We start from the raw sequence: 72,089 nt of genomic DNA, 5'->3' as shown, positions 1-72,089 counted from the left end.
GAAGGAATATAGGTCTAAAGCTTTGGAAAGGGGCGTTAGGACATTAAGTCCCGGGGCTAAGGTTCCCTGACTGAGCTGCTGTGTACAGTGGGCTCCCTGAATGCTTGCCGAAAGGGGAGGTGATTATTGAACGCCCCATTCCATCCTGCCGCCCCGGTGGTGGCAAATACAGCAAGCGAGCCGCGTTGATCCAGGGATTACACGCGTGGCCTGCTTCTCCATTAACGAGGCCCGCTTTCCCAGGGAAGGCTTGCGAGCGATCCCCATTTAAAGGCTCTACAGTTACAAGGAGGATCAACTCGGGTGTCTTTCCCGCCTGACCCCAGTTAAAATGTTGGGGGGAGATTTAAGAGGGCCTCCTCTTTTTTTCTGGAGGAAAGAGTAGGGGAGCAAAGTGCAAACTTGTGCGTGTCTTCCTCAGAAGTCTCCTTTAATTCAAAGGGGTTTATTCCTGTACTGTTTTTAATATTCGCCCAGAGCTGCCCAGAGTGGTTGGGTGGGGTATAAATAATAAATTATTATTATTATTAATTCCCAAGAAAGCGGGCATGGGATTGCAGCCTTTGGAGGAAAGAAATTGGTCCCAAATGCTGTGGGAGAGTTTATGCATCTTCTGACTTGGATGAGGCAGGTCTATTTCTGCTTTGTAAATGTTATAGTAATAATTCTGAGTTTAATAATGTTTACTCGGCCCGCCCCAGCCTTAGGCATGTGGATTGCTAAACATCAAAATCAGCAAGGCTCAGTTATTCAGCCAAGGATAAACCCATTGAAATTAAAGGCCCCAAACTAGTCGTGCCTAGTAATTTCAATGGGTCTATTTGGTATTGGATGCAACTTTATATACCGTGTTCCCCCGAAAAGAAGACACTGTCTTACACTATTTTTCCTCAAGAAGACACACTATGGCTTGTTTTCAGGGGGTGTCTTATTTTTTTATTATTACGTGTCCAGCCTTGCCTCTTCCTTGGCACCCTCCAGAACTGCGCCTCTCACTATGTCTTATTTTCGGGGTATGGCTTATATGGCGCAAATGCTTAGAAATCCTGCTACAGCTTATTTTATGGGTATGTCTTATTTTCCGAGAAACAAGGTAGTTAGCCTAGGGTCCTCAGTCACCTACTGGAAAATGTGTCCTATTGAGTGAGTCCATTGGAAATCACTTCAAAAACATGGTTTTAGACCAGGGGTCAGCAAACCTTTTCACTGTCCCTCAGACCTTGTGGGGGGCCAGACTATTTTTGGGGTGTGTGTGTGAACGAATTCCTATGCACCACAAATAACCCAGAGATGCATTTTAAATAAAAGCACACATTCTACTCATGTAAAAACACCAGGCAGGCCCCACGAATAACACAGAGATGCATTTTAAATAAAAGGGCACATTCTACTCATGTAAAAACACACTGATTCCCAGACTGGCGATTGGGCCGAATCTGGCCCCCAGGCCTTAGTTTGCCTACCCATGTTTTAGACTGTTGGCTAAATACTGATGGGGGAGTGGTGTAATGTAAGTAACTAGAATAAGACTTGAAATCTTCCTTCCAAGCTTTCTCCTGCAAAATCAAAGAATAGCCGAGACACACGGGTCTTGCAAAACTTCCAAGTTAAGATTCTGGCGAATTTGCTCTATGTTGGAGTTTGATAGCTGTGTTTACTTATTATTTATAAAATACATAATGTCTACTCATTTACCTTCACCGCCAATGATATCTTTCAGACTGAACAGACTACAAATTTGAAAAGGGTTTGGGGTTTTTAAAATGCTCCAGACAGCTTCTACCATTACTATTAGTAGCAAAATGGTAGTAGCATGGGGTGGCCTTGTTAGTCTTCTGCAGCCAAGAGTCATGTGACACCTTAAAGACTAACAAAATTATAATAGGATAAGCTTTCCTGGATAATAATAATAATAATAATAATAATACAGTAAATATCGGCCCCATTTTTATACATACAAGAATTTGTTAATTCCCATTCACAAAGAGAATGTTTTAGTACTTGACGTGTTACACATAGTATTTCATGGCGGAAAGCTGCAACTCTTGCTAATATTCCACTGCAGTAGAAAAACCTACCTTAAATCAGCCACCTTTTATGGCTTGGTCTGCTATTCATATCCCACTGAAATCAATTGCAAAACTGTCTCTTTTTGTTACAGCTGTTATGTTCATTGTCAATATAGAAACACACACACACAAACAAACACATCACAAAACAAAATCTTGCATTAAAAACAACAACTGGACAGCTGTTAAAACAGCTAAGATTAAATTCTGCTCACATTTATTCTAAAAACAGTATCCTTTACTTGGAGAAGAATAAAAAGTTAGCATTGTGTCTGTGTATCAATTTTTTCTTTCTTCACCAGAGGCAATTACATTTTTATAATTATTGGTGTTGCAGCAGCTTAGCTGATTCATAGCAGATGAATCAACTAAAGAAATGTCCCCAAAATTAATTGGGATGTAATTTTTCTCCTATTATTTTTAATACACGGGTTTAATAAATTGCAGGTGGCAAGTGCATTTTAGGAGAGAGATTCTCCCTGGAGCAAGGAAGCCACTTTTAAGATGGCATGGGCTGCGACACACACACACACACACACACACACACACACACACACACACGTCTGCATCAGCTATCAACAAAAGGATTATGCTTTATGCTTTAGAACTATTGCAGTGTTTTGTTTTTCTTGTATGCAAATTTAATCGATAGAGCAGCTACTGGATGTGTTTAGCTAGGCAAAAGCCTGCTTGTTAACACCTCTCCCTCTTTGAACTTCACCAGCCTGTGTGGTGTCATCATCTAGAGCAGACATCCTCTGCCTTGTAGGCCACCTGCATGATATTGAAAGAAATTCCCACTTATAGAAGCATAGAGTATCCAGAAGAACTAGGGTGTTTTTCAAGGAGAGGAGGCAGAAGGGGCTTTCTTGTACAAGGGCAGGCTTCCTCAAACTCGACCCTCCATATGTTTTGAGACTACAATTCCCATCATCCCTGACCACTGGTCCTGCTAGCTAGGGATCACGGGAGTTGTAGGACAAGAACATCTGGAGGGCCAAGTTTGAGGAAGCCTGTACTAGGAGATGCAACCGTGTTTCTCTTATGGGCAGTATCATAGCAATTTCCTTATACTGATTCAGACCACTTGCTCATCTACCAGTACGTCAGTCTTGTTGACATTGGCTGGCAGTCACTCTCCAGGGTTTCAGGCAGGGACTGTCTCCCAGCCCAGGGGGCCATCTGCATGCAAATCACTGTTCTAGCAGAGCCACCACGGCCTTCATTGGTTTTACAAAGTCCTGTTGGTTTAACTGGAGAGTTAAGTCTAGCTTTTGGTTTTGCTTTCGATTTATGCAACGCTCAAGCAGGTCGGGGTGTCAACATTTTATATATTTTTATTGTGGTCTCTGGGGCCAATGATGGGGTCTGGGGAATTCAGACCCCTTTTCTGATGTTTTCATGGTGTGTGTGTGTGTGTGGTGGTTTTTTTTAAAAAAGTAATCCTCTAAGCATTGATACTGTCTTGATACTAAGACAGACACAAGGAAAAATTTGCAGACAGTATTGTACTCACCTGTTCCTTACCTTCCAGTGTAGTGACACTGGGGAAACCAGCAAGCCACAGACATATTATTATTATTATTATTATTATTATTATTATTATTATTATTCAAGTTAACTGAAGCAATATAGCTGTTGGCCAACATCTGGGCAATGCTTTATTAGGCCAGACAAGATGTCACAAAATAGGGTGCAGATTTTCAAGCTCTCCTGATCAACAAGGAGGGCATTGGCAAGGAAATTCTGTGTGTGTCTATTTAGAAGTAAGTCCCATTTAGTTCAATGGGTCTTCCTTCTAAGCTACACAATATGTTTAGGTTCTTGATTGTTCCGCCTAGATGTACCCCCCCCCAAACACACACACACACATCAAATCATTTGTTAGTAAAAGGTAAAGGACCCCTGAACAGTTAAGTCCAGTCAAAGGCGACTATGGGGTGTGGTGCTCATCTCGCTTTCAGGCCGAGGGAGCCATCATTTCTCCACAGACAGCTTGTAAGGACAGGCCTACTGACAAGGTTCAGTTATTATGTATCAATGTTATGATAAAAGAAGACTTCTTAAACACACAAAAACAAATTGCTTGAGTCTGGGAAATGTCTATTGGTTATGTTGCTTGAAAGATTGTTAAGCAACCATTTTTACTATTATTTATTATGAAAGTGCAATGTGAAGCTTTTTAAGGGTACTATGTATATGAGATACTTGCTAGGGCTGATGGGAGCTGTAGTTCTGCAACATCTGGAGGGCTGCAGGTTCTCCGCACCTCAACTAGACACAGGAGAGTCATCTCTCAGGGAAGCTGAAGCTGCAATGTGTATTTGTGCTGAGCAGATCCTTGGATTAGATGACTTCCAACATCCCTTCCAGGATCCTTCATAGATCTTCTCGCCTCCACCTTTGCTCCACCCTCCCTGCCGATTCAAACTCTTCCCTTTTCCAGATGAGTCAGGAACTCTGGACAGTCTTTGATGCTCGATGGTCTTCAGAGGCAATGGTGAGGTTTATTATATTATATCCTTGGTTCCTAAGAACAGCTGGAGCAGTGATGCAATCATGGGGGTGTTTTGGTTTGTGACATTTGGGGCTTGGCATGTGGGGAAAACAAGGGAGTGGTGAGAAGAGCTGGTGTCCCGCTGTTGACCTTGATAAGGAGAACAGGTTTCAACCCCCACACTCCATCCTAGCCAGGCTTTGATGAAATGTAGATTGGGCTCCCGATTTGCATGGGGCTGGCAATTTGTTTGGTTGGCTCCTCTGTAGGAATCTGTCCGGTTTTTGTCTGGCCCCTGATGTGAAGATATTTTTGCTCTCTTCCACAATGTTGAATTACTGTAGAAATTGGAGTTTTTGGTGAAGTCCAGAAATAAACAGTAAATTGCAAGAACTCGGGCCAGGAGGAAGATGAATTTCAAGTAAGTCTTCAAAAGGTTTTATTTATGTAATTTATTTAGAAGACATCTGAAGGCAGCCCTGTTTAGGGAGGCTTTTAATGTTTAAGAAATTAGTGTATTTTAATGTTTCTGTTGGAAGCCTCCCAGAGTGGCTGGGGAAACCCAGCCGGATGGGCGGGGTATAAATATTATTATTATTATTATTATTATTATTATTATTATTATTATTCTTAGATGAATTCAAAAAGGAATCAATTCCAGTATGATAATGAGGCAAATAAAAGTAAATTCCAGTGGAAAAAAATCCCAGGACAAGGCCCTGTTTCGCCAATTCTTCATCAGCAATGTTTTAATGGTCAGAGTGTACCAAGTATGTTTACTGGAATTGATTCCTATTTGAATTCATCTTATCGTTACATAAATAAAACCTTTTGAAGACTTACTTGAAATTCATCTTCCTCCTGGCCTGAGTTCTTGCAATTTACTGTTTTTTCTCTCTCTCTTCCACAATGTGACAATATGGGAGAATAGCCAATGTGGCACTCTCCCGGTGTTGCTGAACTCCAACTTCCACCAGCCCTAACCAACATAGCCAGTGCTAAGGGGTGGTAGTCCTACAGCCTCTAATGTTGACTGCTTCTGCTGTGGAGGGTGTCCATCCTATTAAAGTGTGTGGCATCTGCTCCCCTGGGAGTTGGAGCCATTTTGTTTTTTAGGTGCTCTGCAGAGATGAACTGGTGCTCTATAAACTCATCATTGCTTACGAAGCAGCCAGGTGTCTATCAAGGGGTGAGGCACAGTTTGGGATGGTGGTTGGATTTAGATGAGTAGGAGATGATATTTTATTTTGTAATTATCCCTCCTTTTTCTCACTTGCGTGAGAAAGCAAATGCCTAATTCAGCAGAGTTAAAAATCACCATCTATGTGACACTTACCGTATCTTTAGAAGTTATTAGGACAAGTTTGCATAACCTTCTAGGACAGGCACGTCCAACAGGTAGATCATGATCTACCGGTAGATCACTGGACGTCTGTGGTAGATCACTGGTAGATCACTGGCTCCCCCCAAAGAAGCTCAACAACTTTGGTTCCCCTAAAAATGCTCAACGTTTTAGCCTTCCCCCCCAAAACGGCTTTCCTCCCACCTCTGAAAAGCTCAACAACTTGACCTGAACCCCTAAAAATGGGGCTTTCCTCCTCCCTAGAAAGCTTAACAACTTTGACCTGAACCCCCCAAAAGGAGGTAGATCACTGCCAGTTTTTAACTCTGTGAGTAGATCGCAACTCTCCAGAGTTGGCCACCCCTGTTCTAGGACAATTAGAATATCCAAGGGTGCTTTAAGCAGACTTTGATTATCGCCTCCCTTTTTATGTTCCCCTCTTAACAAAGACCCAGAGACCCAGGTGGCGCTGTGGTTAAACCACTGAGCCTAGGGCTTGCTGATCAGAAGGTCGGCGGTTCGAATCCCTGTGGCGGGGTGAGCTCCCATTGCTTGGTCCCAGCTCCTGCCAACCTAGCAGTTCGAAAGCACGTCAGAATGCAAGTAGATAAATAGGAACCGCTACAGCGGGAAGGTAAACGGTGTTTCCATGTGCTGCTCTGGTTTGCCAGAAGCGGCTTTGTCATGCTGGCCACATGACCTGGAAGCTATACGCCGGCTCCCTCGACCAATAATGCGAGATGAGCGCGCAACCCCAGAGTCGGTCACGACTGGCCCTAATGGTCAGGGGTCCCCTTTACCTTAACAAAGAAATCATTCTCAGACTGTTAAGAGAACAAGAAAATACAAGGTTTGCTCACATCAAAGGTCTTGCAAGGCTTCAGCGGTTACAGTGAAGAAAATCAGACAGCCAATAATCCTTAAACATTACAAATATCCATAGTCCATAGTTCCCCCATTGCAGGTACATAAAATAATGTGTAGTGACAGAAAGAAGGAGGTTCTAGGTTTGTGGGTATGATATCAGAGTCCCCTCTACATAGGTTCTAAAACTCCAAGGTGCCATTGCCCCTCTCTGTGACATTCTAGCAATCATGCATTTGTGATTTTGGCTGCACATCCTCACACATGAGACATCATAGTCTGCATGTGAGTTATCAGGCCAGGTTCAAGCCTCTTGCGTTTATATACAAAGCCCTGAACAACTTGGGTCCAGGCTACTTTAAGGACCAACTGAGCCTGTAGATATTCTAGATCTAGCCCAATCATTGGGACCATCCAGATGAGCGCTATTAGCTGTCCCCCCCCCCCATGTTACAGAGGCCCAACCGGCCTCAACCAAAAGTCAAGCATTTGGTGCTGCAGAAACTTGATAGGCGGCCTTGCTTTTGACTGCCAGGTTTACCTTGAAAACTTATGTTGAGGTGACAAACAAGACGCAACACAAAGGTAGTAAATTCCAGGGGGAGACCCAGAACAGAAGCAGGAGCCCCCTTTTATTGAGATTTCGTTACAAAGTAAATAATTAACAAACAGTGCAGTCTTCCTCCAATGACAGCCAGGACATCCCAGAAAAGGTGGTACTTCCCTACGTGTCACATCCTGCCAACACCCAAATTTCCCTCCATAAGGGAAGTGCCTGATCCTCACGTATCCCTCAGACACCTCTTTGTCACATGTGCACTCTTTACACACACCCCTCCTCTCAATCTTGTGACTACTGCTAGCTTCCCAAAACCTCCTCCCCATTCCGTTGTTTTCCTCCCGGCCTGGGTTCAACCTTTCTGGCTTGGACCTGCTTCCCCTGTTACAACTTGCCCAAACCAGTTCCATCCTGCTCTCCCCACCTCTGTCCAGTCCTGTGGTGACCTGCTGCCCTGCTCTGTCCCAATGACCCAACCTATAGATGCGTGTGTGCTTATACCGACATACAATGTGGCTTGCCAGCATTGCACGCGATAACAACCTTTACATTTGACAGCTCTATTTGCCAGGCTTGATGCGGCTTGCCGACATCAACCCCAGGATCACTCCCACAAACTTCTTTATACCAACAGGCTTATGCAATTGTTTAAAAGCTTTCCTGAGCAGCCAGTTACAGTGGTACCAGGGGCGTAGGAAGAGGGGGGCAATGGGGGCGCGCCACCCCCAGCAGCACGATCCCGGTAGGGTGCCATTGCGACTGTCCCCGCTCCCAGAAAGCATGCCACGCCCCTGCAGGCGGAGCGTCACACCCCCAGAACATGCACCACGCCCATACGGGCGGCGCGCTCCGCCCCCAGGACGCACACCAGCCCCGCCTGCTCTTCGCCCCCCCCCCCCCGCTGCGGGAGCATGAAGCTCCGCCACTGAGTGGTACCTCAGGTTACAGGTGCTTCAGGTTACAGACTCCACTAACCCAGAAATAGTACCCTGGGTTAAGAACTTTGCTTCAGGATGAGAACAGAAATCGTGTGGTGACGGTGCAGTGGCAGCTGGAGGCTCTGTTAGCTAAAGTGGGACCTCAGGTTAAGAACAGTTTCAGGTTAAGAACAGAACTCCAGAACGAATTAAGTTCTTAACCCGAGGTGCCACTGTATTTGAATGATTGTTCTGTGTTGCCTTATAAAGGTTTGTTACCACCCTGATATTTTGTGAGAGCAGGGCGGGCTCTAGGGGTAGTCTTGGTGGCGCGGGGCGCCAGGGCACCTGGCCAGCAGGAGGGCGCTGCGCCCGCCCACCAGGGCGGGGGCGCTGGAGCGATCTCCGTGCCACGGTGCCCGACCGGCATGAGACGGCCCTGTGTGAGAGGGTGGGATACAAATGCTTTAATAAATAAACACAAGTTGGAGGATATTTTATCAGCTGCATTGAGCCTCTAGGCTTTATGACAGATGCTCAGGCACAGACCATACTACATTCAACAGGAGCTTTGCATTTTCAAAAGTGCTTGGTTTTGGAGGGTAGGATATGTATGGAGGTGTTTGTGGCTATGTGTTCTAACGCAGTTCTCCTTTCCCGAAGTTGGTGAAGCAGAGAGGGTAATGTTAGGCCGGTTGGTGACGTTGGTCTAGTGCAGGAATAAGGAGCCTGTGGCCTCTAGATGCCATTGGACTCCAACTCCCATCAACCCCCGCCATTGACTGTGCTAGTTGCAGCTGATAAGTACTGGAGACTGACAACAAGTCAATGAGGACAGTTCTGAGCTAGGGGAAAGGCTGTAGTTCAGTGGCAGAACATCTGCTTTGTGTGCAGAAGGTCCCAAGTTCAATCCCCAGCCTCTCCAAATAGGTCTGGGAGAGAAAACCTTGCCTGGAATCCTGGAGAGCTGCTGCTAGTCAGAGTAGACAGTACTGAGCTTGGTGAACCAATAATCGGGGGGGGGATTCTAGATGAACCAGACGACTAATTCCATATAACGCAGCTTCCTGTGTTTCTAAAATGCACATTACATTAATTTCAGGGTTGGACTAGATGACCCTTATGGTCCCTTCCAACTCTATGATTCTATGGTTCTATGATTCTGACGACTGAGCACCAACACCAAAAACAGTTCAGGAGGTTAAGTCCTGGTTTAAAGGATGCCCAGATTTTCTAAAAAGTATGCTTGTTGATCTTCCCTGATAAAACTGTTTTTTAAGTGTCAGTCTCTATTGTGAATCCCCTCCCTGGCTATGCGGTTTATAATTTAAAACTGATTTAGGATGTTGGCTGGATTGGTCAATTCAAGGTTACCATTGTGGTGAGAAATGTAATTGTAAATGACCTCAAAGGTAACCAAAGGTAACAAAAATCAGTGTCCCTCAAATGTGGGTTCTCAGATGTTGTTGGACAACAATTTCCAAAATCCATGACCATTGCCTATGCTGGCTGTGGATGATGAGAGTTGTAGTCCAACAATTCTTGGAGCCCCAAGACTGAAGCATACTGTTTAAGAACACTGCTGTTAACTTGCTAGAAACCCTAGCATAAGAGTGAACCTCCTATCGTGAAGGCGCAAATACTTTGATTTTATTCCCTAGGAAATCAAATCTCCTCCAGGGTCGGGGGTGTCTCGTTTTGGCAATGGTTTTGAAGCCCAAAGCAGATTTTTCATTGGTACATTGCAAAATGTGCCAAATAATAAAAAAGAATGTTGCTTTATAAAAAGCAAAGAGGGGGGGTGAAGAAACAGTCCTTATTTTTATAGAACTTCTCAACGACTTGACTAATACAATAATGGCTGGACTGAGATCACACTGCCAGGTGCAAATCACACCATCTTTCATTAAGAGCATTTGTTCTTTCTGCAAGATTTAAGACTGAAAATCCACAGTGCGTTGTAGTCTAACAACATCTGGAGACCCTAGTTTGAATGATACTGTTTTAGTCCAAATCCCTGCCAATTCAGCCACTCCTGAATTGCTTGAATCCAGGAAATCAGTCTACAGCAAGTGGGGTAGTGGGCTATGCTCTGGCTCAAGGGCCAATCTTGGCCCACAATGGTGTGCAGTTTGGCCCATGGGACAATTTCCCTCAAAACATGCACAGCTGACCATCAGCTGACAGCACTGGTAATGTCAGCTGCTGATGGATGGGACTTTCTCTTCTCCCATGGACGCCCAGTGAAAGGGAGAAGCGAGGAGCTGCTTCAAACAGCACTTTTGCCAAGTGCACTCCTACTTTCCTGTTTGAGCCCCCCTCCAGAGTGGGAGTGCAAGCCCTGGACTGCGGTAAAAAGCCCTTTTGCAAACCACCAACTGACTGTGCAAAGGATTTTGAGAGGTGGGCAGGGCTGATGTGACGTGACTGACAGGTGATTTGATTGACAGGTGGGTGACCCCACCTACCTGTCAAATTTAGCTTGGGAAGCCAATCCTGAGAAGAGGATCTGGTCTGTGTAGCCAAAAAGGTTCCCCACCCCTAGTCTAAAGTGTTCTACAGGATGTGGTGATGTTCCACCACAACTTGCATGGCTTGGGTTACACAAATCAATGCAGGATGAGGCGACCAGTGGCTACAAACCATAATGGTTATGTTCTGCCTCCAGTATGCCTCTGACTACCAGTTGGTCATACTCACCAGGAAGCAAGGATGGTGCTCAGGTTCTGTTTAGAGCCAGTGTGGTATAGTGGTTAAGAGTGGTGGACTCGTAATCTGGTGAACTGGGTTCGCTTCCCCACTCCTCCACATGCAGCTGCTGGGTGACCTTGGGCTAGTCACACTTCTCTGAAGTCTCTCAGCCTCACTCACCTCACAGAGTGTTTGTTTGGGGGGGGGGAGGGAAAGGAGATTATTAGCTGCTTTGAGACTCCTTAGGGTAGTGATAAAGTGGGATATCAAATCCAAACTCCCCTTCTTCTTCTTCTTCTTCTTCTTCTTCTTCTTCTGCTTCTTCTTCTTCTTCTTCTTCTTCTTCTTCTTCTTCTTCTTCTTCTTCTTCTTCTTCTTCTTCTTCTTCTTCTTCTTCTTCTTCTTCTTCTTCTTCTTCTTCTTCTTCTGGAGTATCTTCTCATAGGCCTCTCATTGGCCACTGTAAGAACAGGACCCTGGATAAGCTGGGCTTTTCTTCCTGATCTTATGTTCTTAGCATCTAGGATAATGTTCGATTTATCAGTAGAGGCCTTTTACTTGATATATTTTGAACCAGCTGGGTTATAACTACAAAAATCCACAAACTGCTTTATCCGAAGTGTTGCCCATAAACCAGCAGCTTTTAGAGAAAGGGTTCGACTTCCAGATATTTGAGAAGTGCAATCAGACCATGTTTTACATACTCACCTATTAGTTAAACACATTCATCTGGGACTAATCAAGTGGTATACATGCGCCACTAGACATGGGAATGGGGTGGAATCTGGTGGCAACGTTGTTGTTGTTTTGCTTTGTTTTATATTAGCACACTTAATATCTCACCTTTCAACACAAGGAAGCCTAGTACAGTAAGTATGTTGATGGCAGGAGGTTGTAAATCTGAGAGATACCTGATTGTGAGAACCAACCATCTCTTGTGATGTAAGTCCCATTGAGTTCAATGGATGTATAGGATTGCAGCCCGAGAGTCCCCTGGAATCTGGCTGTTTTGAGATTTCCAAGAACACACAAGATAGATACCGGTACACATATGCCACACTTATCAGTCAATCACCCATTCCCACCACCCTTCTGAGTAATACCCCTCCCCACCCTCTGACTATACATAAGGGTCTGGTGACTTCTGTTTCAGTGTATCTGAAGAAGTGTGCATGCACATGAAAGCTTATACCAATGACAAACTTAGTTGGTCTCTAAGGTGCTATTGGAAGGATTTTTTAAAATTTTGTTTCGACTACGCCAGACCAACACGGCTACCTACCTGTAACTACACATATGCCAGTTAGGTTCTGGATTTCTACATAACTGTTCACTTACCTTCTAGGACAGGCATCCCCAAACTTCAGCCTTCCAGATGTTTTGGACTACAATTCCCATCTTCCCCGCCCACTGGTCCTGCTAGCTAGGGATCATGGGAGTTGTAGGACAAAACATCTGGAGGGCTGCAGTTTGGGGATGCCTGTTCTAGGACTTATCTGGCCTTACACACAGAGAGAGATGTGTTCTTGATATTTCAAGAGGTTTTCTTGGGGAAGGAACCATAGCTCAGTGATAGAGCATCTGCCTTGCTTGCAGGAAGGGGGGGGTCAGTAGTGCCAACTTGGGCTCCACACTGTGGGTGCCCAGAGGACATGTGCCATGCCGCAATGTCATGATGGAACAGCTGATGTCCTTGCCTCTCATCCTACCAGGGTACCAGTCACAACTGCCCTCCAGCTATCCATGCCTGATGGAGCCGGGTGGCATTCAGTGTTCCTCATAAGCAGACCTCTCTCACATGATTGCTACCTGTCACTCTAGCTCCTCCCTCTGAGCTCTTTCACTAGTGCACACCACTCATTTAATGGTTTCAACAAGAAGGAATTTTTTGCATGTATTGTGAGGCCAGGCATACAGCACAGTTAGGTCACAGCTTCAGGCAGCGCAGCAGTCCTAAGGCACATTCAAGTGGAACGCCCTCCCATCAGATGTCGAAGAGAAAAACAGCTACCAGATTTTTAGAAGACATCTGAAGGCAGCCCTGTTTAGGGATGCTTTTAATGTTTAATCGATCATTTTATTTTATTTTTCTGTTGGAAGCTGCCCAGAGTGGCTGGGGAAACCCAGCCAGGTGGGCGGGGTAAAGGTAAAGGGACCCCTGACCATTAGGTCCAGTCGTGACCGACTCTGGGGTTGCGCGCTCATCTCGCATTATTGGCCGAGGGAGCCGGCGTATAGCTTCCAGGTCATGTGGCCAGCATGACAAAGCCGCTTCTGGCAAACCAGAGCAGCACATGGAAACGCCGTTTACCTTCCCGGTGTAGCGGTTCCTATTTATCTACTTGCATTTTGACGTGCTTTCGAACTGCTAGGTTGGCAGGAGCTGGGACCAAGCAACGGGAGCTCACCCCTGAACCTCCGACCTTCTGATCAGCAAGCCTAGGCTCAGTGGTTTAACCCACAGCTGCCCAGAGTGGCTGGAGAAACCCAGCCAGATGGGCGGGGTATAAATAATAAATTATTATTATTATTACTGTATTATTATTATTATTTGAATTAGGCTCTATTGAATGCATTGGGGTGTCCTTCTGATACATAAGGTTGAATGGTAGTGAATTGACAGACATCGAGTGCAGGAGAGATAAATAGTAGTGGACTGTGGGATGGGGCTCAGCAGGGAAGAATCGGGCTTTCTCATCTGTAAAATGGGAATAAAAGTATAGTGACCTATTTCCTCTAGGTCTTCTGCAGGCAGAGAGGCAGACATTGGCTGGTTGGGAGACACACATTTGCACAATACAAATCACCATTGAGGAGAAGAAACAGAGAACAGACTCAGCAACCTTTCAGAGTCTGATTGTCCACCCTCTCAAAATGCAGCTTTTTCTGGATTCAATTTCAAAACCCAACTTCCAGGGGTCCCTTTAAAAATTAACACCCCCAGCCCCAGTGCCTATAGAATTGCTGTAAGTGCCACTGAACTCTTCTAAGAAGACATGTATGTAAGATTGTAAGTCTTGTCTTGTGGACAAACTCTAAGGGGTTATTGCTAAGGATCAATTTGTCAGGTTCATTGGGTGGTATTTCATGCTAGTCCTACTCAGAGTAGACCTGTTGAAGTTAATAGACAGGACTTAGGTCTATTAATCCCAGTAGGTCTTTTCTAAGTAGGGCATAGCTGAATGCCAGGTTTTACACCTCTGCTTCACCAGTCCTGTTCATTATTAAATTATTATCACTGCAATATTATTATTTTTGTTTATATCAAATGATGTAAGCATTAACACGATTTATATGTTGCACTGCTATTATTATGAATAATAAAAATCAGCCATAACAACAGAATGATACTGGTGGTTTGAAATTGATTATAGGAAGATCAAATAGTGAGTTTTGGTGGTTTTTGTTTCTTCAAATGGTGGATTAATCAGAGTTGTGAGTTTTGTCATTCATGGTAGACATACCTAAGATAGGGATTTCAAACTTTTTTAAAAAAGAATCTGGGCAAAGTGCTGCAAAAAGTGCTGTTTATTCATTGGAAGGGGGGGGGGAATCCTTGTAAAATTATAGACTGACCCAGGCACGATTTGTATTTTTTGAAAGAAAGAAAGAGAGAGAGAGAGAGAGAGAGAGAGACAGACAGACAGACAGACAGACAGACAGACAGACAGATAAATCCGTTTTATTTAGAGCTCTTCTTTTCTTAAGGCATTATCCGATCATCACCTGTTCTGAAGCTATCTTGTAAACGCACTTTCCTGCCAAAAGGCCAAGGATTATTATTTTTTAAAATTCCCATCCAATGGGACAGTTACGCTTAAATATGTCCCACTGATATAAAAGGTGTTTTATAAAGTACGGAATCGGGGTTGAAGTTGCCCCCCCCCCCAAAAAACAACCAATTTCATTCGTTTGTTCTATTTATAACAAACGGCCTTTTCCCCCCCATCCGGGAGCTCAAGGCGGCTTACACACGTCGGCTTCCAATCCTGCGGGTCCTTCCTCACAATTCACACCCAGGTCCACCAAAGAAATCAACCGGACCGGTTGAAAGTACAGCAGCTAGCCTCTCTTCCTACCCCCACTGACAGGGAACAATGTTCTCCGGCTTACTCAAAAGCGGGACTTGCTCTGTTAGTTGGAAGACACGGAGGAATATCCGTGCGATCGTGGTCATTGAGGGATCCAATCCGTGCTAACATCCCGCCCACCTCTTACGGACTCCATGGGATCCCATTGACTTGGCTAGGACTGCTTATGTCAAGTAAGCCCTCCCGCAACATCTTAAGCGTATTAAAAAAAAGTGCTACATAAAAAAAAATTGCTCCTTATTACGGAACAGCCTTGCGGCACTTCGAAAACTTCGTCGATTTATGATGGCATAAGCTTCCGTAGGTTGCAGTCCACTTCATCAGATGGATGGAGTTTTATTCTGTTTTACAAGTATATGTACATATGAGAGTGGAGCTTTTTTTTTTCCCGGGGGGCGGCGGAGAGTTGTAAACATTGATGTCAGAAGCAAACGAAAAGCAGGAAACACAGATCCCGTGTGATTCACGGTGGCGGTTCACAGACAGTTGTTCCTGATAACACAGGCGTCTCTCGGAACACGGAGAAGCCGGTTCCCACATGTAACGTAACATCAAGCCCTTGTCGCGATTCAATCCAGGAGTGATGCGGTCGAACTTCCTCATTAATGCCAATTCAGAGCTTTCACTTGGCGGTTCTCCCTTTAATGATGGTGGTGGTGGTGGTTAATTGCAGACAGTCTCTATGCAAAACACGCAACGGCCCCCAATACGCACCCTGACCCTGCAGCGATGGGTATAGCAAAAGCTTCATTGCAGCGTCTGCCTTACCTATCGAGGTACCAGTAGCCCTAGCCTGGGTTTATTTTGTTTTGTTTTTCTGTGGGTTCTCATGTGGAAGGGTCCTGGGTATAATGCAGAGGGGGGAGCAAAGCCCGCTTATCCAGCCCCCCCCCCACCGCCCCACCACACTTCGGACTGAAGGGCTCGTCTGTAGCCGGGGGAGATCGGGTTGCAGGAGTGCTGCGCCTGGAAGCAGCCGCGAAAAGCGATCCTGTTCTCCCCGTCTGGCCTTCTAACGTTGCAGCAGAGAAAAAGGGGACGGCGCTTCAAGGCAGGCTTTGCAGGTGACCTGGCCAGTTAAGCAGATGTATTTGTGTGTGTTTCTGTGTCTAACTCGCTCGGGAGTCCTATTGAACTCAATGGGGCTTACTCCCAAGGATGTGCGGTTAGGATCGCAGCCCCCTGGAAGGGATCCGAGACGTGCGCAGCCGAGCGAAGGTTCCCGCGGCACGAAGACTTAAGTGGGTGGGGGTCTTTTCGGCGGCGGGGTATCCTCGGAACCAGTGCTGATTGCTCAACTTGTGTGAACCGGGACAAAATCCTCTTTATACCTCGGTTGCGAGTCCAGAAATTATGTATGTCTTTATGCCGCTCAGGCTTTTGGACTCCCGAGAGATATAGCACCTGGGAACTTTTTTGCAATTTCACAAAACAATCATGACTTTTATACTGTTTGGAACCCAGAAAGTGTTTTATTTATTTCTCCGAATTCAGCGTCAGGCATTGCACAAAAGATCCATAATTCTCTTTACTGCAGCTTTGGTCCCAAAGGGATATTTCATGTAAAATTCCTTCCTTCTTCCGTATCCATTCTGGTTTATCACCGTTTTGCATCAAGAGAGCGTTCTCGATCCAGATGGAAATATTGTTTAAGAACTGCTAATTCTTTTTATTATGGTTTCTCACTTAAAGCATTCTCCAGCCGCAAGTAAACGTTCTTAATAGAATGTATTGTACTTCCCTACTTACTGTAAGATGACTACTCTCAATACTACGCAACGGTAGTAATAAATACTCCGCAGTTACTTTTGGTATAAAATCATACTAACGCAGAAGAGTTTGGGACTATTATGGGATTGAGAGCCCGATTCATACTCGGTTCATATTTCATTCCTAGAGTAATTTTGCTTTAGGAAGGGGGATCCATTTGCTCTCAACCTTAATCTCAAATTTAGACACTTTTTTAAATTTTGGGAGCATTTGATAACTTTTTGCAATTTATTTTTTTGCTTAAGAGACCACCAAAAAATGACACATTGAATATATCTGAAGCTCTGAGCCGAAACAAATAAGAGATGGGATTTGATCAAAGACTTTGTTGTTGACCGATATAGAACTTTGTCATATTAGATAGTTTAAAGTGTTCCTAGATATTAATACAATAAAACGGTTGGAATGGCTGAAGATTAGACCGCGGTGAATGTGTCCTCTCAGATCAGCTGAGTATACAAACAATCCATTCGCTTTTTGGATATGTTTTCTCCCACCCACCACCCACCCCGTCGTCATTTTTTTAAAAAAAAGATTATTATGGCTAGAGGCCTCAAACCGAAAGCGGCCCGTGTCTCTCTGGGCTTCTGAGCCTGGATCATAGCTGCCAAGTTTTCCCTTTTCTCGCGAGGAAGCCTATTCAGCATAAGGGAAAATCCCTTAAAATAAGGGATAACTTGGCAGCTATGGCCTGGATCGGAAAGAGATGTCTCTGCCTAGGTCTCTACGAAGCTGATTCCCACCCCGAGAAAGGGTTTAAGTTTTTAAACAGGTGGTGTTTGGATCTGGGGTGGCACCCCCCCCCCCAATAAAACCCACCCCTGGCAATCCTTCGCAAACAAGCTGGTACGTGTCTCGTCCCCAAGTCTCCAGCCAGATATTAGGGGTCGGTGATGACATCTCCGGCGCGAGGGGAGGAGAGGTTTGGGGTGCGAATCAAGGCTCCTCGCCATAATTGCCATAGAGCTGTAATTGCTGTCTTACGCAACGTTCAGTTTTGCAGCCGTTAGTGGGAGTGAAAGGCGGCTCCGCACAACCCGCTGCGCGCTTTGTTTGGGAGGGAGGGAGATCTAAGTGCACGCACTTCTGAGGATATAGCAGCCCATGGGATTGGTATATTGGGGGGGGGTGTTGGGGTCACCGCTAATAGTGCGGCCTCTTTATAGGTCGAAACATTAAAACGCGGTAGAACTAATCTGTCCACACGCACCTCTGGAGAAACCGTTTTCAGTGCCCGCCCATAGACCGGGCAGAAGAAGGGATTGTTCATTCTCAAGGTCTTGCGGAGTGAGATGACCCCTTCTTTTCTTCGGGCAACTTCCCCCCCCCCTTTTTCCCCCAGAGCGGACAGACTGTTTCGCTTCTAGGCTGGACTCGCTCTGGGAGGGAGTTGCGCTGCTTCCTCCTATATACGTAATTGGTTCTGGGGTGTCCTTCCACACCTGGGCAGACACTCCCCACAAAGTTTCTTCTGTCCATGTTTTATTTTGGTGACCACGGCAAGAGAACTGGAAAAATGAAGGAGGAGGCGCATTCTACCCCATCTACTGCTCCCCACCCCAAATCCTCTCCAATTTATAGCTCTCTTCTTTGCTAGTAGTGTTTCCGGAGAGGTAAAGGAATCGGAGAGTGGAGGATGCGAAATTAGTGGCGGGGCAGAAGGCCATCCTTACAGGCGCGCCAGCCCGTGTGGCATCACCACCCACGGAAAGGTGCGCAGAGCGAGCGAGAGGAATCCTCTGCGACAGGGAAAGGAGTTGCGCCATCAGCCTTGCAAGGAATGCGCGCTCCAAGGAGGGAGGAGAGAGTTGTAAATAATCACAATGAATCCAGGGGGAAACCGAAAAAGGGAAAACAAGGAGCATTTACCTGAACTATTCCTTGCTGGGGAAAAGAGAAGGAATGCGAGGGAAATGTGTGGAGAAAGCAAGAACATAAAATCCCACTCGATCCTAAGCGTTTTACCTGGAGGTAAACCTCCCTGAGCAGGCGCGGCGCTTACTTCCGAGTAAATGTGGCTAGGCCGGCTGCCGATCCGAGGTGCGGGGGGCGGGGGGCAAGCGGGAGTTGGAACGAGGTGGCAGAGGAGTAGGAGGAGGGAGATTTCGGGTTGGGCCAAGGCGCGCGGAGCCACTTTCCGCCAGCTGGGAGGAGGGAACGGCGATGGGTTGCTGGAGGGGGGGAGGGAGGGAAGGGCCAGGGCAGAGGAGAGGAGAGAGGGGTGGGGGAGTCGCTTCGGAAACTTCCTTCGCCTGCTTCTCTTCCCGCAGCAGTTTCTGCCGCCGGGCCGCGGGGTCCCTGCCATGCGAGCCGCGCGCCTCCCAGTGCTGCTGGCCCTGGCGCGCTGATCTCCCCGGCGGGCGGGCCGTTTCCAGCCGGGCTCGGCGGTTCTCTGCCCTCCTATGGACGACGCGAGCCCCCTGTCCCCCAAGGCCAATGCATTCAGTATCGCCTCTCTGATTTCAGCCGCTGAGCGCGAGGGAAAAGGAAGCGGCGACGAAGAAGACGACAGCGACGAGGAGGAGGTTGTAGTCGCTGCGCTGGACGCCGAGCCCAGCGCCGCCGCCGCCGTCGGTGGGGGCCTCCGCAGACCCTACAGCCCCTCCGCTGCCGCTGCCGCCGCCCGGAGGAGGATGCATTTCAGCGCCGTTACCCGGGACATGGAAGGTAAGCGGCGAAGAGACTCGAGAAACTTGCTTTAAAAAAATAAAAATCAGTTGGTGGGGAGGGGAGAATGGATGTCTGCAAAAATATGTGGCGGCCCCATAGCCGCTGCTTAGCGCAGCACCCAGAGGTCAAGGGCGAAGGGAGTTCCGCGGATCTCGCCCACAGACACTCGCACAATTGCAGAGTTTGTTAGGATACTCTTCTCCCGGTTAGAGTAAGTCAGCTCTGCCGCGCTCGGAGACCCGGAGACGGCCCAGTGGCTGCGTTGCAGCAAGGAAACCTTTTGACAACAGCCTCAAACAAAACAAAACCCAGCAAGCCAATCCCTCTGCGGCACGCACGCCGACACCTGGGAATTCAAGGTGCCTGGGCTTACATCCGAGTAGACACGCCTCAGCAGCTTGCCCTGCGCCGGCTCCCTTGCTCCAAGGAACTTCCGTCTTGTTTCACGTATATTATTTTCCGTGGCGCTTTGTCGCCGGAGAATAACGCGGTTTTGGGCTTCTGGACGTAGGGAGCTGGCTGCTGCCGAGTTAGACCAGCGGCCCCTCTAAACTCTTCTTACTGGCACTGGGGTCTCCGGGGATCTGCGGCACAGATCTCTCCGGATCCTAAGGGGACTGAACTGGGGAGCCATCTGCCTACAGAGCATGCCGCTAAGCCACGGACGACCCTTCCCCATATATAACCTCCCCAGTGGAGATCCGCAGCAAAAAGCGCACCCGGATCCTCCAGCTTCGGGCTGTAGCCAGCGAAAATAGAGTAGACCCATAGGAGCTAATGGACCTAAATTAGTCATGTCCATTAGTTTCAATGGGTTCTGCTTGGAGTACCCATTAAAATTCATAATAATTAACGACAACAACAATAATAATAATTACTATTATGATGAATGTTGTGCAGCCTAACCAAGTCGCTTAGCATTAAACTCACCCTGTGAGCGGATGGGGCTGTGAGCAGCAAACATTGCAGTTCTGATTGGGGTTCTTAAAAAAACCAAAACCTTTTGTTTAAGTTAACCGATCTACTTGGAACTAAACCCTAGCCTCTTCTGGTTTGCTCGCACGTCTGCCGGCGTCTTTTCTCCTCTAAAAGTAACCGAGGCTGGAGTCCCGAAACAGAAGCCTACCTGGGCGTCAGCCCCACTGCACCCAGTGGGGTTGACTTCCGCGTAAAAGCATCTGTGGCATTTGGGTGGCATATATAACGTTAGCAACTGGAGCCACCGCCCACGGGAAAAAAACAAACAAACCACAGGCTCTCTCAAATCGATAGTAAATCTAGGTTAGGCACATGCTTGTAATGTGCTGCTTCGCTGTCAATTAGCAAAGTAGCCCTGAGCTATGGAGTTATTAGCTGCGATTGCAGCGCAGTCAGGAAGGGACCACGTGTGTGTTTGGGGGGAGGGGGGGAGAAGCTCTCTCTAATTTGCCTGTAAGAACAGGAGAAAGTTGAGTATTTGGGACATATAGGTCTATTCTATTATATTCTTATTAAAGTATTATTCAATTCTATTCTTATTAAATTTACAAGGAACTATAATAGTTCCCTTCTACATAAGGAAAGTCAAGGGAACGCAAATCTAACCACATGACTTTTTAAAGCCCTGTTCCTTTGAGTGAGAAGGAACCCCTACTGAAAAATAAATGGCTGAAACTTCGGAATAAATGAATAGAACTTCAGGTTTTCACCAGATGGTTCCCATGTACCGTGCAGATTATACACACAGGATCACACTAACGTTCTGTGGAGCTGACATAAAACACGTTTGAGTCTTGCTTCCCGGTAAATATGGTAAGCGCTGGGTTATATTTTATATACAGAGATCTTAATCACTTAACTTGGAAGCCAGGTCCATTTAAATTAAAAAAAGTTTACTATAAATAAATACACAGAAATGAACTTGTGCTAGATTGCACTGCGATAGCCCGGTTCATTTCAACGCGCAAAGGGGCATTAGCCTTGGCGATGAGGAATTCACGAGATTACAGAGCTTGGAAGAAATACAAATAATTAGAAATAAAATAAATTAGCAGTGTTGTGGTATAGGAAGTCATATGGCGCTTATAGAAAGTATAAAACAATGGTTTTAGAACTTTAAAACCCCTGGCTGGTTCAAAGTCAGGAGGCGATTTTCTACAAGGCCACAAAGTAGTTGAAATCAATAAAGTCGTTTAATTGGAGAGTGGCGGAGAGAGTTCTCTGTTTCAAATACTCCATTTGTGTGGGGGTGGGGTGGGGTGGGGAGAGACTGGGGGCTCATCCAGACGACCAGATCAATAAAGGCTATATGCTGTATTACAGCGCAGCAAGCACACCGTGCTAAATAGCAAGCGAATAACACAGTGACAGGACGCAATACTATGCATTTAGCACGTGTTTGTAAACCTCCTGGAAGAACTAGCTGGTGGAAATGCAGGATACAAATGACCTTTAATTAATTAAACTTCGCGGAAAGGTCACGTATGGGAACCCCACGGAAGTGAATGGGAGAGATGTGGTATTGCGCGGTTCCCGTTCACTTCCATGGCTCGCTCTCTCCAGTATGAGACCTTCCGGCTTGAGGAGGTGTCCAAGAGTAGCTCAGAATAATACGACAGGCTTCCAAACTACATCATAAAATAAGCCATATCAGCTTGTTTTTAAAATAGACTATACTTACTTGAATTGAATATTAAACAATAAAACTTATATTGTATATTCGCTATTTCATTATATAGCGGGATTTAACCTCGGCAGAAGAGTCCTGCTAACTTCCCTCAAATTTCCAAGTAACTAAATTCTCTTACAGGAACAATTTTTTTTTTGAGAGGAAGTAAACTCCATTGAATACGATATCTAAAGAGTCGTGTAAGAAAAGATGCCCACTCAGTCTGATTTCAGTGGGTATTCTCCGCAGGAATAATTTTAATCTTAATTTTATTTTTAAATCCGAACAGAGGAATCAGAATAATTCTGTGGTTTCCTTGTAACTTGACTTCCAATAAAATGCGCTTCCCACTGTAATCTCGCAAACTAATCTAATAATAATAATAATACCTCTTCTTGAAATCAATATCATTTCATTCCTTACAGCATGCTGAGCATTGGGGGGAAAGTCATAGCTCAGTGGTAGGTCATCTGCCTTGCATGCAGAAGGTCCCGGGCATCTCAGGTAGAGCTGGGAATGTTCTTTTTCTAAAACCCTGGAGAATCGCTGCCTGTCATTGGGAACAATATTGAATTAGATAGACCAGTGATCTGACTCGGTATAAAGCAGTTTCCTACCTTCCTGTTCTTTCACTCCGGGTTAGCAACAGCGAATTTATCCCCCTACCCCCTCCACTATTGTGTTCACGTGCTAGCGAGCCCGCAATCCGGATTAGTACTGCAATCTCATATAGTACAGTAAACCTCACTCAACACTGTATAGACCGGGGGCCTAATTCGGACAATTTCGTCCTGGAGAGGCGATTCCTGCCCAAATCCTCCTGGCCATTTAATAGGGTTAAGAGCTCAAATAACGCCCCTCGCTTTTGCTTACAGTATACGGCATAAGAGATTTGTGGACCGGCGCTTGCTGAAGTTTCAGAGGTCCTGGGTAAAAACAAGCCTGTGTGAATGGGTAGGAAAGCTGCAGTGGTGCTGGATGAGTTTGCGTGTCTATAATACGCAGATAATTAATTTGCAGTATAATAGGAAATGGGGGTGGGGGTGGATGAGAGGCGATGCAAGTGGTTGGTTTTTTTAAAAAAGAGGTTGCATGTAAATTTTTGCTTGCATCAAAGCTGGGAGAGCGAGCCAAGGGAGAGCTCCAGGAAAAGCCCACCCCCTCCAAGCGCGCGCGCGCGCTCTCCCCGCTTGTCAATCACTCCGCGGCTCCCGAGGCAAGGAAAAGCGCGCGCGCGCGCATTACCTGCAGGGGCTCCCCTTTATCGCTATTGAAGAAGAAGGTGATGTGGGGGGGGGGGGGAGAGTAAGAACCGGTTTGGTGGCAGCGAAAAGAGGGAGGCCCTCTGCTGAGAGAGAAAGAGAGAGAGAAGAGCCCGCCTCACAGCCAAGCCAGGAGAAAATGGAAGCAAGCTGAGCGTTTAAAAGATGAGGGGAAAGAAGAGGGTGGAGGGGGGCGGAGGTGCCGAGCCCTGCCCGGGCAGCCAGCAGCGAGCGGTCGCTGGCTGACTGACGGCCGGGCTGGCTGGCTCGCCCTCTCCCTTTCGGGGGCGAGGCCAAAAGCCAAAGCGAGAAGGGGGGGAGGAGAAAGAGAGTGGCGGTGGGAGGAGGGACGTCCCCTGCTGGGCTGGGCGCGAGGAGGAGATAGGAGAGCGTGGCGCGCGCCCAGGCCTCTCCACCGTCGCCCCCCCCCCCCAGTCCTCAGGGGAATGACTCAGTCCGTCTGTCAGTCAGTCAGTCAGGAGCGCCACAGCACGAGAAAAAAAGAGAGAGGCAGTCTGAGGGAGTTCTTGTCAGTAGCGCTCGCTCGCTTCCTCGCGCCGCCGGGGAATCGAGAAAACGCCAGAGAAAAAGAGGCAGGACTCTGCCTCGTTCCTTCAGAGCGCGAGCGAGGGGCTTTTCTGGGCCTCTCTCTCTAGGCGTTCAGTTCTCTCTAGGCGTCTCTCCGGCGCAGAAGCCCAAGCCGAGACGGTGGCCGCCTCGCGCGCCTTTCTCGGCGCGTTTATGAGGAGAAGCAGCCGCGGGGATAAGCTATAAAGTTTTTGGTGCGCGCGCAGGCGCGCCACCGAGAGCGAAGGAGTGAGCCAGCCGGCGCTGAGGCGAACTTGGCCGAGCGCTTTTTTAAAAGGGGGGGAGTGTGTGTGTGTGAGAGAGAAGAGGCCAAGTCAACCGACAGAGAGAGGGGAGCCTCCATTCTCTTTCTCCCTCAGCGGCGGGGCGCTATAAATTGAGGCGGCGGTGGCGAGGCCCAGTTCAGGGCAGCTTTTACCTCAGGAGGGCGAGCAGCTCCGGGAAGCGAGCGAGCGAGCGAGCAACCGACCTGACCGCCCGCTGTTCTCTCTCTCTCTCTTTCTCTTTTCTTCTTCTTCTCCTCCTCCCCCCTTCTCCTTCCTCCGGCATGATATCAGCCATCTCCAGCCCTTGGCTCACGCAGCTGTCCCATTTTTGCGACGTCGCCGCTTTCACGGCCAACAGCCTGAGCAGCCTCAACGCGTCGGCGGCGGCGGCGGCCGGCTACCACCACCTCTCGCCGTCGCCGGGGGACCCGTACGGACAGCATGAGGCGCCGCACTACGAGCCGTGCTCGGCGCAGCAGCAGCAGCAGCAACACCCGCCGCCGCAGCCGCCACCGGCGCCACAGCACCACCACGCCAGCCAGCAGCAGCAGCAACAGCAGCCGCAGCAGCTCGGCTACGCTTTCGCAGGCGGCTCCGGGGCCAACCCTCCGCCGCCGCAGCCGCCGGGCTCCGACACCCCCGAGAGCGGCGGAGGGGGAGGCGGCGGAGGGGGATCGGCGCCGGCCTCGGCCAAGGCTCCCGTCAAAAAGAACCCCAAAGTGGCCAACGTCAACGTGCAGCTGGAGATGAAGGCGCTCTGGGACGAGTTCAATCAGCTGGGTACCGAGATGATCGTCACCAAGGCCGGCAGGTCAGAGCCCTTTGCGCCTTCCTCCCCTTTCCTATTTTGCGCGCAGGGGGTTGGACTGGATGACCCTGGAGGTTCCCTTCCAATTCGGCGATTCCCGGCCTCTCTAAAGCAAGCGGCAGGTTTCCTCTGGAGTAAAGGGGGAGGGGGTCTTGCTCAGAGGAGATCGGGCGAGGCTTCTGTTAGTGGTGCCTTTTGAAATGGACAGGCCTAAGTGAGTCAGGTCCATTGACTTCCATGGGGCTACTCTGAGCAGGGCTAGGATGGGACTCCGTGGGTCGCTAGGGGCTTCTTTCCGAGGAAGCGGGGTCCGCCGTTTCTCCTCACCCCCAAACCCCTTCCCCGAAAGACCCCTTCTCAGGTGCTTTCTGCCCCGGTGGGGACGCAATGCAGAGGAATGGGGAATATACCAGGCGTTCTTTTATCTATTTACAGTATTTTAAGGCGATTATTATTATTATTTATTTATGCACGATCCTGTCACAGTTGGGCGCTTTGGGGATGTCCCGTTGAATACATAAATATAATCTGGGGGGGACTGGGAAGGAGGGAAGGCTGCGATTCCTATGCCTACTGAAACTTGGAAGTGCTGTTGGGCTTTCTTCTGAGCAGAAGACACGCTGAGGTTGCGGCGTTAAGGTTGCGCTTTGGATAGTAAAAAAACACAACAACAACCTTTGAGCACGTTGGGACTTTTAATCGACTTCCTGGAGTTTAGTCTTCATTCCTGCCATGAATACCATCAGGCACCCTTCCCCCCCCTTGCTTGTGGCATTTTTTTCACCCTCCCCTTCATTGTTTTCCTTACGTTCTTCCTGCTCTGGCTTTGCTTAAGTGCAGGAGTTACTAAGTAACGAATTCGTCCTTAAACGCCCCGATCCCAACCACTTTCACTCGTGCCCGCCTCTCTCCTTCAGCGGTGCTTACTTCCAAGGATCCAGGATCCTTCCGTTTATTGACTCCGAATTTCATGTAGCGATACCTCGGCTTATCTGACCCAAAAATGTTGCTGATTTGTTTGCCTTTTTAAAACTCCCCTTTACAGTTCACAGTAGTACAGGATAACGCTGGTGGAAACCTTTTTGATTAGAAAAATAGGTGTGGAGGATCATCATCATGCGATAATTAAATGATTAGTTCATTACCAGGCTTAATCAACACTCGTCCTTCCAAAACTCTTTTTTGAGCCCCAACCTTTACATATAGGCACAATGTGTATTTTTAAACAGCAGCGCTGTAGTGGTTTAATAGATCCTGTACACGTTTACTCAGAAAGAAGTCCTACTGAGTTGAATAAGTGTGTGCGCGCGCCTAGGATCGCAGCCTGCGCTCCCTCTACCGCCCCGCCCTACCCTCCTCGTCATTTCCTTCCGATAATTTGCTGCCCATTATAACTTTAAAATAGCTTCCCGCAAGGTGGTAGCCCACAAATTAACTAAATTTAATTGTACTCAAAACTGGCTGATCCACTTTCATCCTGAACGCAACGACGTGTACTTGTCATTCCGGCTGAGTTTTTAACGAGGACTCATTTTCACCTAAATAAATTGTTTCGGGTGGGGGCGTCAGCGGTCTCCCTTTGATTCGGCGGAAGAGGCAGGCTCGATCCCTAAAACCCTTCGCTCAGGTAGAAGTAGTCCGCCTGGCCTGACTTGGTTTGTGGGTTGCATCGTGTAAAGGGGTCAACGAGTGACCACAAGGGTTCAATCCCTGTTTTTTTTTTAAGTACAAAAATAAGAATTAAACGTTGAGATCCAAGCAGTCGAGCGGAGGTTTTAACTTCCACAGGGATACGCTGCCCGCTTTAAAACTAAATATGTTAATATTTTAGCTGGCGCAAAATCTGCTTAAAATCTTAAGCGTCGTTTCTTTTCAATGTCCGGAGTTTGGGTTCTAGTCTCTGTTGAGTCGCGGTAAAATGTGGGTTTCGCAACATACGGTTCTCTTTCTTTCTTTCTTTCTTTCTTTCTTTCTTTCTTTCTTTCTTTCTTTCTTTCTTTCTTTCTTTCTTTCTTTCTTTCTTTCTTTCTTTCTTTCTTTCTTAAAAAAACCGTCCCACCACGGTGCAGAAAATTAAAGTTCAGAATTTCAATGCCGTTTTAATGCTTTTATTTATTTTTAAAAAAGTTCCTAAGGAATGAATTCAAATTCCCTTCGGGGGATAGATAGGTTGGAAACATTTTATAGGCCTGTTCTGGAAGAAAATATATATTTAAAAACCTCACTCTTTCAGGGTAATCTGCTTTCAGTCACTTGTGTTTCTTTAAGGGGAAGCTCTGCGTTTTGTCTCAATATGGAAAAGAAAAGAGTTGGGAGCGCAGAACAGAGAAAACCTCTTATAAATGTGTGGGGAAGCGCGGGGAGGCAAACGTGTGTTTACATTGCTTAAAATATATATGAAAAAAATACAGGGAGGGGGTTATATCAATACAGAGCTTTGTTAGTACTTTATTTTGAGCGGGGGAAATGATGGGATTTCGCCTGTTTAGTCATCTTTCTATTCATGTCTTCGGAAGGGAAGTAAAATAAATTTAGGATTCGCCTTAGCAGGCCTTTCAAACTCTCTCTCTCTCTCTCTCTCTCTATAGTACACACATATATAGTATATATATATACACAATAACAAAAATAGGTTGGGTTTTTTTTTAAGTATTATGTCTCGTTAAAGCCTTAGTTCAGCATAATTTAAACATTCATTTATAAAATGCTGGGTCTTTGTTTTTGCATTTTAAATTTTCCCCGGGTGTATACTAAATGAAACACCTATTTCAGAGGGCCGCATAAATTAACTTGCACACGGCCACCCCCACCCCCCAACTTTCCTGTTCCAGCAGTTGTTGTCATATATTATGCTCCCGTTTTTTAACAGCAACAACCTACAATTCAGTTAAGCTGAAATTATTGGGAGTTGTTGGGGCCCTGACTATGAAGCGGTTTCTGCCGAGGCAATGAACGCCGCCCAAGGCGCTATAACAGGACCTCGACTTCAGCGTCAAGAGAAAGTTCAAGCCTGCGCTTACGGTAGTTCCTCGGAAGTAAGACCCAGCAAGGTTCAGTTCCTCACTAGCTAAGAGTCTTTAGGGTGACATCCTCTGTGGGTATAGGACCAGCAGTTGGTAGATCAGCCCCGCTGGTTTCAAAGGGGAATTGATCGAAGAATCACAGTCCCTAACTTCTTTTTATGGCAAGAATGCGGAGAGAGGGGGAGGGCTAGCTGGGGCCTTGAATCTGATCCCAACCAGCGTTGCAAATATCGTTGATCTTCCAATCGCGGCACACGGGCTCATTGTGTGTGTGTGTGTGTGTGTGTGTGTGTGTGTGTGTGTGTGTGTGTGTGTTAGAGCAAGGAGCTCCGGATCTGGTTTATCAGCCCCATGACCTTTTTGGAGAGGAGCCGCTTTGGTTCTGGAAAGGAAAGATTTCATTGCAGAGAAGAGGCCCGGTGTGTGCTGTAGTCCCATTTGGGTCTGACGCTTTTGGGAGATTTCTTTCTTTCTTTTTCTTTCTTTCTTTCTCTCTCTCTCTCTCCCTCTCCCTCTCTCCCTCCCTCTCGCTGTTCCTCGGGAAGCAGAAACGCCTGCACATGTTTGCTGGTAGCAAACCGTGAGCAGAAAGGAACAAAAACTGCCAAGTCTACCACCGTCTCCTGCCGAGAATGCTCTGTTAGCCAACCCGGACATAATTTTCTGTGTCCAGTCGCCCCCGCTCTCTTTCCCTTTCTGTTTACACCTCTGCAGCAAGGAGTGATGCAGAACACCTGCTGGTAGGCAATGGGCACGATCCATGCTCTTTTAAATCGCATGGATCTCCCGCTCTCTTCTTATCAGAATGTCATACATTTAAAGTACGTTAAAAACACCCTCCCAATACTGGGAACCGTAGTTTACGCCTTAAAAGCCCCTTAACAAACTACAGTTCACGTGATTATTTTTTGGGGTGTGTGTGTGCTTTAAATGTATGGTGTGTACGCAACTTGATCTCTCCCAGGGGAATCTTGGCGATTTCCAACGAACTTGGCTTTGTCTGGATCTTGCCCAGCCTTTTCAAGGATTTTTCCTTTCCTGGGAGGCGATTTTTTAGTAACTAGTCTAGTAACTAGCTGTGTTTGTCTTGTATCTGAAGAAGTGTGCATGCACCTGAAAGCTCATACCAATGACAAACTTAGTTGGTCTCTAAGAGGTGCTACTGGAAGGATTTTTATTTTATTTTTTGTTTCGACTACGTCAGACCAACACGGCTACCCTCCTGCTCATTCTTCAGAGTGGCTCCCTGGACTTCTGCCCCCAAAGTTCTACCTGGATGGCACAGTTTATAATTGTTAGAAGAACCCTTTTAACTAATAGGCTACATAAAAATGAATTTCCTCCCCCAGGCACAACAGAAGCTGCTTAGCGTTGTTCCTGTCGCTTTGAGTGTTTGCTCAGAAGTAAACCTAGCTGTACGAAAACGTAAACAGTCGTTGTTGCGTTTAAACAACACACACACACACACACACACACACACACACACACACACACACACACACACTTTCCTTTCCAGCCCCTAAATTGGGGGGGGGGGAATACAGACTGGCTATGAGATAATCACTACCTCATGCGGACGCCCCGCATAAAAGTGAGCGAGCAAAGCGTCACATTGCCACCCCTAAATCGGTGTAGGCAGTCCCTTGGGATTGAGTTCCATTGGACTCGATGCGATTTGCCTCTGAATAAACATGTATGCGAGAATTACAGTAACAAGTACAATGTGGAAAACGTTCATTTAGGAAAGCAGAGATTCTGGATTTGAAAGGAATCTCTCCATGGCATGGGCGAGCTCTTTGTTTTTATTTTTTAAAAAACAACAACAAAGACAGTTGCGGGAAAAGGAAACTGATGCCCCAGTTTCTCTCTCAGATTCGCGAGAATTAGGGTTCATACCATCCGGCAGCTTCTAAGTCAATGACTGCTTTTGTTCTGAATTGGTAGGGCTAAAATAATGGAGGGGGGAAATGGGTGACTTCCTAAAACCTCGGCGATTGCTTCAATAGGGGGGAAATGCTCCTCGCATTGATTTCGGTTTAGTTTCAGAGTTCTTTGCCCACATTCCTTGACCCTGCTGTGTACGCGGGCCTCCATAAGTGAGTTGGGGGTTTTGTGGGGCGTGGTTTTTGGATTTGAAAGCCACGACCGTGGTTTCCCCAAGAAGCCCTCTATCTGAAACGGATTTCCTTTTTTAAGCAAAGGTCAGCGCCGTTTATTTCAACGGGGCTCACGTCCCTGTGAACGTGTTTATTTATTAGCAACACTGATACACAGCTTAACTTTTTAAATAAAAAAACCCCTGGCTATAAGCGGTTTTAGGGTCTGTGTTCAGGGTCTGCTGATCTGAAATCCACGCATTTCGTATGTTAACGAGGCCCTGAGCTTGTGAATCGAACCGTTAACCCCCTCCGGACTCCTATTTTTGGGCGTGTGTGTGTGTGTGTGTAATAGCGGGTTGTAAAAATTTTAAACGTCTGTTTAAATAGAATTACAATTGCAAATCCCCGAAACGCTTAGGTCCGGCCAGGGAGAGTTTGCTTGACGTTGTTCTGCGCTGATCCGGGTTGCTCTAGAACTTGATTTCGCCCATCTACATTGCAGAAAAATAAGCGACGATTCTATTATCCGCAAACCCCTTGACTTCCCTAGTTCCTTTGAAGGTGGGTCACTCCAAAGCAGTTTTCTTTGCTTATTCGTTTTGACTGATTTTAGTAGAGTTGATTACGAAGCAAGATTCTCTAGGGAGGTCTCTTTGAGAATCTGCTGGATTATTTTTAAGTGGAATAACGACGGAAGAATTAAGGCTTGATTCCTAAACATTTACTGCGGAGTAAGTCCCGTTTAACATACTTGGACTCAGTTTCGAGTAAAGGCAAAAATGCTCGGAGAAAGTGGTGGGAAAAGTTACTGGATATCGTTCCTGTCTGTATTTTAAACTCTCACATATATACAGTCCTTACATTTTAGCCCAAACCGTTTTAAAATTCTGAACGCCTCTACCAGAGGTGGGGAAAGGGAAAGGTTAAAACGGGCAAAACAAACCGATCTAATTTTTTTTAGACAGGCTTCTAGTCCCTGGTAAGGGCGAGTGGTTGGGTGCACACGCACTTTGCGCTCTCTCGTCGGAAGGCCTCCGGTTTATTTTAACGACTCCTTAAAACCGGTGGTGTTTCAAGCTGGAGTTTCTCAAGTTAATGTGTTTGTTTTTCAAGCTTCATTTAAGGCCAAACGCGAAAAAACACCGGCGCGGGAGGTTAATAGGGTTCACCTCCTGTTAAACGATCAGCTCAGGGCCTGACACAATATTGCGCTCCGGGTCTGGGGGGGTGTGATTTGGTTTTTTGCCGAACGACTCCGAAGGCCCCCCCCCACGGGACAAGCAGGCACCGTTAAGCAGAGATGCCCGCACGTTTGGTTTGGAGCCGGCCAGAGAATTTCTCTCTCCCAAGCGCAGACCGGGGGGGGGGGGGTGAGTAGAGAAATGTTAGGGGGGAGGCTCGTGAAACGTCGGGAACAGAAAGGACAGCTGTCCCAATCCGCAAAGGAGACTTCTCCCTCCCTCCCCTCTCCTTCTCTGCCTCTCTTTTTCCAACGGAGCCTGTGCTTCTTCCCCCTGGAAAGCGAAGCAGCTTCCAGACGGGGTGGTCAGTCTTCTGTTGCAGCGAGCAAGCGAGCCTGCACCCCTGCGCCTTTTTTGCCTGGGAGTAAACGCCCGTTGAACTCCCCTTGCCTGGGGAGCTGCTGAAGATCTGCGTGCCCCGAGGGAGCCTACGCACCAGAGAGCCCACAGACCAGCAGTACGCAGCTGGCAGGAGAGGACTCTTGTCCGTCTTCGTTTAAGATAATCCTATTTGTTTTAGTATTTAAATTGTAAACCGCCTTGGGTGCCTTGGTAGGAAGGCGGTATACAAATCCAATAAGTAATTTAAATATATAACCCAACTCCATGCGTCTTGCGGACTAGGTTCTTGCAGAAGTTAATGCCGCAGTAAACAAATCCATTCTTTTAAAGTCGCTTCCAGACGGATTGTTTCGTGAGCTTCCAGCCCGATTTATTTTGGGGAGGGGGAGGTTAGACGAGTAGCAGGCCTGTTTCACGAGCACGTCGTTCTGCTCTGTGGAAGGGAGGAGGAGAGATTAGACGACGTTGTGCCCAAGCAAGTGCTATTCTGCACTTTCCGCGCGCCGTCCTTATTTTTCAGAACATACCAGTGTTTCCTGAAAGGGACCCAGTTTAACAAACCTGCTCAGATATCTTCTTCCTAGGATGGTACAACTTTTTTTGGTGTATGTGTGTCGGGGAATTGCCCCTGACACCTCTGATTAAAAGCAAGAGAAACGGACAGCTAAGCGGGCCAGCGTGGTGTAGTGGTTAAGAGCAGTGGATTTGTAATATGGTGAACCGGGTTCCGTCCCTGCTCCTCCACATGCAGCTGCTGGGTGACCTTGGGCTAGTCACACTTTGAAGTCTCTCAGCCTCACTCACCTCACAGAGTGCTTGTTGTGGGGGAGGAAGGGAAAGCAGACTGTTAGCCGCTTTGAGACTCCTTAGAGTACTGTAGTGATAAAGCGGGATATCAAATCCGAACTCCTCCTCCTCCTCCTCCTCCTCCTCCTCCTCCTCCTCCTCCTCCTCCTCCTCCTCCTCCTCCTCCTCCTCTTCTTCGCTGCCCCTATAGATAGTCATCCTCCATGCTTAGGGGTGTGTGACAAGAACACCACAAGCTGCTAAATTTACTGGTGCCGCATAATCCCGCACTGTGACATATTCTCAAAGAGGAGTTGCTACTGAGGCTACAGTTCTATACAACGGGGAGTAAGACCCAACGAACTCAACAGGGCTGAGTAGATATATATTCGACTGAACTGTTGATGGGACAGATTGCAGCCATCCTTACCCAACTTTTATCTTTCCAGCCCCTTGCAGATGGAGCCTCTACTTGGGAGTAAATACCATTCTCTATTGCAATAGGTGTTGGTCTTAGAGACAAAGCCTTAGAGTTTCGGGATTGTTTAAGTATAGAATGCTGACTTCCGAGTCCTGCGTCTTGCTCGGCATGGAGTACCGTAAAACCTCGAAGACGATATGCCCCAACAACTGAGGGAGGAAAGAAGCAGCGTCTTACAGAGCGATTTTCGGCAAAGTTAGCACCGTTCATATAAAGGGGCTTCGTGGGAAAGGCTGTAGCTGAGTGTTAGAGCGTGTGCTTGGCAGACAGAAGGTCTTGCATCTCCAACCCTGGAGAACGGCTGCCAGTCAGTGTAGACAGTACTGAAGCAGATGGACCAATGAGTGTGAGTCCGTGGGAGGCAGCTTCCTGTTCGCGTATGTCATACCCAGGCAAACTGGAACAGGATCGCTTTCTTATGGAGCGCAAATGCTTTTCCTGCCCCGGGAATGTGCCAGTCTACCGGAACTTCTTCCACAGTAAATCTGTTCGCCTTTAACCTCCCACTAGACGACTCTTCGCTTGCTTTTGGTGCGACAGAATCACGCTGACACCCTTCTGGAAGCTGGGGCGCTCATCCTGGAGATGGGAGGGGGAATCCTTCCCAAGTCAGGATGCCGCGCATATTTGTGCAGGCTCCAGACAGGCCGGGGGGACGGGACGTGGGCGGAGAAACAATCGCTTTGCAGCAGGCTCCAGCGGCACTGTTTCACCTGGCCGGTCCACATCCGTTCCCAGTGTTCAAGGGTCTTATCCGACGTTCGCCTTATGCAGAGTAGACCCATTAAAACTGACGGACTCGACTAGCTTGGGTGTATTCATTTTAATGGGTCTACCCTGAGTGCAACTTGGGCGGCGAAGAAGCTCCCTGCACTTAGAAGAGAAGCATGCTGGATGAAAGGCGAGGCAGAATCCTTCACCTTGCTCTGCTGGATTTCTGCCTGCGAGGGTTTTGAATTCATTGCACGGCGGAGAAGCCGCCACCAGCAGCTGAGGCGGGCGGGCGGGGCAGCCTGGGCCCTGGGAGCGGGAAATATTGTACTTGAGACTTGTGCATGTGGGACCTGATCCGAAGCTGCTGAATCTCGGAAGCAGGCGTGCGCCCTCGGAAGAAGTAGAGGAGGAGGGGGTACCCACGTGGGGGGAAGGTCGGCCTATTAAGAGTTCCTCAGGCTGCTTTCACTTTCCTCTTTTGGCCCCTAGAATTGTATTTTTTTTTGGGGGGGGGGAGACACCCAAAGCTCAAAGAGAGAGAGAGAGAAATATCCAGCCCTGCTAGAAGCGAAAATATTTGGATTTATAAGTTTAAGCAGATGTATGCCAGTCCCTCTTCCGAAGAAAGCCACACTGAAGTCAAACGGATTTTCTTCTCTGTGACCTGCATCTACATTTCCGGTGTCCCTAAAATACCACGAAGCTGTAACAAGGGAATGGGAATGAGAAGAAGCAATGAAACACACAATTAGGGGTGGGGTGGGGGCAGGCGGGCGGATGGTTTCAGATTGGATGTGTGGAGTTGGGAGTTGGACTAGATGACCCGTAGGGTACCAACTCTGAAATGAGACGAGAGCGAGCGTGAGAGCAGTGTACTGGTCTGTGGGGTGGGGAATACCTTTCTGCAGGGCCAACCAAAACATAGTTGTGTGAACATGCTTCCAGATCTCCCAGAGCTCTTCTGTGAAGAAGTGAAGTGGGGGACTCGGAACTTTGCTCTCCATCATCTGTGGATGTAATAGTTGGTCCTGCAGCAACCTTACTCGCCCCCCTCAAAAAAAAAATGATCCAATGCAGCTTCCTTTCATTTCCAGTTTATCCACTTCTAACAAGTGGAGGAGCTGCTTCTCTCTATGTTGTGCATTAAGGAAAAACATAGGAAGGACCTTGGTCCATCTTGCCCTCAGTCTATTGTCTACACCAGGCTTCCTCAACCTTGGCCCTCCAGATGTTTTTAGACTACAATTCCCATCATCCCTGACCACTGGTCCAGCTAGCTAGGGATGATGGAAGTTGTAGGCCAAAAACATCTGGAGGGCCGAGGTTGAGGAAGCCTGGTATATACGCCCTGCTGGGGCTCTCCAAGGCCCCCCATGGGTGTTCCTTCCTATCATCCCTTTTCCTGCAGGGGTAGCTCTGTTGGTAGAGCATAAGACTCTTAATCTCGGGGCAATCATGGGTCTGAGGACCACGTTGGTCGAAACATTCCTGCATTGCAGGGGGAGAGACTAGATGACCCACGCGGTCCCTTCCAACTCTGCAATTCTATGAAATCTAACTCTGCCCCCTTCAACCGGAGATTGAACTAGAGCAGTCGTTAGCCCACTGAACTCTGTGCACTCTCCATTCGCTTCCAGCAGCATGTTTATGACAGCCAGACAATGCGCGCACACACACCACACATTTAAAGCACACAGCTTCCCCCCTCCCCAAAGGACCATGGGAACTGTAGTTTGTTAAGGGTGCTGTGACTCGTCGCTCTCTGGCGGGTGAGCTATAGTTCCCAAGATTTCTTGTGTGTGTGTGTGTGTGAAGTAATCTGCTTCAGATGTATGGTGTGTAACCAGCCGAGGAGAGCATTTTATGACGCTACCCAAAGCCCTACTGGTTTTAAGCACTCGGGATTGCCCCTTCTGACAAATCTTTCCTCTGTTTCCTCCTAGCCTGTTATTAGGGCATTGCCAGCCTAACCAACCAACCTTACCCTGACAGGCGCTTGGATTTAAACTCATCTCTAGGCCCGCCACTAACACCACATCCTTTCCGAGAGAATGGACGGGCTTCAAAGACTGCAGGCGCAATTAGTTTTGTCTTACACGGCCTGAAATGTTTTCTCCCCGGTTCCACTGACACTTGCATTTGTTGCCTGGGTTGTGCGTAACCACCTTCCAAACACCAGGGTTAGGAGCGCAGTCCATTTATTCCAGAACTGCTTAGTATGTCTGGCAGGCAGCGGCTCTCCAGCTAGCTGGGCCTTCAAGGGGTCCAACAACCGCTCGCACAGCATGTGCGGCTCCTTGGTAGACCATCCACTTTGCAGGCCTCTCCAGGTGGAAGAGAGACCCCGCCGCAGGTCTAAAATCCCGGAGAACAGCTGTCATTCGGTGTAGGGATGATGCTGGAGCTGGGTGGCCCATTGATCTGACTCGCTATGAGGCAGCTGGAGCGCAGCCCCTTCAGCACTTCTAATCCGTGGATCGTTAGTGCAGCGCCCAGTCGGGTCAGGTGCGCTGGTTTGTTTTCCCTGCTGGTTTGTTTTCCCACCTACCTTGCCGTCCACCGGGTGCAGGATCAGAAAAAAACGTTTTTCTGTAACTCGCTCATCACCTGCGCTGTCCTTTCCTTCCCTAATCCAGGAGGATGTTCCCCACCTTCCAGGTGAAGATTTTTGGGATGGACCCTATGGCAGACTACATGCTCTTGATGGACTTCGTACCGGTGGATGACAAGCGATACCGGCAAGTACAAGGGCACCTCTTCTTTCCTCCCATCTTCCCGGGTTGGAAGCAAAGATTCTCATTAAGGAAGCCCAAATCGGCGCCCAGCAAACTCTGGAGTCCCTCGCAGCTCTGGGAGACTAGGGAGCACTTGTTCAGCGCTTTGCACTAAGCGGTTTACAAGTATAAAAAAAACGCGAAACTCCTAAACTCCGCTGACTTTGGAGTGAGCCCTGCTGAATTCAGTTAGGACTCGCTTCTAAATGGATATAGTGGTGAGGATGGTGCTGCAAAGTCATTTGCAATGGTTATGGGGGCAGAGTTGGGGGGCTGGAGTCGCCAGTGGTTCTTTTGGGGTTTGCTAGTGTTCAAGTTGTATGATGTCGTGTTTTCACATTCTTTTAAAACCAAAGTCTAAGGGGAAATTGCAAATATTAGGAACCAATGCAGAAAAAAACAACAACCAAAAAACCCCCCAAACAGAAACCTTTTAAAAAATCCCCAAACCAAGTTCGATATAAGCACTCGTAAATCCCAGATCAGGACAGTTTGTTTCTTTATCTAATGGATTCTCATTTGTATTGCTTTATTCTCTTATATAAACTACCCCACGAGGGAGCTCAAAAGTTGTAAATTCACAATCTCTCCATGCATCATGTTCTTGAATTCTTTCCCTTCCCTGGAGACGGGAAAGTAACTTTTCAGTCATGCAGCCCGATGCTATTATGCAGGCTTACGCTTCCCAGCTAAAGTGTCCCAAAGCCTATCACAGCCCGGCTCTACCCATCTTTACTCACGAGCAAGTCCCATTTATATCACTTGGGCTTTACTTCCAAGATAATTCACGCTTATAATTGCAACATTGAAAGCAGAAGTTGAAATACACACACACGCACACACCCAAACACACACCTTTTGGAATGCCGCTCCACTCGAGCATATCGTTTCAGCGACACTGACACGCCTGGGCGCATTCTGACGTGCAAACACTTTCTTGCGTGCCAATGCCGTGAGAATGTGGGGAGCGGTGGCTCAAATGAGGGATAAGTCTTGCCGGAGGGGAGAGAGGGGGAAACACTCCCCACAGGATTCCTTGGCTTGGCAGAACCAGCAGCTTTGAGCCCTGCCATTCCAACGCACAGGAATGCCAAGCCCGGATGGCGATTACACCCCAATTTTACTGCCTCTTTTATCGTGTTTTTTGCTCCGAGGCCTCGGCAATTTGTCAGCGATTTGCTCCAATTTTGTACTCGGTAAAAGAATCCGCCTCACGGCCATCCCTCCGAACAGGTTCAGTCGGTGGAAGTCGATTTCTGGCTTGCAGGCCCTTAGGAATCGTGGGTGGGATCATCGGGTTGACTGAGAACCAACCCGTCCCCCCGCCCGATCCACCCCCCCACCCGCGGGAATTTAATTGGCCACAATCTGTTGTCTGCTACAACACTCCTACGCGTGTTTATTCGGTAGGTTCTGCTGCGTTTAGGATGCTGCAGTCGTCCATTGCAACTGCTGCATAAATCAGTCAGGAAGCAACAGCCAGCTGAAAGGGAACTGGGCACAGCATTGCAGCCTGAGTCTGCGATTCTGTATGCAGCTACTGAGGAGCAAGCCCCATAGAACGCAGGACTTTGGAGCAGGGCTCCATCTATCAGAATCTGGTGTCCCATATTTCAAAGGAAGAAAACCATCTTCATTATCATTTTATTATTTATTAATAGTTTGTACACACACACACACACACACACACACACACACACACTGGGCACTACAGTTCAAGAAGGATACTGAAAAGCTGGAACGTGTCCAGAGGAGGGCAACCAAAATGGTCAAAGGCCTGGAAACGATGCCTTATGAGGAACGGTTTAGGGAGCTGGGTATGTTTAGCCTGGAGAAGAGAAGGTTAAGGGGTGATATGATAGCCATGTTCAAATATATAAAAGGATGTCATATAGAGGAGGGAGAAAGGTTGTTTTCTGCTGCTCCAGAGAAGCGGACACGGAGCAATGGATTCAAACTACAAGAAAGAAGATTCCACCTAAACATTAGGAAGAACTTCCTGAGAGTAAGAGCTGTTCGGCAGTGGAATTTGCTGCCAAGGAGTGTGGTGGAGTCTCCTTCTTTGGAGGTCTTTAAGTGGAGGCTTGACGGCCATATGCCAGGAATGCTTTGATTGTGTTTCCTGCTTGGCAGGGGGTTGGACTGGATAGCCCTTGTGGTCTCTTCCAACTCTATGATTCTATATATATATGTACCATATATACGGTATATGGTATATTTCTAGTCGCTCTCCATCTTCCAGCTCTGCACAGTTTAATCCTGGTGTCCAAACACTAGCAGCCTTGTAAGCACCTAGTCTTCTGAGTCAGATAATACCGGTAATAATAATAATAATACACTTAAAGTCAAGCTAGGCTTCTCAGCAGTTCATAAGAACCAATTACATAAGCAACGAAAAAACAAACACCCATAATTAAAACACACAAAATAACAATCCCATTAAAACACACACCTTACCATCGCCAACATGGTGTCCTGCATATTTTTTGGACTACATTTCCCATCATCTCTGACAACTGGCCATACTGCCTTGGACTACTGGGAGCTGGAGTCCAACAACATCTGCAGGGCACCCACGCTGACTACTTGCCATCTAAAGAGTTGTGTCCTCATAAGACAATGTCTAAAGTGATCTAAGTGCGATGCTGCTGACATTGACATGTTGGCGAGAGCAGTAGATGGGACATATAAGAATGTGATGCGGGGGAAACGGGAGACTCATTTTAGGCAACAAGAGCCTCTATCTGGCCCCCAGTGCAAGGCTGCATCCTGGATCTCTGCCCCCCACTTCCTCTTCCTCTCGGGAGCTGCTTGGGGAACAGCTCAGTGCTTTGCAGCCGGGAGGTCCCCAGTTCAATCCCTGTTATCTCTAGATAGGGCTGGGAGAGACTCCCTGTCCATGCCAGTGTGGCATAGTGGTTAGAGTGTTAGACTAGGACCGGGAGACCAGGGTTCAAATCCCCACTTGGTTATGAAGCTGCCTTTCAGCTTCACAGGGCTGTTGTGAAGATTAAGGAAGGAGGGAGATAAATACATGTGCCAACTCCTTGGCACAGGAAAATAAGAAGACAAATAAATAATAACCCCGGAGGACCACTGCCAAGACTGATGTTCTGACTCAACATAAGCCAGCTTCCTATATTCCCCACCTTCACACCCATCCTCCCCCTGTTATAGGCTTTGACTCCCCCCCCCCATAGCTAGGGTTTTCAAAGACCCAGTGAAAGGAGCATTTATGCGTTTTGCTCCAGGTCCGAGGCGCCTGGCAGAAAAACAAAAAAAACCCTGCTCCTATGAAATCCCGATGCCAAAGATGTAAATATTTAGACAGATCTCCAGCTTCCCAGGGCATTTCAGAAATGTTTGCTTGTCAAAGGCAACGGGATATAGAACATCTAATTGAGGATATCTCTCTTTTTCCCCCTTCCCTCCCCCCCACCTTCTCCTTCCCCCCCATTTTTTTGGCAAGTGATGGTTCTGCTCAACTCCGAGGCGAGAGGATTCTCCCTCTGAGCCAAAGCAGACTTTTCAATAAACAATCACAAAAGGAGAATGGCACTCTCTAGAATCAATGTGGACTTTGGGGGAGAAAAAACACACACACCGAAAGAACAAATCGGTGGCAGGTTTTGCTGGAAACCTGCTTTGAGGCTGCAGTCCTATTTGCACTGATTTGAGAGAAGTTTCCACTGAACTCAGTGGGTCTTACTTCTGAGTAGACATGCATAGGTGTCGACATATTTAGCTGTCCCGATGACATTTAAACCAATTACTGTTTTAGCATGCTTCTCTCTTGATTCGGGCGAGGCATGCCAAATGATTCTCTCTTTTTAATAGAAAGATCACCTTTGCTAAGATGGGTCGGTGCTGATTTCAGCGTTAGACAGACGTTTTCAAGGCGGAATGCCTGTAAATATCAGCTGCAGGGAATCATAAGTAGAAAGAGTTCCTGGGACATTCGGTTCCTCTTTGCATTTGGTTCTCCAGTGCAAGGACAGGATGCTGGACAACATGGGCCTAGCAGGGCTGTTGTTATGTTCCTACCATACATATCTCCATTGGGCCCTTCTGACTCAGTGGGCTAGGTGTCTGGAGATCCCTTGAGCTTGAACCAGCAAGACTCTTCTAATGTTCTTAACTTCCTAAGCATCTGATCAGCTGTTCCCACCAACCTATAGACCGCATACTAAAATATTACAGCTTCTTTGCAAGCTAGCGGCTGAGAAGCTATAAGAGCAGAAAGTGAAGTAACCGTATTCCCATCACACAGAAGGGAAAGCAAAGCCTGACACTTCGCATGGGTCCACACATTAAAGTTCAGAAATGAAAGGCCCTTTCTGGAAGACATCCACTCTGACTCTGTAGCTCTCTTTTCTCTCACCCCAGATATCCATGCACTGCTTTTGGTTACTCTGTGGTGAAAGGAACTCTCTGCCCATGGTCAGCAGCACCCTCTAGTTACTGTCATTTTGCATCTTTCAAGGTGACGTGCTGGCAATGAGAAGAACAAATTATTTGGCTAAGCCGTGGCTCAGACACTGCCCGGCCTCTGGCTGCTGTGGTAGGTCTCTCTGTCTCATTTCCAAGTTCCTTTGCCAAGGGCTCCCTAGATTAAAGCTACAGCCCTATACAGATGCAATACTTGACTGTCCCATAATGACCACATAATTTGCTTAGTTTCCTTGTGGGCTAGGCAAAGCAGTCCCAAGTTACCCACTGCTGCTGCCAGAGCTCTGAAACATGGGAGAGGGATCTCCATGTCTACTGACCAGCCACAGATTGGGCCTGATCTGTGTGCTAGTTCCGGGATGGGGCAGCGATTGCTCTTGCATTGAGCCCAGTACTGGCTGGCACTGGCTGTGACACAGCTTGGGAATTGGTGGATCTTGGGCCATCTCAGTCCTGCCCCTGCCCCGCCAACAGAGCGCCCCATTTGGGGGCTTTAAGCTAGGCTCCTCTGGTTGGGATGGTGTTTCTTCTGCCTATTACTGTTGAAATCAAATACACCTGCAAAGCTGATATTTTGTCAGTGCTGACTGTTTGTTTTGGATTTTACGACTTTATAATTTCTTGTACTGGGACCCAGGTGGCGCTGTGGTTAAACCACTGAGCCTAGGGCTTGCTGATCAGAAGGTCGGCGGTTCGAATCCCTGTGACGGGGTGAGCTCCCGTTGCTCGGTCCCTGCTCCTGCCAACCTAGCAGTTCGAAAGCATATCAAAGTGCAAGTAGATAAATAGGGACCGCTCCGGCGGGAAGGTAAACAGCGTTTCCGTGCGCTGCTCTGGTTTGCCAGAAGCGGCTTTGTCATGCTGGCCACATGACCTGGAAGCTATACGCCGGCTCCCTCGGCCAATAATGCGAGATGAGCACGCAACCCCAGAGCCGGTCACGACTGGACCTAATGGTCAGGGGTCCCTTTACCTTTAATTTCTTGTACACCACCACCATTATACACAACACACACACACACACACACACACACACACACAGAGAGTTTATAAACGTTATCATAAATTAAAGCTCACTGGAGTGGATGTGACCTGTGCCCAAATGCAATGCTTACCTATTACCTTGAAGTCCTGTTTGTCCCCCACAAGGCTCAAGGAAGGGAGTATGTTTGGTTTTCCTCCCGGCTCTTCATCTTATCCTCACAGCAGCCCTTTGAGGTAGGTTACATGGAGAGAGAAAGAGCCTCCCGGCTCTTCATCTTATCCTCACAGCAGCCCTTTGAGGTAGGTTACATGGAGAGAGAAAGAGAGAAAAAGGCTCGAGGTCATAGAATCATAGTGTTGGAAGAGACCACAAGGGCCATCCAGTCCAACCCCCTGCCAAGCAGGAAACACCATCAAAGCATTCTTGACATATGGCTGTTAAAGACCTCCAAAGAAGGAGACTCCACTACACTTCTTGGCAGCAAATTCCACTGTCGAACAGCTCTTACTGTCAGGAAGGTCACCCAGGGAGCATCATGGCAGGGTCGGGGCTTGAACCAGGGTCCATAGCTGCCAAGTTTTCCCTTTTCTCGTGAGGAAGCCTATTCAGCATAAGGGAAAATCCCTTAAAAAAAGGGATAACTTGGCAGCTATGCCAGGGTCTTGCCTAGTAGGGTCTAACCATTACTCCACACTGCCTCACTTTATAATCATACTGTTGAAAATGGCACACTATTGTTGTGCTAATTAAAACACCTAATATATACAGTGGTGCCTTGCTAGACGAATTTAATTCGCTCCACGGGTCTTTTCTTATAATGAAAAAATTCGTCTAGCGAATCCCATAGGAATGCATTGAATTTTTCTTGAATTTTTTTTTGCCCATAGGAACGCATTAATTGAATTTCAATGCATTCCTATGGGAAACCGCGATTCGCTAGACGAAAACAAATTCATCTAGCGAGGCAACCTCCGCTAGAAAAAACCTTTCGCTAAGCGAAAATTTTGTTAAGCAGAGCATTTGTTAAGCGAGGCACCACTGTATATATATATATATATTCAAGTCCATTGAGACAGGGTGATGCTGATTTCGACAGAGTAAATAAACAACCCGTTCCTTAAATTGGTTGTTTATTTAACCTATCTTAAGAACAGGATGCTTATTTAATGTATCGAAATCGATGTTTTTGCAAGTGTAGAATTAGCTCTTGGCAACGTAGATTCACAAATGTAAAACTTAGCATGGTGGCTAACCCACTGCTGGCTTTTCTCCCCATACAGATATGCATTTCACAGTTCCTCCTGGCTGGTGGCTGGCAAGGCAGACCCTGCAACTCCAGGGAGAGTCCATTATCACCCAGATTCCCCGGCTAGGGGAGCCCAGTGGATGAAACAGATTGTCTCCTTTGATAAACTCAAGCTCACTAACAATTTATTGGATGACAATGGACATGTAAGTGTTGTCTTGGGGAGGGTGGAAGCTAACTGGGGAACATTGAACAATATAATAATGGAATGAGTCTTGGGTTTTGGGATGGTTCCTGCAGTTGGGTCCTGAGTGGTGCTCTGTATCGAGCACATATCCCATCAGTACAGGGGGAATCTACAGCAGCTGCCTATAAGCCAGGTACCCCCCAAACTCGGCCCTCCAGCTGTTTTGGGACTACAACTCCCATCATCCCTCGCTAACAGGCCCAGTGGTCAGGGATGATGGGAATTGTAGTTCCAAGTTCAGGGATGCCTGCTATAAGCCACTGAGCCAATTTTAAGGTTCTGCTCCTTGCATACAAAGCCCTAAATGACTCTGGACCAGAAACCGCCCCCCAACACATTTTACCTTCTGCTCCCCAGCAAGGGCACTACAATCAGCTAATAGAACCCAGTTGGTTATCAGCTGGTGGTAACACAGAGGTGGGCTTTTCTACTGCTGACACCAGTGTTGTAGAACGCCCTCTCTGATGAAATATGAGAAGCCCCATCTGCATTGGTATTCTGCTGGCCCCTAGAGACATGGCAGTTTCACAAGTCTCTCGCTGAACTGAACTTCTGATTTTATTGTTTACACTGTTTGCTTTTTGAAACAAACAAAACACACCATTGTCATGCTTTTTAAACTGCTTGTTTTGTTGCATATTTTACTTGAAGGCATTTTGGTGCCCAAGCAGGTTGCCTTATTTAATTTTCACGAGAACAACTTGCAACCCTGAATGTATTTATTTGAAAGCCCAGGCCCTCCAAAAGTACGGCAGGCAGAAGCATGGTTCACCATGTCCTGGACTTCAGAGTGCGTAACTTATTGATGGGGTGGCTTCCTTCTTTAGTGGCACCCATCAAAAAATTAAAAGAGATTGCACACCCTCCAAGCCAGATTAATAAAACGTTTCAATCAAAATCATTGGGATTTACTGACTCAAATAAAGAGGCTGTGTGGTCAAAAGGTCTGGTGAGAGAGAGAGAGTAGCTAGTACAGGTGTGTAGTACCTATTGTCCAATCACTGCTTCTCAGCCTAGCCTACCTCACAGGGTTGTTGTGAGGCTTAAATGAGGAGATGGAGAATCATGGATGCCACCTGGAGCTCCCTGGAAAAAATGTGGAATATTGGCCTGGCATCTGTTGACACAATGAATAAATAACTTTTAGGTATCCTGGTTCCCAATTGTATAGTATTTCGTACACCAGCATCATCCCCTTGAACTTAACCCAGTAGCTAATGGCAGCCAGTGCAGTTTTTTCAGCAGTGGCACTGATATTCTGCTCCAGATTTCTTTTTTCCCTTTTTTTGGGGGGGGGGGAACAGTGATTGCATTAATAAATCCACCCAAATGATTCACATTGCACACCAGTAGGCCTTGTTGAGTCCTTCTGCAGTCCAGATGTCTCCTCAAAGTTAGAGGTGCACAGATTGATCCCCCTCACCCCCAGTCTGCCCCCTCTGTGACATGGTATATTTCAGCTAGGTAATCTGAAACTCTGTATTTAATGGTCTTATTTGGGGGGGGTAGGGACATGGGAGGCGCTGTGGTCTAAACCACAGAGCCTAGGGCTTGCCGATAGGAAGGTCGGCGGTTTGAATCCCCGCGATGGGGTGAGCTCCCGTTGCTCGGTCCCAGCTCCTGCCAACCTAGCAGTTCGAAAGCATGTCAAAGTGCAAGTAGATAAACAGGGACCGCTCCGGCGGGAAGGTAAACAGTGTTTCCATGCGCTGCTCTGGTTCGCCAGAAGCGGCTTAGTCATACTGGCCACATGAACCGGAAGCTGTCTATGGGCAAACGCCAGCTCCCTTGGCCTATAGAGCAAGATGAGCGTGCAACCCCAGGGGTCCCTTTAATTTTACCTTTACCTTTATTGGGGGGGGGGGTTATGGCCTTTTCAGATGGGAATGTTAATTGCTTCACATACTTCAAAATATGGTAAGACACCAACTCTGCTGTGCTGGGGGGACGGGACGGGATTTCCTATCAAGCAGGGGCCCAGACGTCTTCCCCAAAACCTTTCACTGATTGGCACCACTGTCAGTTTCCTGCGTGGGACCCTCCTTTGCCTCTCTGCATTCCGTCTTGGTGTCATAGAATGACTCAGTTATGATCTCCCTTGCTCATTTTATCATCCAGATCATTTTGAACTCCATGCACAGATACCAGCCCCGCTTCCACGTGGTCTACGTGGATCCTAGGAAAGACAGCGAGAAATACGCGGAAGAGAACTATAAGACCTTTGTCTTCGAGGAGACCCGCTTCACTGCAGTGACCGCCTACCAGAACCATCGGGTGAGTATCTGGAGTTCATTATTGAGACACAAACCTTCCGTCCAGTACTTCATTTATCAGCAAAAGAAAGGAAGAAAGAAAGAAAATAAAAAGCACCCTTCCCAACCTTCTCTTCGAGCCACATGATGGATGGAGAGCCGGAAAGGAGAAGGCAGGAGAGAGAGAGAGAGACATTGTTAAGAGCGGTCAATCAACTGATAGTTTTTTTTTTAAAAAAAACCCACCAGCCACAAAACAACTATCCATAAAGTGCTTTAAGGTGACGTGTCCCCAGTTAAATCAGCTCAGATGTGATGAGACTACGCAGATGGGATCAAACTGGTTGAGATGCAAAAATTGCTTGCAGACTCCTTAGGAAGAAATCTATGAAATGCATTGCATAAGTTGGGCTCTAGAACTAATCTCCCCCCTCCCCCCCCAAAAAAACCCCAAGGAGGCAAGCCTAAAAAGGCACTAAAGGAAATTACCTTTGCAAGTGCTCTCCAATTTCTCCTCCTACTATTACTACTATAATTACTTTAATGTATATATAAAACAGACCTCTAAGCAGGTATTATGCCCAGCACATTTTGAGTATAACAAGCTCGTCATCCAAGGCAGTTAAAATAATTCAGAAATTATTATTCAATCAGTTTCGTAAAATGCAGAGATGTTAACAGTGCCATGCTATATACACACACCGTACATTCCGGCGTATAAGATGATTGGGCGTATAAGACAACTCCCAACTTTTCCAGTTAAAATATAGAGTTTGGGATATACTCGCTGTATAAGAAATACAACCCGGCATATAAGACGACCCCTGACTTTTGAGAAGATTTTCCTGGTTTAAAAAGTAGTCTTATACGCAGGAATATACAGTACATGCATACTCAGAAGTAAGTCTACTTGAGTTCAGTGGGGCTTATTCCCAGGTAAAGTGGGTAAAGGGGTGCAGCCTGAGATTATATAACTCAGGCATCCCCAAACTGCGGCCCTCCAGATGTTTTGGCCTACAACTCCCATGATCCCTAGCTAACAGGACCAGTGGTCGGGGAAGATGGGAATTGTAGTCCAAAACATCTGGAGGGCCGAAGTTTGGGGGTGCCTGATATAACTTGTCACTGCCATTTAAAAACATTTCTGTGCCTCTGGGCCCTCCACACTCATAACTGCCAAACTTCAAGGGAGCTTTGTGGTTCCTGTCGAGTGTGAATTGCCTCTGGAGAAAGGAAAATGCAAGAGAGAAGGGGAAAATGTGTCTACACAACAAATTTTTACCTGCTTCCTATTAATATTTACTGGGCTTCCTATTAATATTGGGTTGTATCCTACTCAAATTGGATGCATTGAAATTAATGGACATGACTAACTCAAGTTTACCCATTTCAGTGGGTCTGCTCTGAGTTATAACTCAGTTGGATTGCAGTTTCTTATTGATTTGTTTGGACGGGTTTGATATTGCTTAGCTACAGTAATCTCTAAGCGGCATGCAAGGGATGCAATACAATGAAAATGGACAGCGGTTAAAATCATACGATCACAAATGAGTGCTAGAATGGAAAAAATAAAATCTTCAGGAGGCGCTGGAAACTCAACACAGAAGGGGTCTGTCTGACCTCATCGAGAAGGGAGTTGCATAAAATTGGCCGCTCGGTACTGAATGCACGGCTCCTCGTAGATCCAAGTCCTGCATCTGAGCCATGGGGGAGCACTAACAGGGACTCCCCTAAATACCTCAGCAATTGGTTTAGTGGAAGGGCTATGTATTTTGTAAGAAATCTGTGCCCCCCCCAAAAAAATTTCCCTAGAGAGAGGAAATGATTATCAAAGCACAGCATAAGTATTCCTTGAGAAAGACATATTCAGAAGGAGGAAGAGGGACAGATATGCTACAAATAAGCCCTATGATACTAGTTAAAAGGGGTTGGTTTCCCCCTCTCCCCCCTTTTTGGTAGAACCAGGGGGTTGCAGGAGGAAGATTTGGGATGAATCAGCAAAAGAGCCCCCACCCTTCTACCCACCAGCAGGGTCCTGTGAATGCAATTTCCTCCTGCGTTGTTGTTGTTTAGTCGTTTAGTCGTGTCCGACTCTTCGGGACCCCATGGACCAGAGCACACCAGGCACTCCTGTCTTCCACTGCCTCCTGCAGTTTGGTCAAACTCATGTTGGTAGCTTCGAGAACATTGTCCAACCATCTCGTCCTCTGTCGTCCCCTTCTCCTTGTGCCCTCAATCTTTCCCAACATCAGGGTCTTTTCCAAGGATTCTTCTCTTCTCATGAGGTGGCCAAAGTATTGGAGCCTCAGCTTCACGATCTGTCCTTCCAGTGAGCACTCAGGGCTGATTAACTTCAGAATGGATAGGTTTGATCTTCTTGCAGTCCATGGGACTCCTCCTGCATAGTTTGGCCAATTGGCCACATTTGCTTTGCTTTTGAACACCACAGGAAATTGTTGTTGTTGTTGTTGTTGTTGTTGTTGTTATATTTTATTTTGTCATCTGCCCTTCACTCAGGTCCCAGGGCTGGTTACAACAATTTAAAATGCAACATTTTTTTGAAAAAAAAAATCAATTCAACACAATCACAAAAATTAGGGTGGATCCTTACAAAAAAAATAGGCATCTCAGGTGTCAAAGGCCAAGGAAAAGAGGTGATTTGCAGATTAGCAATGTGGATTAAAAGCAAAAGGTATATTCCTACCCACTTCAAAGGCAATAGTGGTTTTGACATAGATCCTGTTGAAGTGACTCAGTAAGCAGTAGCTATAAAAATATGGCCCTAAATAGAGTTGTGAAGCAAAAGTGGCTAGTCTAGCACACCTGGAGCATTTCCTCCCTTGGCTTGATCCTAAAGCAAATTAAGATGAGAAAGTCCAACTCTAAAATATTGCAGTGGTATAACTACAATTCGTAAAGCATAAAACAGCACTTGTTTGCTCTGGATCATGGAAAGATGCAGCTAAATCCCTAAAACCATACATTTGTTAACAAAACAGATTAAAGTCCTAAACCAAAACGTTCCAGCTTCCAGCTTCTTCAGCTGCTCTGATGGCTTTTAGACTTTCATATCTCTGTTTTTTTTAGTCACCGCAAGGGACGCGGGTGGCACTGTGGGTTAAACCACAGAGCCTAGGGCTTGCCGATCAGAAGGTCGGCAGTTCGAATCCCCGCAACGGGGTGAGCTCCCGTTGCTCAGTCCCAGCTCCTGCCAACCTAGCAGTTTGAAAGCACGTCAAAGTGCAAGTAGTTAGGTACTGCTATAGCGGGAAGGTAAACGGTGTTTCTGTGTGCTGCTCTGGTTTGCCAGAAGCGGCTTAGTCATGCTGGCCACATGACCTGGAAGCTGTACGCTGGCTCCCTTGGCCAATAACACGAGATGAGCACCACAACCCCAGAGTCGGTCATGACTGGACCTAATGGTCAGGGGTCCCTTTACCTTTAATATAGCAATGGATGCATATTTGTACTACATGTTTCACATATGTGTCATGCTCCCTAGATAATCCCATGGCTCTGAATGGAGGTCTTTGGGAAATATAGCAACTGTGAATTGCTGGATTTCAGCTTAGAACACCGGTCCAATTTAGCAGTGATTTAGTAAGAACAGCCGTTAATAACTTCCATTCACAAACCACAAACAGCGCTTCGACCCATCCAGTTCAGACATCTCCCCAGCATGCTCACTTAGATGTTGTTTCTGTTGCACACACTGTAAATATTGTTAGGATCAGTGATAACATCTCTTAAACACAAATAGAGCAAGCTTGCTTTCTGCTGTTACGGAGGGTAGCACCTGAACCAATGTATTCAAACGGCAAGAATGGAGACTGTGACAAAACATTAGGAAGAACTTTCTGACGATAAGAGCTGTTTGGCAGTGGAACTGATGGCCTCGAAAAGTTGTGGACTCCCCTTCACTATAGGTTTTTAAACAGAAGTTGGATGGCCATCTGCCAGAGCTTCTTTAGTTGTGGTTCCTGCGTTGCAGGGGGGTGGACTAGATGCGCCTTGGGGTGCCTTCCAAAATGGCAATACTTTATAGCCCCACCACCAACTCCAAGCTAATTGCACAGACTGTGAGTTGTAAGAAACTGTTCTCAGATTAGACTCATGAAAATCAATGGATATCAGTTGGCCATAGCCATGCCTATTACTGTATTTGCAATGGGTCAGCTCTGAGTAGGATTAGCACTAGATAAGACCCCAGGTCTCCTTCTTGACATTACAGCTCCTGAGTTCATAATCTTAAAATCACAACAACAGGAAACAGCTTACACCACTGAGTTTAATAAAACTAGACTGGAAAGAAACTTGAATTTGGGTTTATCAAAGTACTACTACCGAGTCTTTCTACCTATGAGTACAGAACGATGTACAAAAAGATGAGGGGCACTTGTAGAGAATTTGCAGCAACTTCATAATGCCCTAATTCACAGTGTCCCCTTGCAGCAAGGGGAAACCATGATAGATGAGAACAGGTTTGAAACTGGATTGTGTTTGTAGTGCAGACAAGCCCATCACCAGAGCTACTGAGAGAAGGATCAGTAATGACTGTGAGAGTCAGCCCATTGCTTTTTGTTTAACTCAACTCTTTCTACAGGGTTGACAAAGTTCTCTGGCTGAATAATCTGCACTCAGCTTTTTGAGTCTCAAAGCAAGTTGCATAGACTGCCTAGGGAGCTGCCCTCCTCCTCTTTCTGCTTGCAGCAGTTCATCTGCTAAGCCGGTCCCTTGGTTTCTGAAGGAATTTGATCACCCTGGGAGGCCTTGAAGTATTATCTCCCCCCCCCCCCCAAGCTGGCAAGGGTTCCAGGTTTTGCCTTAAAGAAAACCTCCTCCCACAAAAATCTCCTGAACGTCAGTGAGACATCACAGCTTGTATAAACCTAAGCCTCAAGCAGTGTCTGAGGTACTACAGGAAACACACCACCAAGGTGGTACAAATACAGTACATAAGAATTGGTGAGCCAAAAAAACTCCTCTTAGGGGAGGTCTCTGTTTTATCTGGACTTGCTCTGCTGAGCCATAGAACTCAATATGGCATAAAACATTGAGTTGCATATCTGAAGTACAGACTAGAATATCGATTCTGGGGTTCCTTCAAGGGGGGGTATCTATGTGTGAGATTCACTTTTTTATATAAATACCCACTTCCTTGCCAAAATAAATATTGATGTGGTCCATAAGCCGTTGGTTTAACTGATAACCAGCCAATGAACACATTAACTACCTCAAAGGCACCTTGAATCTGAGAATCCATTTTAAATGGTCTTCCCATCCCAACCATTAATGGATTAGCGGCCCGTATTGCTTAGTTTGGAAGAGAAACGCAGGCTTCACCCCTTTTCCTATACGGAAGTGTTTTCTCTGTAGAGAAATTAGGATGTGTAAAACAGTATCGAGACAGTTGGGCTGAATATCTACCTTTTGCCACTGCAGCATCACATGAGGTTGCAACTGATGACCATGAATCCTGTGCATCAATACTTTGCAGACAGTCCTGAAGCATGCTTGCCTGGGAGCAAGCCCCATTGAACACAGTGGGACTTATTTCTGAGCAAGCATGCACAGGATTGATCTGTTGTGCTGCAACCCCGTACGTACGAACCTGTGGGCAAGCCCCACAGAACTCAGTGGGACTTACTTCTGAACAGGCGTTTGTAGGACCACACAGCTGGAAGTCCCTCTGCACCCATGGATCCAATTTGATCTGCAAATGCAACAATTTGCCTGTGTGTGTGTGTGTGTGTAAACCTGTATTGCTGCTGGTAGACTTTTTGTTTATTGCTCGATTCTAAGAAACAAGAGTAGTATTACTCATACTGTTAAAGAATATGGAACTTTGGGCCTGTGATTTTTCATTTCCCCCCTAAAAATAATAAGATCAGAAGTGAAGCAGGCACGGGGGGGTGGGTGGGCAGAGGGGGAGAGGTTCCGCAATTGCTGTTCTGACAACATCTGAAAATAACCTTCATGGGAGCCAAGTGCGGTGCCTTTAAGAGACTTCTCAGCCCCCCACCTCCCGACTGGCATTTATCTGATGGCTTCGGACAGCTGCTCCTTCTCTTCTGCTTTCTATCAGTTTGACCTCTAAGGCTGGAACTGTCACTGAGGGGCTTAAAGTTTGTTTTTCAACCCATTCCGGAAACTCACAATCACATACTTTATCCTTGGATTCGCTTAAATATGGGGGTGGGTGGAGGGGGGTGTAGAGAATGCCCTGTCTTTCTCCCTGGTGAATGAAACAAATACAGGATTGCTCTTGTGGTGATGTGATGGGGGAAGCTGCTTGGCAGAGTAGGGTGGGGGGTGGGGGGAGGCGTATGAAGTGACGTCTTCTTTCAAGTTTATTTGCATTTCAGACAGATCAATGTATGTTGGGGGGGGGGCTGCCTTTCCCTGGTGCCCCAAATTGGTGTTAGCACACAATACAATTTTGCATTTGGGAGCAGCTGTATGGTTGAACTTCCAAGGCATAGAGGGAGAATTTGCCTGTAACAATTTTCAAAACATCCCTGGTGCCAGGACCAAAAAGGGGACCCAGTATTAGGGGTTGGGGGGGAGGGGAGAAATGTGATTCGGTTCACATACAAAAGCGAACTTAATTATTACATACACATGAAAGAAAAACGAATCATGTACGTATAGCTCACAAGAATACATTACAATAAGAAAACAAGGATTTATTGCAACACAAGACAGAATCTGATTCCCTTGCATTATTTTGATCTGTGTTTGTATGATACTCCATACTTCTGCTGCTGTTTTCCTTCCTTCCTTCCTTCCTTCCTTCCTTCCTTCCTTCCTTCCTTCCTTCCTTCCTTCCTTCTCCTCCTCCTCCATGTCAAATTCTTTTTTAAAACACACACACACCCAACTCGTTTTTTTCCTGTGTCCCTGCTTTGCTGGTGCCCATATCACATGCTTAGACTGCTTATTGGGTAACCCAGTACTGTACATTCCCCTCCCAATCCTGGACACACACACACACACACACACACACACACCACAGGCATACTGTACTTGGTGTGCTGTACATCTTCAGGCTGCAACAATACAGCCATAACTAAAAGTGCTTAAATCCCATTAGTTGGAGCAAGATGCATAAGTGCCCAACTCTCTGGCATGAAAACCAATGTGGATTTCAAGTGCCCTATGCATACCAGACTGGGGTGGATCCTATTCAGCGTTCTCTCTTAAAAGGTACAAAAAAATCTTTTATTTAGGAGTGGAGAAGGAAAACCATGCCATGATCAAAATGTGCTCAGAATAAAGGGAACCGCAAATAAACAAACCCTATGTGCTTTCTGAGTGTTAGTTCTTTGAGCGGGTTTTGTGCCCAACATTCAGCCAGTTTCACTGAGGGAACTGACAGTGGCTCATAAATAGCTTTGCATACAGAAGGCCCCAGGGTCAATTCCTTGCATATTCAGTGTAAAACAGAAGTGGGGAACCTATGGTCCTATTGAGGATGCTGGTACGGACTACAACTCGCACCAACCCTGATCATTGACCATGCTAGATTGGGCTGATGGAAACCGGAGTCCAACATGTTCCTCATCCCTGACTTTATGGTGTGGCATGCTTTGGAACAATTGATATAGGATAAAACAGAGCAACTTGCCCTCTTGAGGGCCTGGGGATTCCACCCTCTTGGTTAGTGTGACATTGTTGTTCCTTAATGGCTCTTGATGTCTTTGCTTTCCTTGCACCTCTCTCTTCAGATAACCCAGCTAAAGATTGCCAGCAACCCTTTTGCAAAAGGATTCCGGGACTGTGATCCAGAAGACTGGTAAGGATGTTTTTCTTCCCTTCCTCTGCCAAGATCCAGGTTCATCCTTGGTTTGGATTCAAGCATGTCCCTGGTGTAGAGAGCAAGGGTAGATGCACCTCAGCAATGGGGAACCTCCAGATGTCCTTAGATGACAGCTCCCACCACATTTGGTTATGCTACCTTGGACTCGGACTGATGGGAGCTGGAGACCAACAACATCTGGAGCGCTACCTCAACTTCAAGGAAAATCCGGGGTGCTGAGATTTGGGAAGCCTTATTTAGATTGTGTCTTGGAGAGTTGGGTTGGTTGCTTGGCTGGCTGGATTATTCACATAACATCTTGCTGTGTGTATTCATTATTCAGATAGGGTTGCCAGACTCAGTAGAGGACAGGACTTCTGTGCCTTTAATTGCCCTGCTGTCTTTTGAGTCGGGGAAACCTTAAAGAGAAACCAGCAGACCCTTTGCTTGGAAATTAAACAAAGGGTCTGCTGGTTTCTCTTTAAGGTTTCCAGACTCAAAAGAGAGCAGGGCAATTAAAGGCACAGAAGTCCTGTCCTCTATTGAGTCTGGCAGCCCTATATTCAGAGCCCATTATTCCTTTGAAAAGTCTAAACTCTGTTCACTCTTTTCTCCCATATTAGGCCCAGGAATCACCGGCCTGGAGCCCTTCCTCTCATGAGTGCTTTTGCCAGGTCTAGAAATCCAGTATCTTCCCCTGTGCATCAGAATGGGACCGAGAAAGGTGAGTCTTTATCACAATGGTTGGAAACCTCCTGAATTCAGTGCAGCTGTGGCTTGTTATGGTAGATTTAAAAATTCAACCTAAGGACAGAGAAGGTCCCTAGCTCAGTAGTAAGCTGACAACATTGTATACAGAAGGTCCCAGGTCCAACCAGGTAGATCTGGGAATGTCCCTGGCCTGAAATCCCAATGGCCTACTGCAGATTCATCTAGATGCAGTGGCTAAACAGATGCACAATGGGAAGCCAGCAAGCAGGAAATGAGTGCAGTAGCCTTCTCCCTACTTTTGAATGATTCCCAGCAACCGGTATTCATAGCAGAGGACAAGACTATCAGTTGCTACTAGCCATGGCATATATACACATTGCTACCTCCAAGCATAAGGGACCCAGGTGGCGCTGTGGTTAAACCTCTGAGCCTAGGGCTTGCTGATCAGAAGGTCGGAGGTTCGAATCCCTGTGACGGGGTGAGCTCCCGTTGCTTGGTCCCAGCTCCTGCCAACCTAGCAGTTCGAAAGCACCTCAAAATGCAAGTAGATAAATAGGAACCACTACAGTGGGAAGGTAAACGGCGTTTCCATGTGCTGCTCTGGTTTGCCAGAAGCGGCTTTGTCATGCTGGCCACATGACCTGGAAGCTATACGCCGGCTCCCTTGGCCAATAATGCGAGATGAGTGCGCAACCCCAGAGTCGGTCATGACTGGACCTTATGGTCAGGGGTCCCCTTTACCTTTACCTCCAAGTATACTAGTCACTGGGGAGCAACTTCAGGAGAGGGCAAATGCCCTCATGTTCTGCTTGTGGGGTTCTTGGGTGAATCTGGCTGGCTCTCTGAGAAAGAAAGAAAAAGACTGGATTACACAGACCTTCAGTCTAAATGCAGCAAGGCTTTGGACAAATTCCAGAGGAGCGGTCATGATAGGATGCAATCCCAGGGCATCTGGGGGAACATCCCAGGAGCCATAGACGTTGGGTGGGCATCTGTCATGGATGCTTTAGCTGAGATTCCTGCATTGCAGAAGGTTGGATGAGATGAACCTCAGGGTCCCAGCCAACTCTACAATTCTGTGATTCTATATCAGGTTATCTCTCCAGCACCATGCAGGGCTAGCCCAAGGAAATTTGTCACCTGACATGAAGGACAATATCACCTACCCACCCCCAATTCCACTTTATAGACTGAAAGCTGAATCTTCAATGCAGGAAACAGGACAATGTCTACTGCATCACAGGGTGGCTTAACTTAGCAGGTGCAGGACTTGCCATGCTTGGCACACACACAACAGTGTCCCCCAACACCTCCTCACTGACCCCTGGCATTGCTCCCTGAAGCATCCACCACACAGTAGCACAGGAAGCTGCCTTATAATGAGCCAAACCATCGGTCCATCAAGCTCAGAATTACTACACTGCCTGGCAGTGGGTCTCTCCCAGCCCTACCTGGAGATGCCATGGATTGAATCTAGGACAAGTCAGACTCTTTGTTCATGTAGCCCTAGACTGTCTGTCCTTACTGGTAGTGGCTCTCTGGGGTTTCAGGCAGAGAGGGAGAGATCTTTCCCATCATTTGCTACCTGAGATCCTTTTTTTAACTGGGACCTTCTGCAAGCAAAGCGCCTGCTCCATCCAGGGGTGAATGAAGGCATCGTGACACCTGGGGCGGGGCGTTACTACATAGGGCGCATGTGCGGCATCACTACGTATGACGCGTGCACCGTACATAGCGACACCGCGCATGTGCTGTACTTAGCAGTTTGCCGGCGGCACTGCTCCAGCGCTGTACAGACGGTGCCGGGATCCTCTGCTTGCGGCTGCAGCTGCGAACAGAGGATCCTCCACATGCGGCTGCAGCGACGCAATGGCTGCTCTTGCTCCCCTGCCCCCCCATTGCGACGCCACTGACTCCATCATTGAGCTTTGGCCCTTCCCCAGATTCCCAACTGCCCACAGCAGAGGCAAATGTGCGCCCCTACCTGGAGAGGCTGGGGATTAAACCTGGGACCTTCTGCTGGCAAAGCAGATGCTCTGCCACTGAGCTGTGGCCCTTCTCCACGTGGAAAAAGAGGATCTCTCACTCTTCCTAATGGTAGGGCCAATAATGCTTTGTTCAAGCGCCACAAGTCACTTTGTTGGAACAAGGGACAGCCGTAGTAAGAGTTAGGGATTCCGCCCTCCCACACGAAGCTCTAAGTGTGCACTTGGCTTTAAGTGGTGTGATGCAAAGGAGCCTTAAATTAGATGTGATTAACAGCCAGATCCACTGACTAGTCGAGACACAGTGCCTGGAGATTTGCCAGTCTGGTTTATAGTCTTACAAGAAAAACATCTTGCTCACAAAAGAGAAAGCGTCTGAGTTACTAGCAGAGCTTCAGAGGGAGGAAGCTTCTTCTTCTTTATTTCCCTTCTGCAGGGCTGATCAGGTTATTCTTCTGGGGTTTTGCTGCTAATGCCCACGGTTGCAGAAACCACCCCAAGCACTTACTTGCTCAGGTGGCAAACTTCACAATAGGCTGTTTATCCCATTTAAGCAAGTGGGGCTCACTGCCTCTTCCTCAATCCAGTAGTTTCTATCCAGTGGCCTCAATGCGCCTGAGATTCAAAACAGGTTTCCACAAGCAAAGCTTTCTGTATTAGGCACACAGAATTCTTCTGCTCTGCAGGGATGAGAGACCACTATCAAAAAATGCTGGAAAGGGGAACCAGGCTCCCGAGCAGGAGGTGAATGAATCTGGATCACACCCTCCCTCCACCTGCCTTCTGGAGTCCCATTCCAAATCGCCCTCCCTCACTCCAGCCTCTGCGATTTACGCTTTAAAAGCCAGCCACAGGGTTGCCAATTGCATGGAGGGCCTCGTGCATTTAGTTCAAGCCTTTGGGGAGAATGACTCAAAGACCTGTTGAATTGCAATTTAAAGAGAGGGCACCCGAACACATAACCCATACTGCCCTGGGATTCTAGTGGTTGATATATTGTCCCTGTGTGCCTGAGCAAAACATTTCAGAGTTCCTTTTAAGTACAGAACGATGGAATTCCCTGCAAGCAGAGACTCTGCAGGCACCTCCAACTTTCAAATGCCTGCAAAGTACTTTTTTTTTTTTTTGCTATTCCACCGGGCAATTAAGAGCAATTAAGCAATTAAGATCTTAATTCCATGATAGTCAGCTGAATGATAGTTGGTCTCTAATTTTAAATTTGTTGTGTGTTTTCATTATACATAGATATTATCGTAAACCGCTTTGATGCTTTCTTATGATATTACAAATAAATAAATAAATAAATATTCCCTGGGTGTCAATGATCCTATCAATTTCAGACAGAGCCCAGAGGGTGGGGAATTGTGGTTTTTTAAAATATTTATATCAGGTATGATGAATACTTTAATCTGGAGCCAATCGTGACTGTGTTATTTGCACCGTGTAAGGCCTTAAAAGGGCAATCCAACGAACGGCAGTTCAGAAGTCTGGGATTTTCATTTACCTGGGGGCAAGTCCCATTGAACCCGATAAAGCTTACTTCTGAGCAGGCATGTACAAGATACTGTGCAACTATCTGAATTTGGGTGGATTTGATTTTGGCTATTAATTAGTTTAAAAAAAAAAGTGCATAGAACAAATTTGTTGGTTTGATATTATTATTTATTAGATGCATGTAACCACCCATTGATAAATGTTCCCTGCATAGTTGGCAAACAAAATGCAATGCCATCATTATTTTCATAAACCTACAATGATACCCGAAGAAACAATTGTTAATTAAAAAATGAGAATATGAAGTTTGATTGAACCAAACCACATATTTTAACGTGCCATATATATTCTCGAATACAAAGCAAAAAAGTTAATATTATGTCATCAAATGACAAACACAGTGAAACCAAACCTAATCAAAACTTAACATCTAACAATATAAATATTTAACGGTAAAGTATAAACAGATATTTCATTGTGAAATCGAATGGTGTTGCTCAAAGACCGACTCTGTTCCAGTGCAATCTATACATGTACACGCCAAGTAAAGCCCATTGAATTCAGTGGAATATTGTCAGATAGGTATGCATAGAAGTACATAAGCTATTCAGAGTAATGGCAAGGAGACTCATGGAATGTTAAAGATGAACAGAAGTCATTATGGCATTCACTTACAGGGGCTAGAGTCCACTTCATTGGATGCAGGTGAAAATATATGTCTGTCTGTCTGTATACATAAACACATACTGTCCTGCATCCGATATATAAAGATAAGAACATTTATTGGCATCTATTGAATTTTGGCCCCTCCAATTTTATTTTTTAAATTTGCAGACCAATCCTATGTGTGTGTGCCCACAAGTAAGTCCTTCTGTGTTCAATGGGACCTACTCCCAAGTAAGTATTTACAGCTTGCAGCTGTGCGACCTGACTCTATGCATATTTTACTCAGAATTAAGTCCCATTATACTTAGACCCAGGTGGCGCTGTGGGCTAAACCACTGAGCCTAGGGCTTGCTGATCAGAAGGTCAGCGGTTCGAATCCCTGTGACGGGGTGAGCTCCCGTTGCTTGGTCCCAGCTCCTGCCAACCTAGCAGTTCGAAAGCACATCAAAATGCCAGTAGATAAATAGGAACCGCTACAGCGGGAAGGTAAACGGCGTTTCCATGTGCTGCTCTGGTTTGCCAGAAGCGGCTTTGTCATGCTGGCCACATGACCTGGAAGCTATACGCCGGCTCCATCGGCCAATAATGCGAGATGAGCGCGCAACCCCAGAGTCGGTCACGACTGGACCTAATGGTCAGGGGTCCCTTTACCTTTACCTTTTATACTTAGTGGGGCTTACTCCCCGGTAAGAGTGCATAGGGTTGCAGCCTTAAGGGTTTTTTTCTTTTCTGATTTGTCTTGACTTTTCAAAAGCTGCACCAGATTTTCCATTTACCGCTGCACCCCAGACTCTTTTGCCCCGTTTCTTTCATTATGGCAAAGGCTTCTCCGCAGCCGCCTCTGTCCTTAGATGCATTATATAAAATTGTATACTGCATGCGCACACACACTTGAGTTTTGAAATGTTCAAAAATAGTTATAATGATAAACATAAATCCAAGGGAAACAACATAAAGCAGAGGATAGAATATTTGTTTTACTTCCAGATTGCCTGCCTATGATGCTGAACTTAAAATTAGTTACGGATTTGTTTTGTTTGGCTTCTCTTTAACCACTGAGGCTTTCACTCTCCCCAACAGTCACCTGAGCAGAGCATATTCCATGCTCCTCTTCTTGTTCTTTAAACCAAAAGAGAAGGAGCACGAAAACACAACAGTCAGTAGTTGTATTTAGCCTCTTGCAGGACCCCCCTAGCAAACCCATTAGGCACCTCCATTTGATTCCTTTTCCATTACCCAGAGTAAACAGTTGCACAGAGAATCTTGGGGTGGGGGCCTTTCCTCCCTCCCTCCCAGCACACTCCAGGCCTATTAAAATAAAGAGAAGTCTCTATTTGTTTAGTGTTATACAATTGCAAAAATTTCAAGCGTGTGCAAACTTGTCACTCAACTCCGCTCTATTTATCACAGTCAGAATGCCTTGTCCCAGGAGCACAGATTTCTGCTGAACACAATGTTAAACACTTCATTTGAGCGGGGTGGGGGGTGGGAGCTGCTATTCCCTGGCATTCCTCCTCTCCTTTCTGTTAACTTAAGATCGTCGAGCTAAGGAAAAAACAACAACACGCACACACTCAAAAAAAGTCCTTTTGTTTAAGAAACGTGGTCGCATGGAACAGAACAGCGTCTCAGTAGGTGTAGGTGTGCAGAAGCTATTTCTAAACCTTCACGGAGAGCTTAGTAGAACATGCAAAGCAATCAGTGAACACCTCAATCTCCTCCTTTAACCACCCAGCAATAATAACTGCACTCCTTGGTTCTGAACCCTCCTCTCCCCCAAGCCTCTACAAAACAGGTGGTCACAATCTCTGGTTTAGCACTGTGTCCGATCCAGGAAGGTCCCATGGTTCCCAGTGGGAGACCACCTGCATTACAGGCAGAAGGCTCCAGGTAGGATTGGGAATTCCCCTGCCTGAAACCCTGGAAAGCTGCTGCCAGTCTGTTTAGACCAGGCATAGGCAACGTTGGCTCTCCAGATGTTTTGGAACTACAACTCTCATGATCCCTAGCTAACAGGGCCAGTGGTCAAAACATCTGGAGAGCCAAGGTTGCCTATGCCTGGTATAGACAGTACTGAGCGAGATGGACCAATTGGTGCTGCTCAGTGTGAGGTAGCTTCCCACTTTCCTTTGGTTGTGATTTGCTTTCCTCCAGCGAACCAAGACCAGTAGCAAACTGCTTCTGTTTGTAAAAGCGCATCTTATTCTCAATTTCTCCACCGCACCCCATTTAGCGCTGGGGGCAGGGCATGTCTCTGGGGGGACCTGGAGTGCTTTGAGTGTCTGGGCCCACAGCTCCAAAAAAAAAGGAGTGGGACCATAGGTTGGCATTGTTAGGTGCTTGCTGAGGTTCCACTGCCCAGTGAGAGGGCTGCTGCCATTCGATGTCGTCTCTTCCCTGCTGATGTGGCCTGTTTATGTGTCCCCTCTGAGCAAGCGAGGAGCGATCAAAGTGGGAATATGTAGGAGGCTCCTTCACATGTATTGTCTCTTCCTTCCAGGTCAGAGGTGATGGAGGTTATGCTCCACCTTCACAGCTGGAGGCAATATACTTCCAAATACCAGTTGCTAGAAACCACAGGAGGCTGGGGAAAGCCCCGCTTTGGGTTTCCGGGTGAGCATCTGGTTGGCCACTGCGAGAACAGGATGCTGGACTAGATGGGGCACACTGGCCTGATCCACCAGAACTGCTCTTACATTCTTAAGGATATTAGACAAATCACAGAGGAGAGGAGGGCTATCAATGGCTGCTCACCATGGTGGCTATGATCTACCTCCACTGTTGGAGGCAGCATTCCTCTGAAAACCAGTTGCCAGGAATCACAGGGAGGACTCTTCTTCTGGTGTCAAAATGGCCTAGAAGCCAAAGCACCTGGGGCAACCATACACCTTATTTTCCAATGACGTTGCTTGACAAAAGGTCAGAATTGGGTGCCTCCACCATATTGCCCAGCCTTTCTCTACCACTTGCTGGTATCCACAAGCGTCTTGTGCTTGAATCCTGCTTGCTGGATTCCCATCGGCATCTGGTTGGCCACTGTGAGAACAGGATGCCAGATTGAATGGGCTGCTGGCCTGATCCAGTAGGTTATGTTCTTATCTGCAGTGGTGCATATTTGCGCTACAAAGGCTAAAACTAATCTATATTGGTTTGAGTTACCTGGCTTCACTCTGGAGTGATGGGTCCCCTCTCTAGAGGCTAGATTGGCACCTGGAGGTGACCTGGAGTTTCCAAGCTTCCTGCCAGCCAACTGACTCTTGTGCTTTTCTCCCCCCTTCCTCTTTGGCACCTCCTGCAGACGTGGCGGAGAGTCGTCGGGAATACGAGAGGGACGCAGCCGGTGGGACGCCACTCCACGCAGATCCTGCTCACCAGCAACTCATGTCCCGAGTGTTGAGCCCAGCACTCCCTGTGCCCGGTGGAGGGGGTCTGGTCCCCCTCACCAGCCCAGCAGGAAGCCGGCCCAGCCCCCCACACCACGAACTGCGGCTGGAACCATCCGCTTCGGAGCCCCTCCACCACCACCCCTACAAGCACCCGGTCTCTGCCTACGACCATTACCTGGGGGCGAAGAGCAGGCCAGCCCCCTACCCTTTGCCCGGCATCCGGGGACACAGTTACCACCACCACCACCACCACATGAATTCGGCAGCTGCCGCTGCAGCAGCTGCCGCTGCAGCCAACATGTATTCCACTGCGGGAGCTCCCACCAGCTATGACTATGGACCAAGATAACCTTCGAGACGCAAGGTCCTCTAGCTATATGACTGGCTATCTGCATGGGTTTGAACGGCTCAGTAGCGTACGTTTTCAGAGAGCACTATCTTGTCGAAAGAACTCGCCCCATCCCCTTGTCTCACCTCCACGCAAAAACCCTGTTTCCATGAGGGGGTCCTTTGTCTCTTGCACACGCTTTCTACTCCTTGCACCGTTGGAATCGTCCTTCGTGACTTGGTTTCCTTCCTCGTCCCGGAGGAGGAAATGATCGGCCTGCTTGACTTGGCATGTGTGATGGATGGATGGATGGAGGTTGGGACTTTACTCGGAGCATTTTGCATCGCCTGCCGCCCTGCTTGGAGGGCACCACCATTCTTGTCTCCTCCCCCGTCCCCCAGTGATTGGCAGCTGCACTTTCCTCCCCTCCTCCTTTTGCTTTATAAATGAAGCCATATGTTGTTCTGTTGCCCTCGCTGCCGTCATCATAATAACCTTCTAGTGTTTATGCAGTTATTTATCTGCTCAGACTGCTTGCCGAATGCTACTTAACAGCACTGCCACGGTGTAGGTAGGTCAGGAGATCGTGCCGACACGGCATCAGAACAGCTCGATTTTTTACTTTTGCCTAAATTTTAGCTTGCCTACCTTACCAATCTAAGGTAGGTGACAAGCTTTTTCTGTCAGCTGATATAGGTAGATGCCGGCCTTCCCCAGCCTGGTGCGCTCTAAGTGATTTGGACTACAACTCCCATCAGCCTCAGCACGGATGGGAGAATTAGTCCAGGACATCTGGAGGGGCATTGGCTTGGGGAAGGCAGGTGCAAATCCATTAGTCAGTGTAACAGTGGGGAAGGGCCATGGTTCAGTGCAGAGGGGCCCCAGGTTGCATCTCAGATCAGAGGGCAGATTATGAGGAAAGCCTCTACCGCCGAGACCCTGGTGAGCTGCTGCCAGTCAGTGTAGAGCAGGCATGGCCAAACTTGGCCCTCCAGCTGTTTTGGGACTACAATTCCCATCATCCCTGACCACTGGTCCTGTTAGCTAGGGATGATGGGAGGTGTAGTCCCAAAACAGCTGGAGGGCCAAGTTTGGCCATGGCTGGTGTAGACAATGCTGGGATAGATGGGCAAATAGTCTGTTCTGGTCCAGGTCCTTTCTAATGCAGGCAGAGTACTAGTGTGCCTGCATGTCCTACAGGTGAGCTGAGCATCTGTAGACCTTGGGTGGAATTCAGTGTCACACTAAGACGATCGTTCCGTCAGTGCAATAACTTCTGCTTTTGCTGGATGGAGCAATCCCCCCCCTCTCCTCCCCTCGCATCGTGCTCTGGGGTGTTCTCCCAATCCTCCAGAGCAGATCTGATTGAGGAGAGCGGGCAGGAGAGGATGGGGAAAGTCCCATTGCACTAGTGGGACTCATTGTGCTGGCTACCACTAGTGCAACAATGTAGCTGAATCAGGCCCCTTGCGGCTGGCATGGCAGTGTTCTGGCATGTGTCTAGTTTCAACACCAAGAGTGGCCTCTATTTGTCGTCTGTTGCACGGGCCCTGCATGCTGAAAGGTACCATTTGTTGGAGACCTGAAGGGGGGGGAGAGCTCTCTTGTGCTCGGATCCTGCTTGCGAGTTTCTCACGGGCATCTGGTTGGACACGGTGAGAACAGGAAGCAGGACTGGGTGGGCATTTGGCTGGCTTCAGCAGGGCTTCTTCTTATGTGCTTGCATCTCAACCCTTTCAACCCTAGTCCCAAACCATACATAAGCTTGTGTCCAGCTCCAGTCCTAGTGAGAGTAAACGCGCTGAAATTATTGGGCATGGCTAACTTGGGCCCATTAATTCCAGTGGGTCTTCTCTGAGTAGGACCAGCATTGGATAAAGCTCAGGGAGCCCCTGGAATGGCACAGCTGAAACCACCAGAACCAGTTCTGTGATACATGCAGAGCATAGCTGCCAAGTTTTCCCTTTTCTCACGAGGAAGCCTATTCAGCATAAGGGAATTTCCCTTAAAAAAAGGGATAACTTGGCAGCTATGATGCAGAGTTTCCAGTGTATGCAAAGGTGGGTTTCTTCTCTAAGGTCCATCAGAATCATTGCATACCTACGCAAAAGGTGCTATGTTGGGAGAGACTTTCAGAACTGCAAGTATTTTTGAATTATGTACACAATGTTTTGCCAGGCTTAGGGCACCGCTGGCCAACCACTGGTGATTATGTACCAAGATGATGTGAAATTGCAGTAGCTACTGGTTCTGATTTTGTCCATGTGGGAGTATCCTTTGAAGTTGCCTGCAGTTAAAGGTTTTGGGCTCAGTGGCAGAGCACCTGTCTTTGCATAGAAAAGGCCCTCAGCATCTCCGGGTAAGGCTGGCTATGTCCTCTGCTTGAAACCTCAGAGAGTCCCTGCCGGTCAGTGTAGACAATACTGAGCTAGATGGACCTGATGACTTTCCACCTTCCTATTTTGAAGGTCTGATGCGCATCAGTTGAAGTTAGGGTGGCCAAAAACAGAGAGGAGAGGTTTGCATGTGTGAATGTATGTGGATTTAGGAAGAGTTCCTATCACTTAAATAGGAACACTATACCACTTGCCATAGTGGGAAAAACTGTGGCCAGGTGATCTGGTTGCCTGCCCCGTCTGTTGCCAAGGTGCTCATGGTTGACAGGCAATGTCAAGGCCTCTCCTGTTTTGCTTTCTTGGGGTTATTTTATCTTCACACCAAACTTGTCCTCTGTACAAAGGAGGATGCACAGCCTCCCTTGCAGGAGCTATGATAAACCATTCAACTTCATCAAACAGAGAATGAGGCCTCCAAAACGGCATTTTCCATAAGCCTGGCTTAGGCATTTATAATAATAATAATAATAATAATAATAATAATAATAATAATAATAATAATAATAAATTTATTCTTTATACCCCGCCCATCTGGCCGGGTCCCCCCCGCCACTCTGGGCGGCTTCCAACACACATTAAAATACATTAAGATATCACAGATTAAAAGCTTCCTTAAACAGGGCTGCCTTTAGGTATTTTCTAAATGTTAGGTAGTTGTTTATCTCTCTGACCTCTGATGGGAGGACATTCCACAGGGCGGGTGTCACTACCGAGAAGGCCCTCTGCCTGGTTCCCTGTAGCTTTGCTTCTTGCAGTGAGGGAACCGCCAGAAGGCCCTCGGCGCTGGATCTCAATGTCCGGGCAGAACGATGGGGGTGGAGACGCTCCTTCAGGTATACAGGACCGAGGCCGTTTAGGGCTTTAAAGGTCAGCACCAACACTTTGAATTGTGCTCGGAAGCGTACTGGGAGCCAATGTAGATCTCTCAGGAGCAGTGTTATGTGGTCGCGGCGGCTGCTCCCAGTCACCAGTCTGGCTGCCGCATTCTGGATTAATTGCAGTTGCTGGGAGGATCCTTACAAGGGACGGTGCTGACCAGAGGCCGAACAAGGAGCCTATATCGTGCTCCCCTGGGCCCAGCACTTTTCAAAGTCTTGGTGCACCTTATGGACACCGATTCCTGCCTCCATCTCTTCCCTCCAACCTTTGGCAGGCCGTCCCGGAGAAGCAAGGAGCCATGTAAAGGTCCCAGGTTCAATCTCTGGCAATCTCCGTTTGAAGAGGGTCAGGTAGAAAGTGATAGGGAATATCTTCTTTTCCTGAGACCATGGGAAGCTGTCTTGAGTCCGAGGCAATACTAATTGTCTAGACCAGGTATCACCAACCTTTTCCGATCCAGGACCCACTTGTAACCCAAATGTGCAGTTGGTGGTAGTGCTCCCATTGTGACCCACATGGGATCAGGCTGGCACCCAATAGTGGGTCCTCACCGACAAGCTGAAGATAAGTGGCATAGATGGACCTAGCTAGAGAGCTTCCTTTCAATGGCAGAGAGCAGGTACATGTGCCGGCCACATCATGAATAATGTAAGGGTATTGCGCTCATGCAAATGGGTGTAAGCTCATTTTTGCTGGGGGACAGAGAGAGAGAGAGAGGGAGTTGGGCTAAATCACACAAATGCCAACATCTCCTTTGTTACCATTTGTGTGTAGTGGTGGTCGGGCTTGTCCTGAGGTTTGGAGCTTAACCCCCTACTGCTTGACACCAGAGGCTATCGCTGGGTTGTCTAGATATTTTATTTTGACACACTTATCACATGAACTGGAGAAATTACACACATGCACACGTTTGATCTTCCTGCAGCATGTGGGCTAGTTTGGGAGGAACGGCAGCTTATAAATGCAATTCATTGAACCTTCCCACCCCATTAAAGGGGTACTCACATGACTGAATAGCCCAGGCTATGCTTCTTTCCCCAAAGGCAATTTTTAGACAAGGAAGCTGTAGTGAAGACTTCGAGCAGAATCAAAACATAACACTTTGGTTCATGGGCTGCTGTCGGGTCCTCTCCCCCTATTACATAGCAGAGAGCAGGGAAAGGAAGTGGCAATCTCCCTGCCCAGCTGCAACAACAAAGGAGTCTCCGCAGACTTGACCGGAGCTGTGTCTGACCTTAAGAATGACCAAGAGGGTCCCCCCGGTGGGTTCCGGTACAAACATGGGATCAGGCTAATGGCCAACTAGATCAGCATCTTTCTGAGGCCAACCAGATCCCTCTTGGAAGCCCCAGAGAAGGACCTGGGTGCAACAGGGCACTCCCCACTTCCGAGTCTCGGAAGCTGGTATTCAGAGCCATGCTGCTTCTAACAGCAGAAGCAGATCATAGCCACCCTGACTAGTAGACCTTGATGGTACCAGCCTGTTCTGAAGCAGCTGTCCTGTCCAACAAAAATGATGGAACCATTTCTGGGATCCTAACTGGAGGTCCTTGCACGCTGGCCGTTATATTTTATTTATTTCTTGTCTCACATGCTGGCAGGAAGTGTGGTCCAAAACGGCTGGAAGGAACCAGGTTGGGGATGCTGGTCCACACTGGCTGGCAGCAGCAGCTCTCCAATTCGGATTGGGCCCGAGATGCTCTGCATGCAAGGCAGATACTCAACCACTGAATTATGTCCCTAACCCCAACAAGAAGCTGCCTTATAAGGAGCCATGCCATTGGTCTATCTAGCTCAGTATTGCCTACACTGGCTGGCAGTGGCTCTCCAGGGATTCAGCCAGGGCTCTGTCCCAGCCCTGCCTGGAGACACCTGGGATTGAACCTGGGGCTTTCCGCATCCACAGGAGATGCTCTCCCATGGGACAATGACCCTTGTTCCCTTATGCTGTCCAACCATTGGCTCATCATGCTTAGTACTGTCTGCCCTGACTGGCAGCTGCTCTCCAGGGATTTAGAGAGGAACCATTCCCGGCTCTACCTAGAGATACTGGGGGTTGATCCTGTAACCCCTTGCAGGAAGAGTATGCATTGTACCACTGTGCCTCTGGCTCAGCTTTGGCACAGTAATACGAAATTGCCTTTTTACCGAGTCGGACTATTGGTCCACAGGGCAAAGTATTTCCTACACTGACTGGTAGTGGCTCTCCGGAGCATCAGGCAGAAGTCTCTCTTGGTCCTACCTGGAGATGCCAGGGGTTGAGCCTGCCCGCCCCGCATGCCCCACTCCCTCTGCCACTGCGTTACTACCCCTTCCGGAGGAGGAGGAGGAGCATTCATTGCAGCACAAACAGAGCCAAGACTTGCAACGCCTTAAAGGCGAATAAATGTATTGCTTCATTGAGCCGGGGCTGCACTGCTTCCATTCCACTATCTCTGACAAAGTGTGCTTTATTCAGCGGCGGAATTTTGGCTTTCAGAGTTCAGCAGTGGTCTGTTGTGGCGCCCGGTGCAGTGCAGCCAAACTGGTTGTGGTCACCTAAATCGGCCTCTGGTTTAGTCCACAAATGCTTCTGTCCCCATGCACTTACTCTTCCTTGAAAGAGGAGTCGGACTCCCTGGCCTTCCTAGAAGCTGCTTTGCGTCAAGTCCCCTAGCTCTGAAGAAGTGTGCATGCACACGAAAGCTCATACCAATGACAAACTTAGTTGGCCTCTAAGGTGCTACTGGAAAGAATTTTTTAAAAAAATTTGTTTCGAAAACCAGAATGAGTTTGCTCCTCCTATTGCCGGCTCTGGCGATATTTACTGTTGGCCTCCCTGCCCTCTCCTCTATCAACCCCATTGGGCACCAGCCTTTGCTTATTACTTTCTTAGGCGTACTCTTTAAACTTGATGTAAGAACAGGGCCGTCTCAAGCATGTCGGACGCCCTGGAGCAGAGATCGCTCCGGCGCCCCCGCCCTGGTGGGCGCAGCACAGCGCCCCCCTGCCGGCCCAGCGCCCTGGCACCACCCAGCCTACCCCTAGAGCCGGCCCTGTGTAAGAAGCGGAGGTGGCTCGTCTGACTTAGATGGGCTTTAAAGGGGGTTGGGAGATGGGGAATCATTGCAGGAAGGTCTGTTCATGACTCTTGATAACATAGGGCACTACTTTATACCAAGTTGGACTCTTAGTCTACCGGACTCAGTATTGCCTGCACAGGCTGGCAGCAGCTTTCCAGGGCTTCTCTGCCAGCCCTGCCTGGAGATGCAGGGAATGGAAGTTCCTGTATCCCAGGCTCTACCGTTGAGTTATGCCTTCCCCAGAAATGCTTTGCCAGCACAGCTAAATAGATCTCCTATGTTCAGTGGGTGTCTATCGCTTAGTATACCAGTGGCTGGGGTGGGGGTGGGGGTGGACAGGGGCAACAGAATGGGGGCAATTAATGCCATAAGTGTGGGCTTCCTGGAAGGGACTCAGGCAACAGTTCTCTGGAGTTTGTCTACCCCCGACTGGCAGTGTCTCTCCAGGGTTTCAGGCAGGGTTCTCTCCCAGCCTTACCAGGACATACCGGGGTTTGAACCTGGGACCTTCTGCATGCCAAGCAGATGTTCTAACACTGTTCTCCCTGGTGCTCTGATCATCCCTGATACAGGCTTATCAATCTTCAACTTGGCAAATCTATCTATATCGTATGCATATCGGCAATCATGACCCACATCTAGCGTAAACATACCCAAGCTCCTTTGTGCCTCTGCACCCCAGATTCTGCAGTTTGCTCCTCGACCTCCTTCAAGAGAGCTTCTCCTGCCTCCTCCCTCCTTCCCCGGGTATACAGTGTTACCACTGCAGGTCTTCCCCCACATTCAGCAGTGAGAACTCTGCTTTCGGAAGGCTTTAGCAGCGCTAGGAAGAGTCACGGTCGAAAGCAGATGTGTTCTAGTTAATTATATATTATTTTTTTCCTGTTGCAAAAAAACAACACCTCTGGTTCAATCACAACACATTGCGCAAGAAGGGATCCTTTAAAAACGTGTAATGGAATTGTGCATTCTTTCAAGGGCTGGACTAAACCATGTTGTCAAGCACAGCCCTTAAGAAGGCGGCTGGTGGACTGTTGCAATCATCGCCCCCCCTGACCGCCTCTATCGGCTTCAGGCTACAACTCTCATCAGCCCCAGACAGCACAGTTCTGCTGATGGGAGTTGTAGTCTGAAACAGATGGAGGAAGCCAGGCTGGCCAAGGCTGCAGGTTTACTTTGTGTGAGTCCTGTGTTGCAGGGGGTTGGACTAGATAACCCTTGGGGGTGTCCCTTATGACCCTAGCATTCTACAGTTCTGTGTATCACCCGCCCAGCACCAGAGAACCTCCCCCCCCCATGAGAGTTTTTGCTTTTGTCACTCTTGTTTCCAAATAATTGGAAGGGTTTTCTTCCCCATTACGTGGATTAGTGCCAAAGCTTTGGGTCAAGTCTTTCATGACATTGGTATATTTATTGTTATTATTATTAATATTATTTTCTTCCTTTCAGCAGTTATGCAATTTGTGGTGTGTGTGTTCTTTTTCTCTTCTCTTCTTGATAGTTGCAGTGTAAAGTGAAGGGCGGTGGGGTGGGGTGGGCGGAATATTCAACTCAACCAAAGAGTCATATCTGCAAAGCGTGTAGATAATCTGTAGATATTTGTAGATAACTGTAGATAAACATACCGTGGTTACACTGAGGCGGGGGTGGGGTGGGGTGAGAAATGACAGACAGTAACATTTATAAAAGGTTTTCGTCTTCCTCCTTTCTCAATCTCCTGTCTTTTTTCCCAACTCCCCTTCGAAATCACATGCTTGGGGTGCTGTGTGTGTTCATTTCATGTTACGAAAGCAAAACGGAGCTCTTCACACAGCCTGATTCCAGACGGCTGGAGCTGCAACACTAAAAGCCCGGGTTGTAGCACAAACCTCAGGGGGTGGGGAGGCTCAGGTCTAGGGTCCGGGTGTGGCCCTCAGGGGCTCTCCATCTGGTTTGCAGAACTTTTCCCAAGCTACTTGTCTGGAATCTAGAGCAGGTGCAGAGAACCTTTGGCCCTCCAGATGTTGGAGGAAGATGTTGGAGGAAGGAACTCCTAGACAGTCCAACAGGGATTGGGTACACTCAATGGGCTTGGAATGGAGACTGGCTTTTGGGAGCAGGGAAGACAGGAACAGAACGAAGCAGGTGGAACCCTGATCCAAAGCACTTGCCACTGCAACTTTTTGTTGCAGCTCCAACTTCCAATGATGTCCCAACCATTTACTTAGCGGATATAACCCCAATTGGAGCACAGTTGTACAAATGCAAGAACCGATAAACGAAGAATATAACACAAGCAACTTTTTAAAAAATTGATTTATCATGAACCCATGTACAAAATAACAAATAACCATGCGGACAATAACAGAACCATATTCGAGGCATATCCAGGAGAGAGAAAATCCCTAATCATAGAGATGCAGTTACATATAGCCGAGATTGTAATATGATTCTATATAGTCCAACCACAAGAAGGAGTAAGTCAAGGGAGGAGCACTTCTATGACTCTCCCTATTTATAATAGCAAAAAATGGAGGCCAATGTGCATCAAAATTGTCCTGTTTGGCTTCACCACAGATTACCCAAAACGACCAGACGCCCAAATAAAGCAAGCAGCGCTTTAAACAAAAAACAAAAACCTCACATTAACGAGGTTCAAAGATGTTATACTGCGGTACCTCCGGTTGCGCACGGGATCCGTTCCAGAGCTCCGGTCGGATCCTGAGGAATTCGCAACCGGAGCTGTTGCTTCTGCGCATGCGCACGGCGCAGTAGAGCACTTCTGTGCAGGCACACATGGCAAAACCCGGGAAAATACTTCCGGGTTTGCCGCGTTAACATCCTGAAGGCACCACTGTATGTGAAAGAGAGAGGCAATAAAATGCGGTGCTAAGCCATTAAAAGCCCACTGAAATTTAAAAGTGTATTTATTTTCAGTCAGAAGAAACGTGTGGTGTTTGAACAGCAAAGAAACCCAGGGCTGTGGTGCTGTCACAGAAAAGCTCTCATGTCTTGTGTTCACAGACAAAACCTTCCAAAATTGAAACCAAGAGCAAGGCAGACTCTGATGATAATTCCTGAGTGGGGCTAGATGGGAGCAAGTATTCATTATGAGATTTTCTGCACAGTGTAAGTAAGTAAGTAAGTAAGTAAGTAAGTAAGTAAGTAAGTAAGTAAGTAAATTTTTATTTATACCCCACCCTCCCTGGCCAAGACCGGGCTCAGGGCAGCTTTCACCAAATATCAAATACATTAAAACACAATCAAACAATTGATTAAAATACAGCTTAAAAATTAGAATCAGGATAAAATTAAATGACTGCCCACGAATTACAACCATAGGGGTCGGGAACCTCAAGTATTCATCAGGGCCAGGTATCCATGCTGGTCCCATATGAGCCGATAAAAGGGCCAAAGAGGTAACATTAAATGGACGAGTGCCTTTTCATGACTGCCCGGTCCCTCTGCAAGTGACGTTTCCATCTTCCTAGCGTTCTGGGTGGAAGGTTGTTGCTGTTCTTCTAATTACGTATGGGAGAGCATTTAGGCATGCCATGCTCCAGTAGCAGCTTGAAGTGGAACAATTCAGAAAGAGCTGTAATATGTAATGACTCCGGTTGTGTGGCTCATTTTTCCCAGGTTCATGCTGCACCTGAATCATGCCAGGGTTTCAGACAAACTCTGAAAATGCAAGTTAGAGTGGACATGATGAGGTGTATAGAATT

General features: G+C 47.4%; 1 protein-coding gene across 1 annotated transcript; it reads left to right on the top strand.

Moving 5' to 3' along the window:
* The first annotated feature begins 23,854 nt into the window (after window positions 1-23,854).
* TBX1 (T-box transcription factor 1) lies at window positions 23,855-68,714 on the top strand. Its single transcript, XM_060269996.1, is given in 9 exon segments — window positions 23,855-24,751; window positions 24,754-24,811; window positions 24,894-25,044; window positions 36,364-36,465; window positions 43,216-43,387; window positions 45,547-45,702; window positions 53,408-53,475; window positions 54,102-54,202; window positions 61,633-68,714. Coding segments are annotated over 9 exon segments (1,482 nt in total). The 5' UTR covers window positions 23,855-24,514; the 3' UTR covers window positions 62,070-68,714.
* Window positions 68,715-72,089: the final 3,375 nt, after the last annotated feature.

Source organism: Zootoca vivipara, chromosome 17 (genome assembly GCF_963506605.1).
Source record: "Zootoca vivipara chromosome 17, rZooViv1.1, whole genome shotgun sequence".
Lineage (NCBI taxonomy): Eukaryota > Metazoa > Chordata > Lepidosauria > Squamata > Lacertidae > Zootoca > Zootoca vivipara.
This window is presented reverse-complemented; position numbering and strand designations above follow the sequence as displayed.